This window comes from Drosophila biarmipes, unplaced genomic scaffold (genome assembly GCF_025231255.1).
Source record: "Drosophila biarmipes strain raj3 unplaced genomic scaffold, RU_DBia_V1.1 ptg000017l, whole genome shotgun sequence".
NCBI lineage: Eukaryota > Metazoa > Arthropoda > Insecta > Diptera > Drosophilidae > Drosophila > Drosophila biarmipes.
The window spans coordinates 5,053,331-5,123,917 of NW_026114535.1; the positions used below are offsets into that span (position 1 = coordinate 5,053,331).

At 44.6% G+C, this 70,587-nt stretch overlaps 3 protein-coding genes and 3 long non-coding RNA genes across 8 annotated transcripts; 1 reads left to right on the forward strand and 5 right to left on the reverse strand.

Annotated features, from left to right (window-relative positions):
- Positions 1 to 10,305: 10,305 nt before the first annotated feature.
- LOC122818937 (uncharacterized) lies at positions 10,306 to 12,306 on the reverse strand. The gene is made up of 3 exons (XM_050890238.1): positions 12,286 to 12,306; positions 11,917 to 12,232; positions 10,306 to 10,357 (listed from the first exon to the last, which is right to left on the reverse strand). Exons 2-3 carry the CDS (start codon positions 12,210 to 12,212, stop codon positions 10,306 to 10,308), a joined length of 348 nt encoding a protein of 115 aa, XP_050746195.1. The 5' UTR covers positions 12,213 to 12,232; positions 12,286 to 12,306.
- A 3,006-nt stretch (positions 12,307 to 15,312) lies between these two features.
- Positions 15,313 to 25,577, reverse strand: LOC122818930 (uncharacterized). 3 transcript variants are annotated; one of them, XR_007765515.1, is made up of 6 exons: positions 25,498 to 25,577; positions 21,160 to 21,624; positions 20,863 to 21,098; positions 16,775 to 17,067; positions 16,128 to 16,729; positions 15,313 to 16,061 (listed from the first exon to the last, which is right to left on the reverse strand). It is a non-coding gene; the product is annotated as an uncharacterized LOC122818930 (long non-coding RNA). The 3 variants fall into 3 exon arrangements; XR_007765514.1 differs by lacking the exon at positions 25,498 to 25,577 and adding an exon at positions 21,844 to 21,923; XR_007765516.1 differs by lacking the exons at positions 20,863 to 21,098; positions 21,160 to 21,624; positions 25,498 to 25,577 and adding an exon at positions 17,171 to 17,278.
- A 5,703-nt stretch (positions 25,578 to 31,280) lies between these two features.
- On the reverse strand, positions 31,281 to 35,074 carry LOC127012067 (uncharacterized). The gene is made up of 8 exons (XR_007765513.1): positions 34,550 to 35,074; positions 33,728 to 33,888; positions 33,510 to 33,662; positions 33,220 to 33,448; positions 32,811 to 33,116; positions 32,075 to 32,753; positions 31,701 to 32,008; positions 31,281 to 31,647 (listed from the first exon to the last, which is right to left on the reverse strand). It is a non-coding gene; the product is annotated as an uncharacterized LOC127012067 (long non-coding RNA).
- Positions 35,075 to 35,671: 597 nt separating this feature from the next.
- On the reverse strand, positions 35,672 to 40,449 carry LOC127012058 (uncharacterized). The gene is made up of 2 exons (XM_050890239.1): positions 40,141 to 40,449; positions 35,672 to 35,947 (listed from the first exon to the last, which is right to left on the reverse strand). The coding sequence occupies exons 1-2, from the start codon at positions 40,267 to 40,269 to the stop codon at positions 35,672 to 35,674; spliced, it is 405 nt and encodes a 134-aa protein (XP_050746196.1). The 5' UTR covers positions 40,270 to 40,449.
- Positions 37,604 to 39,018, reverse strand: LOC122818928 (uncharacterized). The gene is made up of 4 exons (XR_006368403.2): positions 38,410 to 39,018; positions 37,933 to 38,180; positions 37,715 to 37,867; positions 37,604 to 37,653 (listed from the first exon to the last, which is right to left on the reverse strand). It is a non-coding gene; the product is annotated as an uncharacterized LOC122818928 (long non-coding RNA).
- Positions 40,450 to 52,395: 11,946 nt separating the features above from the next.
- Positions 52,396 to 53,345, forward strand: LOC127012059 (uncharacterized). Its single transcript, XM_050890240.1, has 3 exons — positions 52,396 to 52,715; positions 52,788 to 52,936; positions 53,035 to 53,345. The coding sequence occupies exons 1-3, from the start codon at positions 52,396 to 52,398 to the stop codon at positions 53,343 to 53,345; spliced, it is 780 nt and encodes a 259-aa protein (XP_050746197.1).
- Positions 53,346 to 70,587: the final 17,242 nt, after the last annotated feature.

Consider the following 70,587-nt stretch of genomic DNA (forward strand, 5'->3'; position numbering starts at 1 on the left):
CCATTTTCTTGTGCCCATCGATCGCACTATCGTCCAGTGCCAATCGACCGCCTATCGAGGCGCCCCCTTCCCACCGGTCGGCCGAAGTTTAGTTTTTTCGTACCCCTCAGCCCGGCATTTCGACTTGTCCTCGCCACTACGTAAGTACTATGATCTCACACCCGACTCCTTGTATGTGCTCATCAGCTTATTTTCTTTTGGCAGGTTGCCTTTGTTGACCACGAGTGTCCTTTCAGACTCCAGCAGCTGTGCTTCCTGTTTTGGACCCCGATCCGGCCCGCGATCCCGTCTCCTCGTCTGAGCATGATCCCCTTCTCCGTTGTGCTTGGCCTCTTTCGGTACAGCTCTCTTAGCTGTGCCGACTTCCCCCTTCCTTCGGCAGACTGCTGCTGCCACTCCTAATCAGATCCTTGTAGACCTTGGTTCGTTCCTTTCCGCATTCGTTATCCTTGACGTGTTCCTTGTACTGTATATGATTGTATCGTAGTGCCTTGTAGAGAATCCTTCGAGTTTTATCTGTGTAGCCTTTAAGAGTCGGAGTCTTTCCTTATTCCTGAGCTTCCTTGGAATTATCCTCGGGCTTTTTTCTTTGTATCCTTTGGGCATCCTTGGACCCTTCTCCTCGCGTCCTTTGGGTATCCTTGGAGCTATCCTTGGACCCCTTTCCTCGTGTCCTTCGGGTATCCTTGGAGATATCCTTGGACCCCTTTCCTCGTGTCCTTAGGGTATCCTTAGAGCTATCCTTGGACCCCTTTTTCTCGTGCCCTTTGGGTATCCTTGGAGCTATCCTTGGACCCTTTTCCTCGTGTCCTTTGGGTATCCTTGGAGCTATCCTTGGACCCTTTTGTCTAACGTATCTGCTTGTGGCTGCTCGTATGTGTTCTGTGTTTGTTGTTGTTTCAGCTCGCTCACATGGATAGTCCTCTTAAGGCGATAGATCCCATTCTTTCCCATTCTGTTTATGTTGCTTTCACCGCTGGGACAATCAAGTTTTGGGCACCAGATGTAACGAACTAATTTCTTCGGTTTCTGCTCGCTACGGTATTCGTGCGGCTAGTTCAGTAGATTGTGTGTGTTCGTCCCACCAAATTTATATAAACGTGACCGCCCAGTAGTTCAGTGAAAAAGCACAAAATTCTCGGGTTCGGAGTGCGTTTATTGCGGGTATAACTGCAGTCGGCTTTATAACTTGCTTGTCTCGCTGTCTCCGACGGTGTGGGTTGTCTTGTCGCTCCTCGAAGGTCCATGACCGCTGCTTGCTACTGACGTGGTTGGCTCGGTGACTGCTTGGCCACGATTCAGACTCGCTATGGGGTCAGCCGTGGGGGCTTAGGGAAGCGTCACGATCACTCCTCTCGATACCCGACCGCCTGTCCCTTGCTCTGTCCCGGATGGTCCCACGGGCTTCCGCTCAGATCGTGCGGACAGTCAAAGCGGAAAGCCAGGAAGCTGCCTCGCTTTTCACTTTGCTTCTGTGCCTAGTGTAAACGAACGTTCCACCCTAGCCTAACCCTTTCGCGTACTGTCCGTGCCGTTCCTGCGGGGTCGATCCTCCTTGCGTGGCCGTTGCGGTGTGGTGTCCTGCCTGCTGGTGGCGATGTCCTGCGAACTGCTTCTGACAAGGTGGCTACTCTAGTGGCTCTGTTGCGACGTTCCATGACTTCTCTCCCTTCTGGCTCGCTACTCTAGGGGTTCCGTTGCGCCGTTCCGGGACTTCTCTCCCTTCTGGTTTGCTACTCTAGGGGTTCTGTTACGCCGCTCCGGGACTTCTCTCCCTTCTGGCTCGCTACTCTAGGGGTTCTTTTACGCCGCTCCGGGACTTCTCTCCCTTCTGGCTTGCTACTCTCGATTTCAAATCTAAGTCTAGTAGACCCTCCAGGCGTAACGCCAGGACTTTGTCGGCAGGACAGAACAGAACTTAGCCGTGTGGTGCCTCCTTAGACCTCAGCCACCTGTGTCCTGTGATCCTGCTGCCTGCGGCCTGCGGGTTTATATAGGGCCTCTGGGAACCGTTATTTCCCTTTTGCACACGGCCCGCCAGAACTCTCCACACCGGGTCCAAAGTCCATGGCTCCTGTTTGACCCTCTTGTCCTTGACGCACTGCCTCCCGCCGCCGTCCAGCCTGATGCTGCCGTCCCGCTGATCACGGAGACGCATGCGGCATGTTTGTGTGCCGCACCGCTGCTGAGATGTGGCACCTTCTTTCCAAAGTCCAAAGTCCGGCGGCGTCCCGTTACTCCTTTTTGCACACGGCACTCTCGCTCCGCCCGCCAAGTCTCCGCTCTCTCCTACTCCATTGTTGGTCTCCAAACTCTCTTGGTCTCCGAACCCTCTTGCTCTCCAAACTGTTTCGCTCTCCAGATTCCCTTGTCTCCAAACTCTCTTCCTCTCCAAACTCTCTTCCTCCCCAAACTCCCACGTTCTCCTTCCTCGATCTCCAAACTCTCTCGTTCTCCGTCCTCGATCTCCAAACTCTCCCGTTCTCTGTCCTCGCTCTTCGCCGCGCCGCCACTACGCGAATTCGCCGCGTACCTGGCGGGCGGCCGGCCATCTGTTGCTGGGATTTGTGTGGAGTTGTTCAACTCCTCACAATGTGTAGTGGCAGTATCCTCTATGCTGGTAACAGCTTATCCATTACCCAATGAGGCGGTACAAATTGACAGAATCGGAACTTTTATGTTAAATTGTAGTGTTTTTTTGACAGTAGTGAATTTTAGATAAGCACTTTTTTATAATTCATGTTCTAACGTAACTTCTATCTTTTGTTCTGCTAGTAAAATTAGTATTTTTTTTCATCTCGACTGAATTTAGTATTTTGGGGCCATTTTTAATAAAGCAATATTCTTTTTTTGATTGCAAAGTAAATCTATGCTGAAATTAATCATGTCTGTGTATTGAATAAACTGAATGTTTTTCATCCATTTCCTCATCCATTTTTTTGTAAGTTTTTATTCTGGTGGGAATTCATAAAATTGCCTATTATTTATTCTTCCTTGTTAATGTAATTAGTTATTTCTCAAAATCTTATGTGTTTTATTTAGGAAAGTAATGGTTATTTCGGCATTTTCGTGTAAGACTTTAAGATCTTTATTTACTTTCGCCTAGTCATAGGTGTCCGTATTACCCGAATCTATTTTTACTATGTGGGCAAATCCGTTAATTTCCGGTCCTACTTCTTTCATTGTTAGGGAGCAAGGAATTTAGACTTAGTTTTGGGTGTAGGGTAAGTTCAAACCTAAGATTATTTTTATAAGATCTTTATCTTTATAAAAAATTTCACTAACAAACCGTTGAGTTGTTTCCAAGATCAATCTGTAAAATTACATTGTGTGTATGAATATCCAAGTCTCATAACTTTCTGTTTGTGTAATTTTTACCTTTTATGGCACGAAAAGTTACCCCGCTATCAGAGGGATCTGTCCTTTTTTCTTTTCAGGGGATCTATTCGTCTTTGTTCATCTTTAACTTAAATAAATAATCGTGTTCATTGTCGAATTTGACTGTCTTCTCTAAAATGACAGTGCGGCCACTAAATCGAATGGTGTTAAATTTGTACTACAGTGGATCGCGTGCTCAAAGGTTAATTTTAATTCCTTCCTCTTACTCAGAATTACTCTACAGATTTCTGTTGCAGTGGAATGTAAACGGTTTACCGTCGAGTTACTACTTGATTGTTGGAAGGAAGTAACATGTACTTGTATTTCGTATTGTGTCAAGAAGTCTTTATAAACGGCTCCAGAGAACTCGTCCCCTGACCAAGTATTATCTTTTTGGTACTCAAAATGGGCAATAGAAGATTTTGAAGGCTGTAATAACAAGGATAGAGTTTCTGTTGCTAAGTGGGTAGGCTTGATAATGGGAAAAACTCTATCTATAGGTTAGGTTGACAGGGCGATAGTTGCAGCAGCAGCATGAGTCCGTTCCGGACTACAACCTCTTGGGACCTCGCGGCGTCGAGAATTAACGAAATTTTTTTTTGCGGCACCGAATCTCGGATTCCCTTACGCAATTCACCGAGTGCACCAGCTATCCATCTTGAAGACCCATATTGCCGCTGGCCTCAGCCGAGACGTCCGGGCTATTAAATCACCTTTACCTTGAATATATATATTGTATTTAATTCCCTGTGTATTTGTGAAATTATACGGACTTAGACCCGAGACCCTTATTTGTCCTAGTCGTTTGCCTAGAATCAGAAGGTCGCGCGTGTTACTAACACGCAACACAATGGTATAGTTTACAGTGCAATTACTTACCTTTTGGAATGTCCCTATTTTTCCCTGGAGCTCCTCAGGATTAGGTGACCCAAGACGCACGCCTCACGTGTGTTCCTTATGAGGTCCGTGTTTGCATGCAATCTTTACCAACACCAGGAGAGCATAAATTTCCACAGTGCCTGTATCCTTTTCCTAGCATAAGATCCTCTGCTTTGACCTCGTAGATATTGAAGACGGTTGCCAATTGTTTGGTTTTGTAGGCTGAGGAAGGATAGATCGGTTAAGAGGAACTTGAATTTAAATTATTGAACCTGCCATATTCATAAAATATTTGTAAAACCTACAACGTAATAGTAAGTTGACCCAGTTATGAAACCGCCGTAGTCGCTAGAAGAGGATCCGTCCGAGCGCGAATTGGTGGTCATCAATAGCTACCAAATATCAATTTATTATTGTTTTTTAATTGTTAAGTTATAATAATTATTAAACGTATAAATGTCCGCGTGTAATATCTCTAGGGGTCTGTGCGGTAGAAAAAATGGTGGTTTCTTATGACACCAATTGAATGTAATATATATGTATCCATCTTGTTTCCTTTCCACAGCGCCGGTCGTCCTCCGTATAGCAATTTCGAATCTCCCGCGCCGATCCTCCAACTGTTCCCACTGGGCACCGATACTAATCGGCTATCGATACCCAGCGGGCCTGATCACGATATCGATATCGCAGGTGCGGCGTTGCCACTTGCGAGCCGCGATGTTCATCATCACCGATATTTCCATTTTCTTGTGCCCATCGATCGCACTATCGTCCAGTGCCAATCGACCGCCTATCGAGGCGCCCCCTTCCCACCGGTCGGCCGAAGTTTAGTTTTTTCGTACCCCTCAGCCCGGCATTTCGACTTGTCCTCGCCACTACGTAAGTACTATGATCTCACACCCGACTCCTTGTATGTGCTCATCAGCTTATTTTCTTTTGGCAGGTTGCCTTTGTTGACCACGAGTGTCCTTTCAGACTCCAGCAGCTGTGCTTCCTGTTTTGGACCCCGATCCGGCCCGCGATCCCGTCTCCTCGTCTGAGCATGATCCCCTTCTCCGTTGTGCTTGGCCTCTTTCGGTACAGCTCTCTTAGCTGTGCCGACTTCCCCCTTCCTTCGGCAGACTGCTGCTGCCACTCCTAATCAGATCCTTGTAGACCTTGGTTCGTTCCTTTCCGCATTCGTTATCCTTGACGTGTTCCTTGTACTGTATATGATTGTATCGTAGTGCCTTGTAGAGAATCCTTCGAGTTTTATCTGTGTAGACTTTAAGAGTCGGAGTCTTTCCTTATTCCTGAGCTTCCTTGGAATTATCCTCGGGCTTTTTTCTTTGTATCCTTTGGGCATCCTTGGACCCTTCTCCTCGCGTCCTTTGGGTATCCTTGGAGATATCCTTGGACCCCTTTCCTCGTGTCCTTAGGGTATCCTTAGAGCTATCCTTGGACCCCTTTTTCTCGTGCCCTTTGGGTATCCTTGGAGCTATCCTTGGACCCTTTTCCTCGTGTCCTTTGGGTATCCTTGGAGCTATCCTTGGACCCTTTTGTCTAACGTATCTGCTTGTGGCTGCTCGTATGTGTTCTGTGTTTGTTGTTGTTTCAGCTCGCTCACATGGATAGTCCTCTTAAGGCGATAGATCCCATTCTTTCCCATTCTGTTTATGTTGCTTTCACCGCTGGGACAATCAAGTTTTGGGCACCAGATGTAACGAACTGATTTCTTCGGTTTCTGCTCGCTACGGTATTCGTGCGGCTAGTTCAGTAGATTGTGTGTGTTCGTCCCACCAAATTTATATAAACGTGACCGCCCAGTAGTTCAGTGAAAAAGCACAGAATTCTCGGGTTCGGAGTGGGTTTATTGCGGGTATAACTGCAGTCGGCTTTATAACTTGCTTGTCTCGCTGTCTCCGACGGTGTGGGTTGTCTTGTCGCTCCTCGAAGGTCCATGACCGCTGCTTGCTACTGACGTGGTTGGCTCGGTGACTGCTTGGCCACGATTCAGACTCGCTATGGGGTCAGCCGTGGGGGCTTAGGGAAGCGTCACGGTCACTCCTCTCGATACCCGACCGCCTGTCCCTTGCTCTGTCCCGGATGGTCCCACGGGCTTCCGCTCAGATCGTGCGGACAGTCAAAGCGGAAAGCCAGGAAGCTGCCTCGCTTTTCACTTTGCTTCTGTGCCTAGTGTAAACGAACGTTCCACCCTAGCCTAACCCTTTCGCGTACTGTCCGTGCCGTTCCTGCGGGGTCGATCCTCCTTGCGTGGCCGTTGCGGTGTGGTGTCCTGCCTGCTGGTGGCGATGTCCTGCGAACTGCTTCTGACAAGGTGGCTACTCTAGTGGCTCTGTTGCGACGTTCCATGACTTCTCTCCCTTCTGGCTCGCTACTCTAGGGGTTCCGTTGCGCCGTTTCGGGACTTCTCTCCCTTCTGGTTTGCTACTCTAGGGGTTCTGTTACGCCGCTCCGGGACTTCTCTCCCTTCTGGCTCGCTACTCTAGGGGTTCTTTTACGCCGCTCCGGGACTTCTCTCCCTTCTGGCTTGCTACTCTCGATTTCAAATCTAAGTCTAGTAGACCCTCCAGGCGTAACGCCAGGACTTTGTCGGCAGGACAGAACAGAACTTAGCCGTGTGGTGCCTCCTTAGACCTCAGCCACCTGTGTCCTGTGATCCTGCTGCCTGCGGCCTGCGGGTTTATATAGGGCCTCTGGGAACCGTTATTTCCCTTTTGCACACGGCCCGCCAGAACTCTCCACACCGGGTCCAAAGTCCATGGCTCCTGTTTGACCCTCTTGTCCTTGACGCACTGCCTCCCGCCGCCGTCCAGCCTGATGCTGCCGTCCCGCTGATCACGGAGACGCATGCGGCATGTTTGTGTGCCGCACCGCTGCTGAGATGTGGCACCTTCTTTCCAAAGTCCAAAGTCCGGCGGCGTCCCGTTACTCCTTTTTGCACACGGCACTCTCGCTCCGCCCGCCAAGTCTCCGCTCTCTCCTACTCCATTGTTGGTCTCCAAACTCTCTTGGTCTCCGAACCCTCTTGCTCTCCAAACTGTTTCGCTCTCCAGATTCCCTTGTCTCCAAACTCTCTTCCTCTCCAAACTCTCTTCCTCCCCAAACTCCCACGTTCTCCTTCCTCGATCTCCAAACTCTCTCGTTCTCCGTCCTCGATCTCCAAACTCTCCCGTTCTCTGTCCTCGCTCTTCGCCGCGCCGCCACTACGCGAATTCGCCGCGTACCTGGCGGGCGGCCGGCCATCTGTTGCTGGGATTTGTGTGGAGTTGTTCAACTCCTCACAATGTGTAGTGGCAGTATCCTCTATGCTGGTAACAGCTTATCCATTACCCAATGAGGCGGTACAAATTGACAGAATCGGAACTTTTATGTTAAATTGTAGTGTTTTTTTGACAGTAGTGAATTTTAGATAAGCACTTTTTTATAATTCATGTTCTAACGTAACTTCTATCTTTTGTTCTGCTAGTAAAATTAGTATTTTTTTTCATCTCGACTGAATTTAGTATTTTGGGGCCATTTTTAATAAAGCAATATTCTTTTTTTGATTGCAAAGTAAATCTATGCTGAAATTAATCATGTCTGTGTATTGAATAAACTGAATGTTTTTCATCCATTTCCTCATCCATTTTTTTGTAAGTTTTTATTCTGGTGGGAATTCATAAAATTGCCTATTATTTATTCTTCCTTGTTAATGTAATTAGTTATTTCTCAAAATCTTATGTGTTTTATTTAGGAAAGTAATGGTTATTTCGGCATTTTCGTGTAAGACTTTAAGATCTTTATTTACTTTCGCCTAGTCATAGGTGTCCGTATTACCCGAATCTATTTTTACTATGTGGGCAAATCCGTTAATTTCCGGTCCTACTTCTTTCATTGTTAGGGAGCAAGGAATTTAGACTTAGTTTTGGGTGTAGGGTAAGTTCAAACCTAAGATTATTTTTATAAGATCTTTATCTTTATAAAAAATTTCACTAACAAACCGTTGAGTTGTTTCCAAGATCAATCTGTAAAATTACATTGTGTGTATGAATATCCAAGTCTCATAACTTTCTGTTTGTGTAATTTTTACCTTTTATGGCACGAAAAGTTACCCCGCTATCAGAGGGATCTGTCCTTTTTTCTTTTCAGGGGATCTATTCGTCTTTGTTCATCTTTAACTTAAATAAATAATCGTGTTCATTGTCGAATTTGACTGTCTTCTCTAAAATGACAGTGCGGCCACTAAATCGAATGGTGTTAAATTTGTACTACAGTGGATCGCGTGCTCAAAGGTTAATTTTAATTCCTTCCTCTTACTCAGAATTACTCTACAGATTTCTGTTGCAGTGGAATGTAAACGGTTTACCGTCGAGTTACTACTTGATTGTTGGAAGGAAGTAACATGTACTTGTATTTCGTATTGTGTCAAGAAGTCTTTATAAACGGCTCCAGAGAACCCGTCCCCTGACCAAGTATTATCTTTTTGGTACTCAAAATGGGCAATAGAAGATTTTGAAGGCTGTAATAACAAGGATAGAGTTTCTGTTGCTAAGTGGGTAGGCTTGATAATGGGAAAAACTCTATCTATAGGTTAGGTTGACAGGGCGATAGTTGCAGCAGCAGCATGAGTCCGTTCCGGACTACAACCTCTTGGGACCTCGCGGCGTCGAGAATTAACGCAATTTTTTTTTGCGGCACCGAATCTCGGATTCCCTTACGCAATTCACCGAGTGCACCAGTTATCCATCTTGAAGACCCATATTGCCGCTGGCCTCAGCCGAGACGTCCGGGCTATTAAATCACCTTTACCTTGAATATATATATCGTATTTAATTCCCTGTGTATTTGTGAAATTATACGGACTTAGACCCGAGACCCTTATTTGTCCTAGTCGTTTGCCTTGAATCAGAAGGTCGCGCGTGTTACTAACACGCAACACAATGGTATAGTTTACAGTGCAATTACTTACCTTTTGGAATGTCCCTATTTTTCCCTGGAGCTCCTCAGGATTAGGTGACCCAAGACGCACGCCTCACGTGTGTTCCTTATGAGGTCCGTGTTTCCATGCAATCTTTACCAACACGTGACCAGGAGAGCATAAATTTCCACAGTGCCTGTATCCTTTTCCTAGCATAAGATCCTCTGCTTTGACCGCGTAGATATTAAAGACGGTTGCCAATTGTTTGGTTTTGTAGGCTGAGGAAGGATAGATCGGTTAAGAGGAACTTGAATTTAAATTATTGAACCTGCCATATTCATAAAATATTTGTAAAACCTACAACGTAATAGTAAGTTGACCCAGTTATGAAACCGCCGTAGTCGCTAGAAGAGGATCCGTCCGAACGCGAATTGGTGGTCATCAATAGCTACCAAATATCAATTTATTATTGTTTTTTAATTGTTAAGTTATAATAATTATTAAACGTATAAATGTCCGCGTGTAATATCTCTAGGGGTCTGTGCGGTAGAAAAATGGTGGTTTCTTATGACACCAATTGAATGTAATATATATGTAGTGTGAGGCAGGTTTCCCACTCCCGGATTACTTGGGAAATTAAAGATTACAGGTCAAATAATACGAAAAAACACATGTTTTTATGATTTCTTTCCTAATGACACAGTTAAAATGTATTTACGAATGGTACATTAAAGTATGTTAGAAATAATTTTTTATTACATTTTTACAAATAAATATTTAAAAATTTGACAATGGTAGCAAATTGACGGACGGGACTCGGAGAAGAGTCCCCTCATAACTCTGTGCTGCATCATCAGAAATCCAAAAATCCAAGTTCGTTAGATGATTGTTTGCTCCAGCTAACGGTGGCGATTTTTTCTTTTTAAAATTCCAATTTTTGCATTTTTTTTTTTGAAGACTTTAAAGCGAAGCTGCGTGATGTCCTCGACTTAAGATAGAAATCGAGGACGGCAAAGGAAAGCCAAGAGGAGCCCAATCCAGCCGATTTCCTTAACTGGCGGCTATCACCACGAGTAATTACTAGTTCAGTTGACGAACGGCTAGGCAGTGACAAAAGAATGGGGGTTTTGGTATAAGCAAAAGACGAGTTAGGTCGGAAGCCCACCAGCGAGGGTCAGTTCCATTTTCCCAGGTCCAGAGCTGTGAAAGAAGGAAAAGAGAATTTGAATTTGGTAGTGAGGAAGATTTGTTTCAGTGTTATATATTTTTGCTATTATTGATTGTCGCATTTATTTATTTTCTTATTTGTTTTTTTTATTTATTTGTTATCTTAATTATTAATTTATTTATCGTCGTATTTATAGTATTTATTAGTTAAGTATTTATTTTAAAATAATAATAATGTCCGACGGTAAAAAACGGAAAAAAAGGACGAAATCTGGTCCACGTACGTAGAGATTGCTGCGGAGTTGTTGCGAATATCGCTGGCTGAAGGTTTACCCAGAACGCCGGTAGTGCGGCGGATCGAATTAGGAATCAACCGGCGGTCGCCCAGGGTCCTTGATTTTAAGGCGACCGTCGAGGCGCAGGAGCAACTTCGGGATCCGCAGCAGGAGAGTTCGCAAAAGCTGAACGGCAAACGGAATACAACGGCGGAGTCGGCGATGAATGCAGCTATGGCGGCTCAAACTTATCGCGCCTCCCAGGAATTGGGGTTAGCCAGGCGTTGAATGACGAGATCAAGAACGGCTTCATGGAAATGATGAACATCAACGAACTTAGGCCAGCCGAGAGCAGACCGCCGCCTCTCTAGGAGGGTGCGAGTAGCCAAGCGGTGGTGCCCACTCCGTCGGATCCAGAAAGAGGCGCAAATGACCCAGCGGGAACTCGTCAACGGCAGGACGGAGAGGTGCTGCCGAATACCCCCGGAATTACCGCCGGAGTACCATCCGTCAGGCAGGATTGATCGCCAAGCACGGCCGTGGCGCATCGACGACCGAAGGACGGTGGCTGTACGCCAAAGTGGGAGCCGGATAAGGGAACCACTACATCCGAGGAGACCGCTGGAACATCTATTTCAACGGCGAGGACGATGGCCATGCTGTGGAGGATTTCGTGTTTCATCTGTATTGCAGCGGAAGCATCAGTGTCCGTGGAATGAAGTTCTGCGGAACTTCCACGTCCTCCTATCGGGCAGACCGAAGGAGTGGTATTGGGTACAAGTACGCCAATCCAGGGTGGACACTTGGTCACAGCTGCGCAGGGCTTTGATGGAGCGGTTGCGTGGACATCAGACGGAACACGAGAGGATGCAACAACAGCCGGGAGAAAGCGCGGATGACTACATCCATGCTATGCAGCAACTCCCCTCGCGCCTGAAAAAACCAATGCCAGAGCGACAGTTGCTAAAAGTTGGTCAAGGTGGGCTTGAGGGTCGGCATAGCTAGGTACGTCTACGCCATGGATACATTCACGGTGGACGAACTCCGGGAGGAGTGCTTCGAAGTAGAAAGGAGTTTTAGTCGTCGAGGGCTTGATGCTTATTTGCAGCAGAGCAAGTTGCGGGTCATCGAGGCGGTCATTCCGGGCAAGGTCGACGAGCAGGTAAACATCGAAGTGGACGAGCTCCGTTGGATTGCGTCGATTGCGCCGAAAACGGTTCGAAAGCGGGAGGGACTCGCCCAGGATGGAATCCCGCCAAGGAGGTTTAAAGGAAGAAGAACAATCTAATAGATATAAGTATTTGTTAAGATACCTACCGGAGAAAGAAAGGCTTCGTAGCTATATGGAGGCACGGAACCGGATCTTTGCGCTTCAGGATAAGAAGATCCAGACGACGAGAGGTGGTGGCGGCTGTGAAGCGTATAGATTCCGCCGATCCTAGACCCTTTGCCGACGTGGAGGCCTTGAGCAAGCAGTTTACTGGTTTGTTAGACACGGGGGCCAGTGTAAGTGTGCTGGGCAACGGTTGTCGAGAGCTGGTGAAAACGCTGGGAGTTGCGTTCCAATTGAACTTTTCCATAGTCCGGACGGCTTCTGGCGAGGACCGATCCATTATCGGACGCTTGGATCTGCCTGTGAAGTACAAAGGCGTAAGTAAGCCGGTCACGTTCTACATTTGCCCATACTTGGAGCAAAGTGTGTACTTCGGAGTCGACTTCTGGCAGGCGTTCGGACTAGCTCCAACCGTTGTAGGGAAGCCAGTGGCGAGAGGCGTCAAGAGTACACTGCATCGCTGACTTACCTTGGGATTATAGTCGGAGGTAGACTGCTTCGGATGGATCCTGGACGAGTTTCGGCTATTCAGAAGACGCCCTACCCGAAATCCATGAAGTAATTACGAGCCTTCATGGGTACAGCGGGATGGTATTGACAAGAATTTCCATACGCTAGCCAGTGTAGCTTTGCTAAACGCAAAGTTCGTCCTAAGTCCCAGCGTCCCACAGGCAGTAGCTGACCTTGATGAGCGAGCCGGTCCTGGCTCACGCGAATTTCAAGAAATATTTATACATCCAGTGCGACGCATTTCACGTTGGCGTTGGCGCGGTATTGTTTCAGCGGAACCAGGATGGAGACGAGCAACCATCGCGTTCTTCTCAGCCAAGATGAACAATCACCAGGTGAATTACTCGGTCACTGAAAAGGAGTGTCTGGCGACCTTCTAGCCATCCTGAAGTTCAAACCGTACGTGAATGGGATGCCGTTCACTTGTATCACTGATCACTCCTGCCTTAAGTGGTTGATGACGATAAAGGATCTGTCCGGACGATTCGCAAGGTGGTCTCTCCAGCTGCAGGGCTACGATTTCAGCACTGAACATCGCAAAGGCAGCGAGAACGTTGTCGCCGACACCCTATCCTGCATTATTGAGGAGATCTGGATAGATCCGTCGGAGTTACTAGGATTATACTACGGAATTAGTGCAGGATGTGGTGTCTAACAAGGAACACTTACCAGACCCGAAAGTGGAGGACGAAATAATCTTCAAGCGCATGAGCAATTCGAAAATGGACGAGGAATTGGAAGCTGAGGATCCCGCAAATCCTTGCGCACTGCCTGATAGAGCGGGCTCCAAGGCTGGTAATGGTGGAATGATGAAGACTTCTTCTATTCTATTGGCCAGGGTTGACTATCCAGGTGCGGGAAGACGTCTGTAGTTGCGATGTGTGTAAGGAGTCCAAAGGAGCCGACGGCAAGGAACGTAGTAAACATCTTGGTAAACGAGGTATTTCAGAAGTTTGGAGTGCCTGAAACGATACATTTGGACAACGATAAGCAGTTCGTATCCAAGGCATTTGAGAAATTATGGATGGCTCGGTATTCAGCACCTGAAGACTTCAGTATACTCACCACAGAGCAATGCTGCGAAGAGGCTAAACAGAAACGTCTTGGCCGCAATTCGCAGCGTCTTAGACGAGGATCATCGAGAATGGGATGCACATCTGCCGGAGATTGAGGTGGCCATCCCTGCGTGTGTACTTTTTGAGGGCCGCTTTTCCATGCGAGCTCTACCAATACATGACTGGTAGAGCACAACTTTCCGAGGTGCCTGTAGCCTTTTTCATCAAAACAGATCCTCGGCTTTGACCGATTAAGTCCTGAAGACGGTGGCCAAGTCTTTGTCTTGAAGGCAAGAAAGGATAGATCGGTTAGGAGGAAGATGCATATAAATTATTGTACATACCAAATATTAAATGTTTGTAAAATCCACCATGTGTGAGTAAATTGTCCCAGTGGGGGAGATGGAGCCGCCGTAGTCGCGAGGAGGGGCGCCGTCCGACCAAGTTTGGGTGGTGCCCAGCAGCATATAGAGGGTACCTTTCGTAGGGAGGGAGCGCTTGGCCGAAATCAAAATAAAACCAAATAAAACCCAAATCTCTGTCGATTTTTGTAAACATTTACCTTTGTTTACGTTTTCTTCTTAGAGATGTCCGATAGTTTCAGTGATGCGAGACCGCGGATTTGTCGATTTTTTTTTATGTTTCGAGCTGTGGCAATAGGGGTACTCTGCCCTGAGGCAGACTGAGCTAGCGGCACTGCCACCAAAAATAAACAGTTCGTTTTCTGTAAATTTTCAGAAATACTTTTTACTATCAGCACATTAAACGGGATTTGAGTGCGAGCGACGACGATGTCGACTTGTACGTCTCCTGTAGGAGATGGTTAATGTTAAATCTTTTAAAAGGCGCAGCATCAACCCATATATTATAATATGCTATGAGACTGTTATAAAAGTTATTATTTTTTTATATTTTTAAAATTTGTGATAAAAATAAAAAGTATTTGAGAGACCAAAAAGAAAAACCAGATACGTTTCACAAAGAATCGCACACAGACATGCATAAATGGCTTTTTCGTTGCCTACCTTTCATTTCCGGATTTTACTTGTTCCTTTTAGTTGTATGGCCTGTCACATGCAAGTGACACTTCCCAAGTGAAATCACTTCGGAAATTTTTAATAAAAAGCCCTTTTATTAATAAATTAAAATGTGTTGCAGGGCACAATTTAAACAGCCTGCGGTTTTTCGTTTCATAACTGAAACAGAATGTTTCAGGCTTTTTTCTTCTTTTGGTTTCTTTCTGAACCTATCGGAGAGACGCAAAAAAATAGACCGGCCGAAGGTTGTCTCTCTGAGAGCCGCGGGCAGGCAGATTATAAGACACAGAAAGAGAGAAATCTCCGAAGATCTGTTTCTCCTCCACGAGCGCTTATTCAAAACTCTTTTACGCTGCGCCGGTTTCTTTGCTAACATCGACAGCGGCATACAGTTTTTGGCAGAAAAAAAGTTTTTGTCGCCTAACATTACACGGCGAGACTACTGCAGAAATAAAGGGTTGCTATGACGTCATTGCTAGGGCGTAGAATCTGTGGGCGTGGATAACTTTTTTTATAGCAATCAATAGGTTTTGATGAGGCAACTACATTTCAGTTGAATTTCGTTTCCAGCCTAAAATAAATCCCTAGCCTAAATAAAGCACTTGCTTCGCCCGAACCAGCCTCTTGAAGGTTAAGTTCGAAGCTAACTTCGATTTCTCAACACACGCAAGCAGTGTTGCCAGTTTAGCCTATTTCAGGCTAGATCTAGCCTATTTTTAAATGATCTGGCCTATAAAATTTGTAAATAGCCTATAGCCATAAATCTAGCCTATTTTTAAAAGTAATTTAGCATATTTTTTTAATGTATTTGTGACCAACGAAAAATTTTATTTTTGGTGTTCAATGTTTTGCTGGTTCTTTTTTTGCCGATTGTTACGTGAACTTTATTCATATGATCGTGCTTTCTGATCGATCGATTTTTTGGATGGTGCGATATGTTGTCGCATTATGTTATGTGATCTCTAATAATTAATTGTGAAATAAAATTGAATCAAAGCGTACGTGCCAAAATGCCGAAAGTCATTTAAAAACAATTATTTCGCGATGCTTGGTTGGAAAACAGTGAGTGAGGGCAACGGTTGTCGAGAGCTGGTGAAAACGCTTTGAGGTACGGTCCAATTGTACTTTTCCATAGTCCGGACGGCTTCTGGTGAGGACCGATCCATTATCGGACGCGTGGAGCTGCCTGTGAAGTACAAAGGCGTAAGTAAGCCCGTACTTGGAGCAAAGTGTGTACTTCGGAGTCGACTTCTGGCAGGCGTTCTGATTAGCTCCAACCGTTGTAGGGAAGCCAGTGGCGAGAGGCGTCAAGAGTACACTGCATTCACGGTTCCATTCAGACCGTTGTACCAGTTTCGAATGATGCCAATCGGGCTGTGCAACGCGGCACAACGCTTGGTGCTGCTTATGGATCGGGTGATAGCAGCGGAGCTTAGATCCAACGTTTTCGTGTATTTGGACGACTTGCTAATCCTCACTCCAGATTTTCAGACGCACCTGAAGTACTTGCGTCGAGTAGCCCACAGTCTGAAATCAGCCGGATTGACCATTGGGTTAAAGAAGTCCAAGTTTTGCTTCAAATCGCTGACTTACCTTGGGTTTATAGTCGGAGGTAGACTGCTTCGGATGGATCCTGGACGAGTTTCGGCGATTCAGAAGATGCCCTACCCGAAATCCATGAAGTAATTACGAGCCTTCATGGGTACAGCGGGATGGTATTGACGGTTTGTCAAGAATTTCCATACGCTAGCCAGCGTAGCTTTGCTAAATGCAAAGTTCGTCCTAAGTCCCAGCGTCCCACAGGTAGTAGCTGACCTTCATGAGCGCTCCGGTCCTGGTTCCCGCGAATTTCAAGAAATATTTATACATCCAGTGCGACGCATTTCACGTTGGCGTTGGCGCGGTATTGTTTCAGCGGAACCAGGATGGAGACGAGCAACCATCGCGTTCTTCTCAGCCAAGATGAACAATCACCAATCACCATTACTCGGTCACGGAAAAGGAGTGTCTGCCAGCCTTAAGTGGTTGATGACGATGAAGGATCTGTCCGGACGATTCACAAGGTGGTCTTTCCAGCTGCAGGGCTACGATTTCAGCACTGAACATCGCAAAGGCAGCGAGAACGTTGTCGCCGACACCCTATCCTGCATCATTGAGGAGATCTGGATAGATCCGTCGGAGTTACTAGCATTATACTACGGAATTAGTGCAGGATGTGGTGTCTAACAAGGAACACTTACCAGACCAGAAAGTGGAGGACGGAATAATCTTCAAGCGCATGAGCAATTCGGAAATGGACGAGGAATTGGAAGCTGAGGATCCCGCAAATCCTTGCGCACTGCCTGATAGAGCGGGCTCCAAGGCTGGTAATGGTGGAATGATGAAGACTTCTTCTATTCTATTGGCCAGGGATGACTATCCAGGTGCGGGAAGACGTCTGTAGTTGCGATGTGTGTAAGGAGTCCAAAGGAGCCGACGGCAACAAACGTAGTAAACATCTTGGTAAACGAGGTATTTCAGAAGTTTGGAGTGCCTGAAACGATACATTTGGACAACGATAAGCAGTTCGTATCCAAGGCATTTGAGAAATTATGGATGGCTCGGTATTCAGCACCTGAAGACTTCAGTATACTCACCACAGAGCAATGCTGCGAAGAGGCTAAACAGAAACGTCTTGGCCGCAATTCGCAGCGTCTTAGACGAGGATCATCGAGAATGGGATGCACATCTGCCGGAGATTGAGGTGGCCATCCCTGCGTGTGTACTTTTTGAGGGCCGCTTTTCCATGCGAGCTCTACCAATACATGACTGGTAGAGCACAACTTTCCGAGGTGCCTGTAGCCTTTTTCATCAAAACAGATCCTCGGCTTTGACCGATTAAGTCCTGAAGACGGTGGCCAAGTCTTTGTCTTGAAGGCAAGAAAGGATAGATCGGTTAGGAGGAAGATGCATATAAATTATTGTACATACCAAATATTAAATGTTTGTAAAATCCGCCATGTGTGAGTAAATTGTCCCAGTGGGGGAGATGGAGCCGCCGTAGTCGCGAGGAGGGGCGCCGTCCGACCAAGTTTGGGTGGTGCCCAGCAGCATATAGAGGGTACCTTTCGTAGGGAGGGAGCGCTTGGCCGAAATCAAAATAAAACCAAATAAAACCCAAATCTCTGTCGATGTTTGTAAACATTTACCTTTGTTTACGTTTTGTTCTTAGAGATGTCCGATAGTTTCAGTGATGCGAGACCGCGGATTTGTCGATTTTTTTTTATGTTTCGAGCTGTGGCAATAGGGGTACTCTGCCCTGAGGCAGACTGAGCTAGCGGCACTGCCACCAAAAATAAACAGTTCGTTTTCTGTAAATTTTCAGAAATACTTTTTACTATCAGCACATTAAACGGGATTTGAGTGCGAGCGACGACGATGTCGACTTGTAAGTCTCCTGTAGGAGATGGTTAATGTTAAATGGTAAATGTTAAATCTTTTAAAAGGCGCAGCATCAACCCATATATTATAATATGCTATGAGACTGTTATAAAAGTTATTATTTTTTTATATTTTTAAAATTTGTGGCTTTTTCGTTGCCTACCTTTCATTTCCGGATTTTACTTGTTCCTTTTAGTTGTATGGCCTGTCACATGCAAGTGACACTTCCCAAGTGAAATCACTTCGGAAATTTTTAAATAAAAGCCCTTTTATTAATAAATTAAAATGTGTTGCAGGGCACAATTTAAACAGCCTGCGGTTTTTCGTTTCATAACTGAAACAGAATGTTTCAGGCTTTTTTCTTCTTTTGGTTTCTTTCTGAACCTATCGGAGAGACGCAAAAAAATAGACCGGCCGAAGGTTGTCTCTCTGAGAGCCGCAGGCAGGCAGATTATAAGACACAGAAAGAGAGAAATCTCCGACGATCTGTTTCTCCTCCACGAGCGCTTATTTCAAAACTCTTTTACGCTGCGCCGGTTTCTTTGCTAACATCGACAGCGGCATACAGTTTTTGGCAGAAAAAAGTTTTTGGCGTCTGACATTACACGGCGAGACTACTGCAGAACTAATGGGTTGCTATGACGTCATTGCTAGGGCGAAGAATCTGTGGGCCTGGATAACTTTTTTTTATAGCAATCAATAGGTTTTGATGAGGCAACTACATTTCAGTTGAATTTCGTTTCTAGCCTAAAATAAATGCCTAGCCTAAATAAAGCACTTGCTTCGCCCGAACCAGCCTCTTGAAGGTTAAGTTCGAAGCTAACTTCGATTTCTCAACACACCCAACCAGTGTTGCCAGTTTAGCCTATTTCAGGCTAGATCTAGCCTATTTTTAAATGATCTGGCCTATAAAATTTGTAAATAGCCTATAGCCATAAATCTAGCCTATTTTTAAAAATAATTTAGCATATTTTTTTAATGTATTTGTGACCAACGAAAAATTTTATTTTTGGTGTTCAATGTTTTGCTGGTTCTTTTTTGCCGATTGTTACGTGAACTTTATTCATATGATCGTGCTTTCTGATCGATCGATTTTTTGGATGGTGCGATATGTTGTCGCATTATGTTATGTGATCTCTAATAATTAATTGTGAAATAAAATTGAATCAAAGCGTACGTGCCAAAATGCCGAAAGTCATTTACAAACAATTATTTCGCGATGCTTGGTTGGAAAACAGTGAGTGAGGGCAACGGTTGTCGAGAGCTGGTGAAAACGCTTTGAGGTACGGTCCAATTGTACTTTTCCATAGTCCGGACGGCTTCTGGTGAGGACCGATCCATTATCGGACGCGTGGAGCTGCCTGTGAAGTACAAAGGCGTAAGTAAGCCCGTACTTGGAGCAAAGTGTGTACTTCGGAGTCGACTTCTGGCAGGCGTTCTGATTAGCTCCAACCGTTGTAGGGAAGCCAGTGGCGAGAGGCGTCAAGAGTACACTGCATTCACGGTTCCATTCAGACCGTTGTACCAGTTTCGAATGATGCCAATCGGGCTGTGCAACGCGGCACAACGCTTGGTGCTGCTTATGCATCGGGTGATAGCAGCGGAGCTTAGATCCAACGTTTTCGTGTATTTGGACGACTTGCTAATCCTCACTCCAGATTTTCAGACGCACCTGAAGAACTTGCGTCGAGTAGCCCACAGTCTGAAATCAGCCGGATTGACCATTGGGTTAAAGAAGTCCAAGTTTTGCTTCAAATCGCTGACTTACATTGGGTTTATAGTCGGAGGTAGACTGCTTCGGATGGATCCTGGACGAGTTTCGGCGATTCAGAAGATGCCCTACCCGAAATCCATGAAGTAATTACGAGCCTTCATGGGTACAGCGGGATGGTATTGACGGTTTGTCAAGAATTTCCATACGCTAGCCAGCGTAGCTTTGCTAAACGCAAAGTTCGTCCTAAGTCCCAGTGTCCCACAGGTAGTAGCTGACCTTCATGAGCGCTCCGGTCCTGGTTCACGCGAATTTCAGGAAATATTTATACATCCAGTGCGACGCATTTCACGTTGGCGTTGGCGCGGTATTGTTTCAGCGGAACCAGGATGGAGACGAACAACCATCGCGTTCTTCTCAGCCAAGATGAACAATCACCAGGTGAATTACTCGGTCACTGAAAAGGAGTGTCTGGCGACCTTCTAGCCATCCTGAAGTTCAAACCGTACGTGAATGGGATGCCGTTCACTTGTATCACTGATCACTCCAGCCTTAAGTGGTTGATGACGATAAAGGATCTGTCCGGACGATTCGCAAGGTGGTCTCTCCAGCTGCAGGGCTACGATTTCAGCACTGAACATCGCAAAGGCAGCGAGAACGTTGTCGCCGACACCCTATCCTGCATCATTGAGGAGATCCGAATAGATCCGTCGGAGTTACTAGGATTCGAGATGACTGAATTTGCTGCGGAAGATTACACGGAATTAGTGCAGGATGTGGTGTCTAACAAGGAACACTTTCCAGACCAGAAAGTGGAGGACGGAATAATCTTCAAGCGCATGAGCAATTCGGAAATGGACGAGGAATTGGAAGCTGAGGATCCCGCAAATCCTTGCGCACTGCCTGATAGAGCGGGCTCCAAGGCTGGTAATGGTGGAATGATGAAGACTTCTTCTATTCTATTGGCCAGGAATGACTATCCAGGTGCGGGAATACGTCTGTAGTTGCGATGTGTGTAAGGAGTCCAAAGGAGCCGACGGCAACGAACGTAGTAAACATCTTGGTAAACGAGGTATTTCAGAAGTTTGGAGTGCCTGAAACGATACATTTGGACAACGATAAGCAGTTCGTATCCAAGGCATTTGAGAAATTATGGATGGCTCGGTATTCAGCACCTGAAGACTTCAGTATACTCACCACAGAGCAATGCTGCGAAGAGGCTAAACAGAAACGTCTTGGCCGCAATTCGCAGCGTCTTAGACGAGGATCATCGAGAATGGGATGCACATCTGCCGGAGATTGAGGTGGCCATCCCTGCGTGTGTACTTTTTGAGGGCCGCTTTTCCATGCGAGCTCTACCAATACATGACTGGTAGAGCACAACTTTCCGGCTTTGACCGATTAAGTCCTGAAGACGGTGGCCAAGTCTTTGTCTTGAAGGCAAGAAAGGATAGATCGGTTAGGAGGATGATGCATATAAATTATTGTACATACCAAATATTAAATGTTTGTAAAATCCACCATGTGTGAGTAAATTGTCCCAGTGGGGGAGATGGAGCCGCCGTAGTCGCGAGGAGGGGCGCCGTCCGACCAAGTTTGGGTGGTGCCCAGCAGCATATAGAGGGTACCTTTCGTAGGGAGGGAGCGCTTGGCCGAAATCAAAATAAAACCAAATAAAACCCAAATCTCTGTCGATGTTTGTAAACATTTACCTTTGTTTACGTTTTGTTCTTAGAGATGTCCGATAGTTTCAGTGATGCGAGACCGCGGATTTGTCGATTTTTTTTATGTTTCGAGCTGTGGCAATAGGGGTACTCTGCCCTGAGGCAGACTGAGCTAGCGGCACTGCCACCAAAAATAAACAGTTCGTTTTCTGTAAATTTTCAGAAATACTTTTTACTATCAGCACATTAAACGGGATTTGAGTGCGAGCGACGACGATGTCGACTTGTAAGTCTCCTGTAGGAGATGGTTAATGTTAAATGGTAAATGTTAAATCTTTTAAAAGGCGCAGCATCAACCCATATATTATAATATGCTATGAGACTGTTATAAAAGTTATTATTTTTAAAATTTGTGATAAAAATAAAAAGTATTTGAGAGACCAAAAAGAAAAACCAGATACGTTTCACAAAGAATCGCACACAGACATGCATAAATGGCTTTTTCGTTGCCTACCTTTCATTTCCGGATTTTACTTGTTCCTTTTAGTTGTATGGCCTGTCACATGCAAGTGACACTTCCCAAGTGAAATCACTTCGGAAATTTTTAAATAAAAGCCCTTTTATTAATAAATTAAAATGTGTTGCAGGGCACAATTTAAACAGCCTGCGGTTTTTCGTTTCATAACTGAAACAGAATGTTTCAGGCTTTTTTCTTCTTTTGGTTTCTTTCTGAACCTATCGGAGAGACGCGAAAAAATAGACCGGCCGAAGGTTGTCTCTCTGAGAGCCGCAGGCAGGCAGATTATAAGACACAGAAAGAGAGAAAACTCCGACGATCTGTTTCTCCTCCACGAGCGCTTATTTCAAAACTCTTTTACGCTGCGCCGGTTTCTTTGCTAACATCGACAGCGGCATACAGTTTTTGGCAGAAAAAAAGTTTTTGGCGTCTGACATTACACGGCGAGACTACTGCAGAACTAAAGGGTTGCTATGACGTCATTGCTAGGGCGAAGAATCTGTGGGCCTGGATAACTTTTTTTTATAGCAATCAATAGGTTTTGATGAGGCAACTACATTTCAGTTGAATTTCGTTTCTAGCCTAAAATAAATGCCTAGCCTAAATAAAGCACTTGCTTCGCCCGAACCAGCCTCTTGAAGGTTAAGTTCGAAGCTAACTTCGATTTCTCAACACACCCAACCAGTGTTGCCAGTTTAGCCTATTTCAGGCTAGATCTAGCCTATTTTTAAATGATCTGGCCTATAAAATTTGTAAATAGCCTATAGCCATAAATCTAGCCTATTTTTAAAAATAATTTAGCATATTTTTTTAATGTATTTGTGACCAACGAAAAATTTTATTTTTGGTGTTCAATGTTTTGCTGGTTCTTTTTTGCCGATTGTTACGTGAACTTTATTCATATGATCGTGCTTTCTGATCGATCGATTTTTTGGATGGTGCGATATGTTGTCGCATTATGTTATGTGATCTCTAATAATTAATTGTGAAATAAAATTGAATCAAAGCGTACGTGCCAAAATGCCGAAAGTCATTTACAAACAATTATTTCGCGATGCTTGGTTGGAAAACAGTGAGTGAGGGCAACGGTTGTCGAGAGCTGGTGAAAACGCTTTGAGGTACGGTCCAATTGTACTTTTCCATAGTCCGGACGGCTTCTGGTGAGGACCGATCCATTATCGGACGCGTTGATCTGCCTGTGAAGTACAAAGGCGTAAGTAAGCCGTTCACGTTCTACCTTTGCCCGTACTTGGAGCAAAGTGTGTACTTCGGAGTCGACTTCTGGCAGGCGTTCGAATGATGCCAATCGGGCTGTCCAACGCGGCACAACGCTTGGTGCTGCTTATGGATCGGGTGATAGCAGCGGAGCTTAGATCCAACGTTTTCGTGTATTTGGACGACTTGCTTATCCTCACTCCAGATTTTCAGACGCACCTGAAGAACTTGCGTCGAGTAGCCCACAGTCTGAAATCAGCCGGATTGACCATTGGGTTAAAGAAGTCCAAGTTTTGCTTCAAATCGCTGACTTACCTTGGGTTTATAGTCGGAGGTAGACTGCTTCGGATGGATCCTGGACGAGTTTCGGCGATTCAGAAGATGCCCTACCCGAAATCCATGAAGTAATTACGAGCCTTCATGGGTACAGCGGGATGGTATTGACGGTTTGTCAAGAATTTCCATACGCTAGCCAGCGTAGCTTTGCTAAACGCAAAGTTCGTCCTAAGTCCCAGTGTCCCACAGGTAGTAGCTGACCTTCATGAGCGCTCCGGTCCTGGTTCACGCGAATTTCAGGAAATATTTATACATCCAGTGCGACGCATTTCACGTTGGCGTTGGCGCGGTATTGTTTCAGCGGAACCAGGATGGAGACGAACAACCATCGCGTTCTTCTCAGCCAAGATGAACAATCACCAGGTGAATTACTCGGTCACTGAAAAGGAGTGTCTGGCGACCTTCTAGCCATCCTGAAGTTCAAACCGTACGTGAATGGGATGCCGTTCACTTGTATCACTGATCACTCCAGCCTTAAGTGGTTGATGACGATAAAGGATCTGTCCGGACGATTCGCAAGGTGGTCTCTCCAGCTGCAGGGCTACGATTTCAGCACTGAACATCGCAAAGGCAGCGAGAACGTTGTCGCCGACACCCTATCCTGCATCATTGAGGAGATCCGAATAGATCCGTCGGAGTTACTAGGATTCGAGATGACTGAATTTGCTGCGGAAGATTACACGGAATTAGTGCAGGATGTGGTGTCTAACAAGGAACACTTTCCAGACCAGAAAGTGGAGGACGGAATAATCTTCAAGCGCATGAGCAATTCGGAAATGGACGAGGAATTGGAAGCTGAGGATCCCGCAAATCCTTGCGCACTGCCTGATAGAGCGGGCTCCAAGGCTGGTAATGGTGGAATGATGAAGACTTCTTCTATTCTATTGGCCAGGAATGACTATCCAGGTGCGGGAATACGTCTGTAGTTGCGATGTGTGTAAGGAGTCCAAAGGAGCCGACGGCAACGAACGTAGTAAACATCTTGGTAAACGAGGTATTTCAGAAGTTTGGAGTGCCTGAAACGATACATTTGGACAACGATAAGCAGTTCGTATCCAAGGCATTTGAGAAATTATGGATGGCTCGGTATTCAGCACCTGAAGACTTCAGTATACTCACCACAGAGCAATGCTGCGAAGAGGCTAAACAGAAACGTCTTGGCCGCAATTCGCAGCGTCTTAGACGAGGATCATCGAGAATGGGATGCACATCTGCCGGAGATTGAGGTGGCCATCCCTGCGTGTGTACTTTTTGAGGGCCGCTTTTCCATGCGAGCTCTACCAATACATGACTGGTAGAGCACAACTTTCCGGCTTTGACCGATTAAGTCCTGAAGACGGTGGCCAAGTCTTTGTCTTGAAGGCAAGAAAGGATAGATCGGTTAGGAGGATGATGCATATAAATTATTGTACATACCAAATATTAAATGTTTGTAAAATCCACCATGTGTGAGTAAATTGTCCCAGTGGGGGAGATGGAGCCGCCGTAGTCGCGAGGAGGGGCGCCGTCCGACCAAGTTTGGGTGGTGCCCAGCAGCATATAGAGGGTACCTTTCGTAGGGAGGGAGCGCTTGGCCGAAATCAAAATAAAACCAAATAAAACCCAAATCTCTGTCGATGTTTGTAAACATTTACCTTTGTTTACGTTTTGTTCTTAGAGATGTCCGATAGTTTCAGTGATGCGAGACCGCGGATTTGTCGATTTTTTTTATGTTTCGAGCTGTGGCAATAGGGGTACTCTGCCCTGAGGCAGACTGAGCTAGCGGCACTGCCACCAAAAATAAACAGTTCGTTTTCTGTAAATTTTCAGAAATACTTTTTACTATCAGCACATTAAACGGGATTTGAGTGCGAGCGACGACGATGTCGACTTGTAATTCTCCTGTAGGAGATGGTTAATGTTAAATGGTAAATGTTAAATCTTTTAAAAGGCGCAGCATCAACCCATATATTATAATATGCTATGAGACTGTTATAAAAGTTATTATTTTTAAAATTTGTGATAAAAATAAAAAGTATTTGAGAGACCAAAAAGAAAAACCAGATACGTTTCACAAAGAATCGCACACAGACATGCATAAATGGCTTTTTCGTTGCCTACCTTTCATTTCCGGATTTTACTTGTTCCTTTTAGTTGTATGGCCTGTCACATGCAAGTGACACTTCCCAAGTGAAATCACTTCGGAAATTTTTAAATAAAAGCCCTTTTATTAATAAATTAAAATGTGTTGCAGGGCACAATTTAAACAGCCTGCGGTTTTTCGTTTCATAACTGAAACAGAATGTTTCAGGCTTTTTTCTTCTTTTGGTTTCTTTCTGAACCTATCGGAGAGACGCAAAAAAATAGACCGGCCGAAGGTTGTCTCTCTGAGAGCCGCAGGCAGGCAGATTATAAGACACAGAAAGAGAGAAAACTCCGACGATCTGTTTCTCCTCCACGAGCGCTTATTTCAAAACTCTTTTACGCTGCGCCGGTTTCTTTGCTAACATCGACAGCGGCATACAGTTTTTGGCAGAAAAAAAGTTTTTGGCGTCTGACATTACACGGCGAGACTACTGCAGAACTAAAGGGTTGCTATGACGTCATTGCTAGGGCGAAGAATCTGTGGGCCTGGATAACTTTTTTTTATAGCAATCAATAGGTTTTGATGAGGCAACTACATTTCAGTTGAATTTCGTTTCTAGCCTAAAATAAATGCCTAGCCTAAATAAAGCACTTGCTTCGCCCGAACCAGCCTCTTGAAGGTTAAGTTCGAAGCTAACTTCGATTTCTCAACACACCCAACCAGTGTTGCCAGTTTAGCCTATTTCAGGCTAGATCTAGCCTATTTTTAAATGATCTGGCCTATAAAATTTGTAAATAGCCTATAGCCATAAATCTAGCCTATTTTTAAAAATAATTTAGCATATTTTTTTAATGTATTTGTGACCAACGAAAAATTTTATTTTTGGTGTTCAATGTTTTGCTGGTTCTTTTTTGCCGATTGTTACGTGAACTTTATTCATATGATCGTGCTTTCTGATCGATCGATTTTTTGGATGGTGCGATATGTTGTCGCATTATGTTATGTGATCTCTAATAATTAATTGTGAAATAAAATTGAATCAAAGCGTACGTGCCAAAATGCCGAAAGTCATTTACAAACAATTATTTCGCGATGCTTGGTTGGAAAACAGTGAGTGAGGGCAACGGTTGTCGAGAGCTGGTGAAAACGCTTTGAGGTACGGTCCAATTGTACTTTTCCATAGTCCGGCCGGCTTCTGGTGAGGACCGATCCATTATCGGACGCGTTGATCTGCCTGTGAAGTACAAAGGCGTAAGTAAGCCGTTCACGTTCTACCTTTGCCCGTACTTGGAGCAAAGTGTGTACTTCGGAGTCGACTTCTGGCAGGCGTTCGAATGATGCCAATCGGGCTGTCCAACGCGGCACAACGCTTGGTGCTGCTTATGGATCGGGTGATAGCAGCGGAGCTTAGATCCAACGTTTTCGTGTATTTGGACGACTTGCTTATCCTCACTCCAGATTTTCAGACGCACCTGAAGAACTTGCGTCGAGTAGCCCACAGTCTGAAATCAGCCGGATTGACCATTGGGTTAAAGAAGTCCAAGTTTTGCTTCAAATCGCTGACTTACCTTGGGTTTATAGTCGGAGGTAGACTGCTTCGGATGGATCCTGGACGAGTTTCGGCGATTCAGAAGATGCCCTACCCGAAATCCATGAAGTAATTACGAGCCTTCATGGGTACAGCGGGATGGTATTGACGGTTTGTCAAGAATTTCCATACGCTAGCCAGCGTAGCTTTGCTAAACGCAAAGTTCGTCCTAAGTACCAGTGTCCCACAGGTCCTGGTTCACGCGAATTTCAAGAAATATTTATACATCCAGTGCGACGCATTTCACGTTGGCGTTGGCGCGGTATTGTTTCAGCGGAACCAGGATGGAGACGAGCAACCATCGCGTTCTTCTCAGCCAAGATGAACAATCACCAGGTGAATTACTCGGTCACTGAAAAGGAGTGTCTGGCGACCTTCTAGCCATCCTGAAGTTCAAACCGTACGTGAATGGGATGCCGTTCACTTGTATCACTGATCACTCCAGCCTTAAGTGGTTGATGACGATAAAGGATCTGTCCGGACGATTCGCAAGGTGGTCTCTCCAGCTGCAGGGCTACGATTTCAGCACTGAACATCGCAAAGGCAGCGAGAACGTTGTCGCCGACACCCTATCCTGCATCATTGAGGAGATCCGAATAGATCCGTCGGAGTTACTAGGATTCGAGATGACTGAATTTGCTGCGGAAGATTACACGGAATTAGTGCAGGATGTGGTGTCTAACAAGGAACACTTACCAGACCAGAAAGTGGAGGACGGAATAATCTTCAAGCGCATGAGCAATTCGGAAATGGACGAGGAATTGGAAGCTGAGGATCCCGCAAATCCTTGCGCACTGCCTGATAGAGCGGGCTCCAAGGCTGGTAATGGTGGAATGATGAAGACTTCTTCTATTCTATTGGCCAGGGATGACTATCCAGGTGCGGGAAGACGTCTGTAGTTGCGATGTGTGTAAGGAGTCCAAAGGAGCCGACGGCAACGAACGTAGTAAACATCTTGATAAACGAGGTATTTCAGAAGTTTGGAGTGCCTGAAACGATACATTTGGACAACGATAAGCAGTTCGTATCCAAGGCATTTGAGAAATTATGGATGGCTCGGTATTCAGCACCTGAAGACTTCAGTATACTCACCACAGAGCAATGCTGCGAAGAGGCTAAACAGAAACGTCTTGGCCGCAATTCGCAGCGTCTTAGACGAGGATCATCGAGAATGGGATGCACATCTGCCGGAGATTGAGGTGGCCATCCCTGCGTGTGTACTTTTTGAGGGCCGCTTTTCCATGCGAGCTCTACCAATACATGACTGGTAGAGCACAACTTTCCGAGGTGCCTGTAGCCTTTTTCATCAAAACAGATCCTCGGCTTTGTCCGATTAAGTCCTGAAGACGGTGGCCAAGTCTTTGTCTTGAAGGCAAGAAAGGCAAGAAAGGATAGCTTTGCTAAACGCAAAGTTCGTCCTAAGTCCCAGTGTCCCACAGGTAGTAGCTGACCTTCATGAGCGCTCCGGTCCTGGTTCACGCGAATTTCAAGAAATATTTATACATCCAGTGCGACGCATTTCACGTTGGCGTTGGCGCGGTATTGTTTCAGCGGAACCAGGATGGAGACGAGCAACCATCGCGTTCTTCTCAGCCAAGATGAACAATCACCAGGTGAATTACTCGGTCACTGAAAAGGAGTGTCTGGCGACCTTCTAGCCATCCTGAAGTTCAAACCGTACGTGAATGGGATGCCGTTCACTTGTATCACTGATCACTCCAGCCTTAAGTGGTTGATGACGATAAAGGATCTGTCCGGACGATTCGCAAGGTGGTCTCTCCAGCTGCAGGGCTATGATTTCAGCACTGAACATCGCTAATGCAGCGAGAACGTTGTCGCCGACACCCTATCCTGCATCATTGAGGAGATCCGAATAGATCCGTCGGAGTTACTAGGATTCGAGATGACTGAATTTGCTGCGGAAGATTACACGGAATTAGTGCAGGATGTGGTGTCTAACAAGGAACACTTACCAGACCAGAAAGTGGAGGACGGAATAATCTTCAAGCGCATGAGCAATTCGAAAATGGACGAGGAATTGGAAGCTGAGGATCCCGCAAATCCTTGCGCACTGCCTGATAGAGCGGGCTCCAAGGCTGGTAATGGTGGAATGATGAAGACTTCTTCTATTCTATTGGCCAGGGATGACTATCCAGGTGCGGGAAGACGTCTGTAGTTGCGATGTGTGTAAGGAGTCCAAAGGAGCCGACGGCAACGAACGTAGTAAACATCTCGGTAAACGAGGTATTTCAGAAGTTTGGAGTGCCTGAAACGATACATTTGGACAACGATAAGCAGTTCGTATCCAAGGCATTTGAGAAATTATGGATGGCTCGGTATTCAGCACCTGAAGACTTCAGTATACTCACCACAGAGCAATGCTGCGAAGAGGCTAAACAGAAACGTCTTGGCCGCAATTCGCAGCGTCTTAGACGAGGATCATCGAGAATGGGATGCACATCTGCCGGAGATTGAGGTGGCCATCCCTGCGTGTGTACTTTTTGAGGGCCGCTTTTCCATGCGAGCTCTACCAATACATGACTGGTAGAGCACAACTTTCCGAGGTGCCTGTAGCCTTTTTCATCAAAACAGATCCTCGGCTTTGACCGATTAAGTCCTGAAGACGGTGGCCAAGTCTTTGTCTTGAAGGCAAGAAAGGATAGATCGGTTAGGAGGAAGATGCATATAAATTATTGTACATACCAAATATTAAATGTTTGTAAAATCCACCATGTGTGAGTAAATTGTCCCAGTGGGGGAGATGGAGCCGCCGTAGTCGCGAGGAGGGGCGCCGTCCGACCAAGTTTGGGTGGTGCCCAGCAGCATATAGAGGGTACCTTTCGTAGGGAGGGAGCGCTTGGCCGAAATCAAAATAAAACCAAATAAAACCCAAATCTCTGTCGATGTTTGTAAACATTTACCTTTGTTTACGTTTTGTTCTTAGAGATGTCCGATAGTTTCAGTGATGCGAGACCGCGGATTTGTCGATTTTTTTTTATGTTTCGAGCTGTGGCAATAGGGGTACTCTGCCCTGAGGCAGACTGAGCTAGCGGCACTGCCACCAAAAATAAACAGTTCGCTTTCTGTAAATTTTCAGAAATACTTTTTACTATCAGCACATTAAACGGGATTTGAGTGCGAGCGACGACGATGTCGACTTGTAAGTCTCCTGTAGGAGATGGTTAATGTTAAATGGTAAATGTTAAATCTTTTAAAAGGCGCAGCATCAACCCATATATTATAATATGCTATGAGACTGTTATAAAAGTTATTATTTTTTTATATTTTTAAAATTTGTGATAAAAATAAAAAGTATTTGAGAGACCAAAAAGAAAAACCAGATACGTTTCACAAAGAATCGCACACAGACATGCATAAATGGCTTTTTCGTTGCCTACCTTTCATTTCCGGATTTTACTTGTTCCTTTTAGTTGTATGGCCTGTCACATGCAAGTGACACTTCCCAAGTGAAATCACTTCGGAAATTTTTAATAAAAAGCCCTTTTATTAATAAATTAAAATGTGTTGCAGGGCACAATTTAAACAGCCTGCGGTTTTTCGTTTCATAACTGAAACAGAATGTTTCACGCTTTTTTCTTCTTTTGGTTTCTTTCTGAACCTATCGGAGAGACGCAAAAAAATAGACCGGCCGAAGGTTGTCTCTCTGAGAGCCGCGGGCAGGCAGATTATAAGACACTGAAAAAAAGAAATCTCCGACGATCTGTTTCTCCTCCACGAGCGCTTATTTCAAAACTCTTTTACGCTGCGCCGGTTTCTTTGCTAACATCGACAGCGGCATACAGTTTTTGGCAGAAAAAAAGTTTTTGGCGTCTGACATTACACGGCGAGACTACTGCAGAACTAAAGGGTTGCTATGACGTCATTGCTAGGGCGTAGAATCTGTGGGCGTGGATAACTTTTTTTTATAGCAATCAATAGGTTTTGATGAGGCAACTACATTTCAGTTGAATTTCGTTTCTAGCCTAAAATAAATTCCTAGCCTAAATAAAGCACTTGCTTCGCCCGAACCAGCCTCTTGAAGGTTAAGTTCGAAGCTAACTTCGATTTCTCAACACACCCAACCAGTGTTGCCAGTTTAGCCTATTTCAGGCTAGATCTAGCCTATTTTTAAATGATCTGGCCTATAAAATTTGTAAATAGCCTATAGCCATAAATCTAGCCTATTTTTAAAAATAATTTAGCATATTTTTTTAATGTATTTGTGACCAACGAAAAATTTTATTTTTGGTGTTCTATGTTTTGCTGGATCTTTTTTGCCGATTGTTACGTGAACTTTATTCATATGATCGTGCTTTCTGATCGATCGATTTTTTGGATGGTGCGATATGTTGTCGCATTATGTTATGTGATCTCTAATAATTAATTGTGAAATAAAATTGAATCAAAGCGTACGTGCCAAAATGCCGAAAGTCATTTACAAACAATTATTTCGCGATGCTTGGTTGGAAAACAGTGAGTGAGGGCAACGGTTGTCGAGAGCTGGTGGAAACGCTGGGAGTTGCGGTCCAATTGTACTTTTCCATAGTCCGGACGGCTTCTGGTGAGGACCGATCCATTAACGGACGCGTGGAGCTGCCTGTAAAGTACAAAGGCGTAAGTAAGCCGTTCACGTTCTACCTTTGCCCATACTTGGAGCAAAGTGTGTACTTCGGAGTCGACTTCTGGCAGGCGTTCTGATTAGCTCCAACCGTTGTAGGGAAGCCAGTGGCGAGAGGCGTCAAGAGTACACTGCATTCACGGTTCCATTCAGACCGTTGTACCAGTTTCGAATGATGCCAATCGGGCTGTGCAACGCGGCACAACGCTTGGTGCTGCTTATGGATCGGGTGATGACAGCGGAGCTTAGATCCAACGTTTTCGTGTATTTGGACGACTTGCTAATTCTCACTCCAGATTTTCAGACGCACCTGAAGTACTTGCGTCGAGTAGCCCACAGTCTGAAATCAGCCGGATTGACCATTGGGTTAAAGAAGTCCAAGTTTTGCTTCAAATCGCTGATTTACCTTGGGTTTATAGTCGGAGGTAGACTGCTTCGGATGGATCCTGGACGAGTTTCGGCGATTCAGAAGATGCCCTACCCGAAATCCATGAAGTAATTACGAGCCTTCATGGGTACAGCGGGATGGTATTGACGGTTTGTCAAGAATTTCCATACGCTAGCCAGCGTAGCTTTGCTAAACGCAAAGTTCGTCCTAAGTCCCAGCGTCCCACAGGTAGTAGCTGACCTTCATGAGCGCTCCGGTCCTGGTTCACGCGAATTTCAAGAAATATTTATACATCCAGTGCGACGCATTTCACGTTGGCGTTGGCGCGGTATTGTTTCAGCGGAACCAGGATGGAGACGAGCAACCATCGCGTTCTTCTCAGCCAAGATGAACAATCACCAGGTGAATTACTCGGTCACTGAAAAGGAGTGTCTGGCGACCTTCTAGCCATCCTGAAGTTCAAACCGTACGTGAATGGGATGCCGTTCACTTGATCACTCCAGCCTTAAGTGGTTGATGACGATGAAGGATCTGTCCGGGCGATTCGCAAGGTGGTCTCTCCAGCTGCAGGGCTACGATTTCAGCACTGAACATCGCAAAGGCAGCGAGAACGTTGTCGCCGACACCCTATCCTGCATCATTGAGGAGATCCGAATAGATCCGTCGGAGTTACTAGGATTCAAGATGACTGAATTTGCTGCGGAAGATTACACGGAATTAGTGCAGGATGTGGTGTCTAACAAGGAACACTTACCAGACCAGAAAGTGGAGGACGGAATAATCTTCAAGCGCATGAGCAATTCGAAAATGGACGAGGAATTGGAAGGATTCGAATAGAAGCTTAGGATCCCGCAAATCCTTGCGCACTGCCTGATAGAGCGGGCTCCAAGCCTGGTAATGGTGGAATGATGAAGACCTTCTTCTATTCTATTGGCCAGGGATGACTCCAGGTGCGGGAAGACGTCTGTAGTTGCAATGTGTGTAAGGAGTCCAAAGGAGCCGACGGCAACGAACGTAGTAAACATCTCGGTAAACGAGGTATTTCAGAAGTTTGGAGTGCCTGAAACGATACATTTGGACAACGATAAGCAGTTCGCATCCAAGGCATTTGAGAAATTATGGATGGCTCGGTATTCAGCACCTGAAGACTTCAGTATACTCACCACAGAGCAATGCTGCGAAGAGGGTAAAAAGAAACGTCTTGGCCGCAATTCGCAGCGTCTTAGACGAGGATCATCGAGAATGGGATGCACATCTGCCGGAGATTGAGGTGGCCATCCGAAACACTATGCACTCGGCCACAGGCGAAGCTCCGTTCTTCCCTGCGTTTTCATCAAAACAGATCCTCGGCTTTGACCGATTAAGTCCTGAAGACGGTGGCCAAGTCTTTGTCTTGAAGGCAAGAAAGGATAGATCGGTTAGGAGGAAGATGCATATAAATTATTGTACATACCAAATATTAAATGTTTGTAAAATCCACCATGTGTGAGTAAATTGTCCCAGTGGGGAAGATGGAGCCGCCGTAGTCGCGAGAAGGGGCGCCGTCCGGCCAAGTTTGGGTGGTGCCCAGCAGCATATAGAGGGTACCTTTCGTAGGGAGGGAGCGCTTGGCCGAAATCAAAATAAAACCAAATAAAACCCAAATCTCTGTCGATGTTTGTAAACATTTACCTTTGTTTACGTTTTGTTCTTAGAGATGTCCGATAGTTTCAGTGATGCGAGACCGCGGATTTGTCAATTTTTTTTATGTTTCGAGCTGTGGCAATAGGGGTACTCTGCCCTGAGGCAGACTGAGCTAGCGGCACTGCCACCAAAAATAAACAGTTCGTTTTCTGTAAATTTTCAGAAATACTTTTTACTATCAGCACATTAAACGGGATTTGAGTGCGAGCGACGACGATGTCGACTTACAGGAGATGGTTAATGTTAAATGGTTAATTAATTAATTAATCCACTTAATTAAAAATTAACCCACTTAATTAAAAAATCATAAAAAATCTACGAAAGATGAGACGGTATTCGAATTTTTCCCAATCGGAAATGCAGCATTTTTTGGGTCGCGGGGCTGCTAGGAAACATAAATTTGGGACAAACCTACAATACTTTGAGTCTCAAAGTAGCGTGTAGAATGGTGAAAACAAAAATCATTACGAATATTTAAAAAATACAAGAAAAGACTATTTTGATTTGTTTATCTTAATATCAACAGTTTCACTAATTTATAAAATTTACATTTCAACAAAAATAATGTTTGGAACATTAAACTAATTTTTTATAAAAATTGAAAATGTAGATTGGCGGAAAAGCGCTTTTGCAATTTTCTTTTTTAGATTTGGGTTATAATTTGCTATGAGACTGTTATAAAAGTTATTATTTTTTTATAATTTTAAAATTTGTGATAAAAATAAAAAGTATTTGAGAGACCAAAAAGAAAAACCAGATACGTTTCACAAAGAATCGCACACAGACATGCATAAATGGCTTTTTCGTTACCTGGCCTTCATTTCCGGATTTCACTTGTTCCTTTTAGTCAATTGTTGTATGGCCTGTGACCTGTCAACAGAATGTTTCAGGCTTTTTTCTTCTTTTGGTTTCTTTCTGAACCTATCGGAGAGACGCAAAAAAATAACCCGGTCGAAGGTTGTCTCTCTGAGAGCCGCGGCCAGGCAGATTATAAGAAACAGAAAGAGAGAAATCTCCGAAGATCTGTTTCTCCTCCACGAGCGCTTATTTCAAAACTCTTTTACGCTGCGCCGGTTTCTTTGCTAACATAGACAGCGGCATACAGTTTTTGGCAGAAAAAAGTTTTTTCGTCTGACATTCTGCGGCGAGACTACTGTAGAACTAAAGGGTTGCTATGACGTCATTGCTATGGCGTAGAATCTATGGGCGTGGATAACTATTTTTTATAGCAATCAATTTGATGTTTTGATGAGGTTTTGATGAGGCAACTACATTTCAGTTGAATTTTGTTTCTAGCCTAAAATAAATGTCTAGCCTGAATAAAGCACTTGCTTCGCCGGAACCAGCCTCTTGAATGTTAAGTTCGAAGCTAACTTCGATTTCTCAACACACCCAACCAGTGTTGCCAGTTTAGCATATTTCAGGCTAGATCTAGCCAATTTTTTAATGATCTAGCCTATAAAATTTGTAAATAGCCTATAGCCATAAATCTAGCCTATTTTTAAAAATAATTTAGCATATTTTTTTAATGTATTTGTGACCAACGAAAATTTATTTATTTCGTTCAATGTTTTCTGGTTCTTTTTTGCCGATTGTTACGTGAACTTTATTCATATGAGCGTGCTTTCTGATCGATCGATTTTTTGGATGGTGCGATATGTTGTCGCATTATGTTATGTGATCTCTAATAATTAATTGTGAAATATTATTGAATCAAAGCGTACGTGCCAAAATGCCGAAAGTCATTTACAAACAATTATTTCGCGATGCTTGTTTGGAAAACAGTGAGTTTAATGACTGGCTCCGGAAAATGCCAGCTGATCCAGCCAAGGCATTTTGTTGCTATTGTAATTGCTCAGTAGCAGCTAAGGTATACGACATACGGCAACATGGGGTGTCCAAAAAAAATATTTCGACAATGGGCTCAATTGGTCAGACACAAAAACTAAGTTTTCCTTTCAAATGCTTGAAGACAGAGGAGCAGGAAGCTGCACTATGTTGGTATGTGGCTGAGCACACGGTAATATCACGGGGGCCAGTGTAAGTGTGCTGGGCAACGGTTGTCGAGAGCTGGTGGAAACGCTGGGAGTTGCGGTCCAATTGTACTTTTCCATAGTCCGGACGGCTTCTGGTGAGGACCGATCCATTAACGGACGCGTGGAGCTGCCTGTAAAGTACAAAGGCGTAAGTAAGCCGTTCACGTTCTACCTTTGCCCGTACTTGGAGCAAAGTGTGTACTTCGGAGTCGACTTCTGGCAGGCGTTCGAATGATGCCAATCGGGCTGTCCAACGCGGCACAACGCTTGGTGCTGCTTATGGATCGGGTGATAGCAGCGGAGCTTAGATCCAACGTTTTCGTGTATTTGGACGACTTGCTTATCCTCACTCCAGATTTTCAGACGCACCTGAAGTACTTGCGTCGAGTAGCCCACAGTCTGAAATCAGCCGGATTGACCATTGGGTTAAAGAAGTCCAAGTTTTGCTTCAAATCGCTGACTTACCTTGGGTTTATAGTCGGAGGTAGACTGCTTCGGATGGATCCTGGACGAGTTTCGGCGATTCAGAAGATGCCCTACCCGAAATCCATGAAGTAATTACGAGCCTTCATGGGCACAGCGGGATGGTATTGACGGTTTGTCAAGAATTTCCATACGCTAGCCAGCGTAGCTTTGCTAAACGCAAAGTTCGTCCTAAGTCCCAGCGTCCCACAGGCAGTAGCTGACCTTCATGAGCGCTCCGGTCCTGGTTCACGCGAATTTCAAGAAATATTTATACATCCAGTGCGACGCATTTCACGTTGGCGTTGGCGCGGTATTGTTTCAGCGGAACCAGGATGGAGACGAGCAACCATCGCGTTCTTCTCAGCCAAGATGAACAATCACCAGGTGAATTACTCGGTCACTGAAAAGGAGTGTCTGGCGACCTTCTAGCCATCCTGAAGTTCAAACCGTACGTGAATGGGATGCCGTTCACTTGTATCACTGATCACTCCAGCATTAAGTGGTTGATGACGATAAAGGATCTGTCCGGACGATTCGCAAGGTGGTCTCTCCAGCTGCAGGGCTACGATTTCAGCACTGAACATCGCAAAGGCAGCGAGAACGTTGTCGCCGACACCCTATCCTGCATCATTGAGGAGATCCGAATAGATCCGTCGGAGTTACTAGGATTCGAGATGACTGAATTTGCTGCGGAAGATTACACGGAATTAGTGCAGGAAGTGGTGTCTAACAAGGAACACTAACCAGACCAGAAAGTGGAGGACGGAATAATCTTCAAGCGCATGAGCAATTCGGAAATGGACGAGGAATTGGAAGCTGAGGATCCCGCAAATCCTTGCGCACTGCCTGATAGAGCGGGCTCCAAGGCTGGTAATGGTGGAATGATGAAGACTTCTTCTATTCTATTGGCCAGGGATGACTATCCAGGTGCGGGAAGACGTCTGTAGTTGCGATGTGTGTAAGGAGTCCAAAGGAGCCGACGGCAACGAACGTAGTAAACATCTTGGTAAACGAGGTATTTCAGAAGTTTGGAGTGCCTGAAACGATACATTTGGACAACGATAAGCAGTTCGTATCCAAGGCATTTGAGAAATTATGGATGGCTCGGTATTCAGCACCTGAAGACTTCAGTATACTCACCACAGAGCAATGCTGCGAAGAGGCTAAACAGAAACGTCTTGGCCGCAATTCGCAGCGTCTTAGACGAGGATCATCGAGAATGGGATGCACATCTGCCGGAGATTGAGGTGGCCATCCCTGCGTGTGTACTTTTTGAGGGCCGCTTTTCCATGCGAGCTCTACCAATACATGACTGGTAGAACACAACTTTCCGAGGTGCCTGTAGCCTTTTTCATCAAAACAGATCCTCGGCTTTGACCGATTAAGTCCTGAAGACGGTGGCCAAGTCTTTGTCTTGAAGGCAAGAAAGGATAGATCGGTTAGGAGGAAGATGCATATAAATTATTGTACATACCAAATATTAAATGTTTGTAAAATCCACCATGTGTGAGTAAATTGTCCCAGTGGGGGAGATGGAGCCGCCGTAGTCGCGAGGAGGGGCGCCGTCCGACCAAGTTTGGGTGGTGCCCAGCAGCATATAGAGGGTACCTTTCGTAGGGAGGGAGCGCTTGGCCGAAATCAAAATAAAACCAAATAAAACCCAAATCTCTGTCGATGTTTGTAAACATTTACCTTTGTTTACGTTTTGTTCTTAGAGATGTCCGATAGTTTCAGTGATGCGAGACCGCGGATTTGTCTATTTTTTTTTATGTTTCGAGCTGTGGCAATAGGGGTACTCTGCCCTGAGGCAGACTGAGCTAGCGGCACTGCCACCAAAAATAAACAGTTCGTTTTCTGTAAATTTTCAGAAATACTTTTTACTATCAGCACATTAAACGGGATTTGAGTGCGAGCGACGACGATGTCGACTTGTAAGTCTCCTGTAGGAGATGGTTAATGTTAAATGGTAAATGTTAAATCTTTTAAAAGGCGCAGCATCAACCCATATATTATAATATGCTATGAGACTGTTATAAAAGTTATTATTTTTTTATATTTTTAAAATTTGTGATAAAAATAAAAAGTATTTGAGAGACCAAAAAGAAAAACCAGATACGTTTCACAAAGAATCGCACACAGACATGCATAAATGGCTTTTTCGTTGCCTACCTTTCATTTCCGGATTTTACTTGTTCCTTTTAGTTGTATGGCCTGTCACATGCAAGTGACACTTCCCAAGTGAAATCACTTCGGAAATTTTTAATAAAAAGCCCTTTTATTAATAAATTAAAATGTGTTGCAGGGCACAATTTAAACAGCCTGCGGTTTTTCGTTTCATAACTGAAACAGAATGTTTCAGGCTTTTTTCTTCTTTTGGTTTCTTTCTGAACCTATCGGAGAGACGCAAAAAAATAGACCGGCCGAAGGTTGTCTCTCTGAGAGTAGCGGGCAGGCAGATTATAAGACACAGAAAAAAAGAAATCTCCGACGATCTGTTTCTCCTCCACGAGCGCTTATTTCAAAACTCTTTTACGCTGCGCCGGTTTCTTTGCTAACATCGACAGCGGCATACAGTTTTTGGCAGAAAAAAAGTTTTTGGCGTCTGACATTACACGGCGAGACTACTGCAGAACTAAAGGGTTGCTATGACGTCATTGCTAGGACGAAGAATCTGTGGGCCTGGATAACTTTTTTTATAGCAATCAATAGGTTTTGATGAGGCAACTACATTTCAGTTGAATTTCGTTTCTAGCCTAAAATAAATCCCTAGCCTAAATAAAGCACTTGCTTCGCCCGAACCAGCCTCTTGAAGGTTAAGTTCGAAGCTAACTTCGATTTCTCAACAAACCCAGCCAATTTCAGGCTAGATCTAGCCTATTTTTAAATGATCTGGCCTATAAATTTGTAAATAGCCTATAGCCATAAATCTAGCCTATTTTTTAAAATAATTTAGCATATTTTTTTAATGTATTTGTGACCAACGAAAAATTTTATTTTTGGTGTTCAATGTTTTGCTGGATCTTTTTTGCCGATTGTTACGTGAACTTTATTCATATGATCGTGCTTTCTGATCGATCGATTTTTTGGATGGTGCGATATGTTGTCGCATTATGTTATGTGATCTCTAATAATTACTTGTGAAATAAAATTGAATCAAAGCGTACGTGCCAAAATGCCGAAAGTCATTTACAAACAATTATTTCGCGATGCTTGGTTGGAAAACAGTGAGTGAGGGAATAGGTTTTGATGAGGCAACTACATTTCAGTTGAATTTCGTTTCTAGCCTAAAATAAATTCCTAGCCTAAATAAAGCACTTGCTTCGCCCGAACCAGCCTCTTGAAGGTTAAGTTCGAAGCTAACTTCGACTTCTCAACACACCCAACCAGTGTTGCCAGTTTAGCCTATTTCAGGCTAGATCTAGCCTATTTTTAAATGATCTGGCCTATAAAATTTGTAAATAGCCTATAGCCATAAATCTAGCCTATTTTTAAAAATAATTTAGCATATTTTTTTAATGTATTTGTTTTCTGGTTTTCTGGTTCTTTTTTGCCGATTGTTACGTGAACTTTATTCATATGATCGTGCTTTCTGATCGATCGATTTTTTGGATGGTGCGATATGTTGTCGCATTATGTTATGTGATCTCTAATAATTAATTGTGAAATAAAATTGAATCAAAGCGTACGTGCCAAAATGCCGAAAGTCATTTACAAACAATTATTTCGCGATGCTTGGTTGGAAAACAGTGAGTGAGGGCAACGGTTGTCGAGAGCTGGTGGAAACGCTGGGAGTTGCGGTCCAATTGTACTTTTCTATAGTCCGGACGGCTTCTGGTGAGGACCGATCCATTATCGGACGCGTGGAGAAGCCTTTGAAGTACGAAGGCGTTCACGTTCTACCTTTGCCCATACTTGGAGCAAAGTGTGTATTTCGGAGTCGACTTCTGGCAGGCGTTCGGACTTGCTCCAACCGTTGTAGGGAAGCCAGTGCCGAGAGGCGTCAAGAGTACACTGCATACACGGTTCCATTCAGACCGTTGTACCAGTTTCGAATGATGCCAATCGGGCTGTGCAACGCGGCACAACGCTTGGTGCTGCTTATGGATCGGGTGATACCAACGGAGCTTAGATCCAACGTTTTCGTGTATTTGGACGACTTGCTAATCCTCACTCCAGATTTTCAGACGCACCTGAAATACTTGCGTCGAGTAGCCCACAGTCTGAAATCAGCCGGATTGACCATTGGGTTAAAGAAGTCCAAGATTTGCTTCAAATCGCTGACTTTCCTTGGGTTTATAGTCGGAGGTAGACTGCTTCGGATGGATCCTGGACGAGTTTCGGCGATTCAGAAGATGCCCTACCCGAAATCCATGAAGTACTTACGAGCCTTCATGGGTACAGCGGGATGGTATTGACGGTTTGTCAAGAATTTCCCTACGCTAGCCAGTGTAGCTTTGCTAAACGCAAAGCTACGCTAGCCAGCGTAGCTTTGCTAAACGCAAAGTTCGTCCTAAGTCCCAGCGTCCCACAGGCAATAGCTGACCTCGATGAGCGCGCCGGTCCTGGTTCACGCGAATTTCAAGAAATATTTATACATTGAGTGCGACGCATTTCACGTTGGAGATGAGCAACCATCGCGTTCTTCTCAGCCAAGATGAACAGTCACCAGGTGAATTACTCGGTCACTGAAAAGGAGTGTCTGGCGACCTTCTAGCCATCCTGAAGTTCAAACCGTACGTGAATGGGATGCCGTTCACTTGTATCACTGATCACTCCAGCCTTAAGTGGTTGATGACGATGAAGGATCTGTCCGGACGATTCGCAAGGTGGTCTCTCCAGCTGCAGGGCTACGATTTCAGCACTGAACATCGCAAAGGCAGCGAGAACGTTGTCGCCGACACCCTATCCTGCATCATTGAGGAGATCTGGATAGATCCGTCGGAGTTACTAGGATTATACTTCGGAATTAGTGCAGGATGTGGTGTCTAACAAGGAACACTTACCAGACCAGAAAGTGGAGGACGGAATAATCTTCAAGCGCATGAGCAATTGGAAAATGGACGAGGAATTGGAAGGATCCGAATGGAAGCTGAGGATCCCGCAAATCCTTGCGCACTGCCTGATAGAGCGGGCTCCAAGGCTGGCCATGGTGGAATGATGAAGACCTTCTTCTATTCTATTGGCCAGGGATGACTATCCAGGTGCGGGAATACGTCCGTAGTTGCGATGTGTGTAAGGAGTCCAAAGGAGCCGACGGCAACGAACGTTGTAAACATATTGGTAAACGAGGTATTTTACAAGTTTGGAGTGCCTGAAACGATACATTTGGACAACGACAAGCAGTTCGTATCCAAGGCATTTGAGAAATTATGGATGGCTCGGTATTCAGCACCTGAAGACTTCAGTATACTCACCACAGAGCAATGCTGCGAAGAGGGTAAACAGAAACGTCTTGGCCGCAATTCGCAGCGTCTTAGACGAGGATCATCGAGAATGGGATGCACATCTGCCGGAGATTGAGGTGGCCATCCGAAACAGTATGCACTCGGCCACAGGCGAAGCTCCGTTCTTCGCCGTATTCGGCCATCATATGAAAGGTCGTGAGTGTTAATTAAATGATATAGCTCACCCTGCGTGGGCTCACCCTTTTTGAGGGCCGCTTTTCCATGCGAGCTCTACCAATACATGACTGGTAGAGCACAACTTTCCGAGGTGCCTGTAGCCTTTTTCATCAAAACAGATCCTCGGCTTTGACCGATTAAGTCCTGAAGACGGTGGCCAGGTCTTGGTCTTGAAGGCAAGAAAGGATAGATCGGTTAGGAGGAAGATGCATATAAATTATTGTACATACCAAATATTAAATGTTTGTAAAATCCACCATGTGTGAGTAAATTGTCCCAGTGGGGGAGATGGAGCCGCCGTAGTGGCGAGGAGGGGCGCCGTCCGACCAAGTTTGGGTGGTGCCCAGCAGCATATAGAGGGTACCTTTCGTAGGGAGGGAGCGCTTGACTGAAATCAAAATAAAACCAAATAAAACCCAAATCTTGGTCGATGTTTGTAAAAATTTACCTTTGTTTACGTTTTGTTCTTCCGATAGTTTCAGTGATGCGAGACCGCGGATTTGTCGATTTTTTTTTATGTTGCGAGCTGTGGCAATAGGGGTACTCTGCCCTGAGGAAAACTGAGCTAGCGGCACTGCCACCAAAAATAAGCAGTTCGTTTTCTCTACATTTTCGGAAATACTTTTTACTATCAGAACATTAAACGGGATTTGAGTGCGAGTGACGACGATGCCGACTTATAGGAGATGGTTAATATTAAAAGGTTAAATGTTAAATCTTTTAAAAGGCGCAGCATCAACCCACTTAATTACAAAATCATAAAACATCTACGAAAGATGAGACGGTATTCGAATTTTTCCCAATCGGAAATGTAGCATTTTTTGGGTCGCGGGGCTGCTAGGAAACAAAAATTTGGTGGGACAAATCTACAATATCTTTGAGTCTCCCAGTAGCGTGTAGAATGGTGAAAACCAAAATCATTACGAATATTTAAAAAAAATACATGAAAAGACTATATTGATTTGTTTATCTTGATATCAACAGTTTTACTAATTTATAAAATTTACATTTCAACAAAAATAATGTCTGGAACATTAAACTAATTTTTTATAAAAATTAAAAATGTAGATTGGCAGAAAAGCGCTTTTGCAATTTTCTTTTTTAGATTTGGGTTATAATATGCTATGAGACTGTTATAAATGTTATTATTTTTTTATATTTTTAAAATTTGTGATAAAAATAAAAAGTATTTGAGAGACCAAAAAGAAAAACCAGATACGTTTCACAAAGAATCGCACACAGACATGCATAAATGCCTTTTTCGTTACCTGGCCTTCATTTCCGGATTTCACTTGTTCCTTTTAGTCAATTGTTGTATGGCCTGTGACCTGTCAACAGAATGTTTCAGGCTTTTTTCTTCTTTTGGTTTCTTTCTGAACCTATCGGAGAGACGCAAAAAAATAGACCGGTCGAAGGTTGTCTCTCTGAGAGCCGCGGCCAGGCAGATTATAAGAAACAGAAAGAGAGAAATCTCCGAAGATCTGTTTCTCCTCCACGAGCGCTTATTCAAAACTCTTTTACGCTGCGCCGGTTTCTTTGCTAACATCGACAGCGGCATACAGTTTTTGGCAGAAAAAAAGTTTTTGTCGCCTAACATTACACGGCGAGACTACTGCAGAAATAAAGGGTTGCTATGACGTCATTGCTAGGGCGTAGAATCTGTGGGCGTGGATAACTTTTTTTTATAGCAATCAATAGGTTTTGATGAGGCAACTACATTTCAGTTGAATTTCGTTTCTAGCCTAAAATAAATTCCTAGCCTAAATAAAGCACTTGCTTCGCCCGAACCAGCCTCTTGAAGGTTAAGTTCGAAGCTAACTTCGATTTCTCAACACACCCAACCAGTGTTGCCAGTTTAGCCTATTTCAGGCTAGATCTAGCCTATTTTTAAATGATCTGGCCTATAAAATTTGTAAATAGCCTATAGCCATAAATCTAGCCTATTTTTAAAAATAATTTAGCATATTTTTTTAATGTATTTGTGACCAACGAAAAATTTTATTTTTGGTGTTCTATGTTTTGCTGGATCTTTTTTGCCGATTGTTACGTGAACTTTATTCATATGATCGTGCTTTCTGATCGATCGATTTTTTGGATGGTGCGATATGTTGTCGCATTATGTTATGTGATCTCTAATAATTAATTGTGAAATAAAATTGAATCAAAGCGTACGTGCCAAAATGCCGAAAGTCATTTACAAACAATTATTTCGCGATGCTTGGTTGGAAAACAGTGAGTGAGGGCAACGGTTGTCGAGAGCTGGTGGAAACGCTGGGAGTTGCGGTCCAATTGTACTTTTCCATAGTCCGGACGGCTTCTGGTGAGGACCGATCCATTAACGGACGCGTGGAGCTGCCTGTAAAGTACAAAGGCGTAAGTAAGCCGTTCACGTTCTACCTTTGCCCATACTTGGAGCAAAGTGTGTACTTCGGAGTCGACTTCTGGCAGGCGTTCTGATTAGCTCCAACCGTTGTAGGGAAGCCAGTGGCGAGAGGCGTCAAGAGTACACTGCATTCACGGTTCCATTCAGACCGTTGTACCAGTTTCGAATGATGCCAATCGGGCTGTGCAACGCGGCACAACGCTTGGTGCTGCTTATGGATCGGGTGATGACAGCGGAGCTTAGATCCAACGTTTTCGTGTATTTGGACGACTTGCTAATTCTCACTCCAGATTTTCAGACGCACCTGAAGTACTTGCGTCGAGTAGCCCACAGTCTGAAATCAGCCGGATTGACCATTGGGTTAAAGAAGTCCAAGTTTTGCTTCAAATCGCTGATTTACCTTGGGTTTATAGTCGGAGGTAGACTGCTTCGGATGGATCCTGGACGAGTTTCGGCGATTCAGAAGATGCCCTACCCGAAATCCATGAAGTAATTACGAGCCTTCATGGGTACAGCGGGATGGTATTGACGGTTTGTCAAGAATTTCCATACGCTAGCCAGCGTAGCTTTGCTAAACGCAAAGTTCGTCCTAAGTCCCAGCGTCCCACAGGTAGTAGCTGACCTTCATGAGCGCTCCGGTCCTGGTTCACGCGAATTTCAAGAAATATTTATACATCCAGTGCGACGCATTTCACGTTGGCGTTGGCGCGGTATTGTTTCAGCGGAACCAGGATGGAGACGAGCAACCATCGCGTTCTTCTCAGCCAAGATGAACAATCACCAGGTGAATTACTCGGTCACTGAAAAGGAGTGTCTGGCGACCTTCTAGCCATCATGAAGTTCAAACCGTACGTGAATGGGATGCCGTTCACTTGTATCACTGATCACTCCAGCCTTAAGTGGTTGATGACGATGAAGGATCTGTCCGGACGATTCGCAAGGTGGTCTCTCCAGCTGCAGGGCTACGATTTCAGCACTGAACATCGCAAAGGCAGCGAGAACGTTGTCGCCGACACCCTATCCTGCATCATTGAGGAGATCCGAATAGATCCGTCGGAGTTACTAGGATTCGAGATGACTGAATTTGCTGCGGAAGATTACACGGAATTAGTGCAGGATGTGGTGTCTAACAAGGAACACTTACCAGACCAGAAAGTGGAGGACGGAATAATCTTCAAGCGCATGAGCAATTCGAAAATGGACGAGGAATTGGAAGGATCCGAATGGAAGCTGAGGATCCCGCAAATCCTTGCGCACTGCCTGATAGAGCGGGCTCCAAGGCTGGTAATGGTGGAATGATGAAGACCTTCTTCTATTCTATTGGCCAGGGATGACTATCCAGGTGCGGGAAGACGTCTGTAGTTGCGATGTGTGTAAGGAGTCCAAAGGAGCCGACGGCAACGAACGTAGTAAACATCTTGGTAAACGAGGTATTTCAGAAGTTCGGAGTGCCTGAAACGATATATTTGGACAACGATAAGCAGTTCGTATCCAAGGCATTTGAGAAATTATGGATGGCTCGGTATTCAGCACCTGAAGACTTCAGTATACTCACCACAGAGCAATGCTGCGAAGAGGGTAAACAGAAACGTCTTGGCCGCAATTCGCAGCGTCTTAGACGAGGATCATCGAGAATGGGATGCACATCTGCCGGAGATTGAGGTGGCCATCCGAAACACTCGGCCACAGGCGAAGCTCCGTTCTTCCCTGCGTGTGTACTTTTTGAGGGCCGCTTTTCCATGCGAGCTCTACCAATACATGACTGGTAGAGCACAACTTTCCGAGGTGCCTGTAGCCTTTTTCATCAAAACAGATCCTCGGCTTTGACCGATTAAGTCCTGAAGACGGTGGCCAAGTCTTGGTCTTGAAGGCAAGAAAGGATAGATCGGTTAGGAGGAAGATGCATATAAATTATTGTACATACCAAATATTAAATGTTTGTAAAATCCACCATGTGTGAGTAAATTGTCCCAGTGGGGAAGATGGAGCCGCCGTAGTCGCGAGGAGGGGCGCTGTCCGGCCAAGTTTGGGTGGTGCCCAGCAGCATATAGAGGGTACCTTTGGTAGGGAGGGAGCGCTTGGCTGAAATCAAAATAAAACCAAATAAAACCCAAATCTCTGTCGATGTTTGTAAACATTTACCTTTGTTTACGTTTTGTTCTTAGAGATGTCCGATAGTTTCAGTGATGCGAGACCGCGGATTTGTCAATTTTTTTTATGTTTCGAGCTGTGGCAGTAGGGGTACTCTGCCCTGAGGCAGACTGAGCTAGCGGCACTGCCACCAAAAATAAACAGTTCGTTTTCTGTAAATTTTCAGAAATACTTTTTACTATCAGCACATTAAACGGGATTTGAGTGCGAGCGACGACGATGTCGACTTGTAAGTCTCCTGTAGGAGATGGTTAATGTTAAATGGTAAATGTTAAATCTTTTAAAAGGCGCAGCATCAACCCATATATTATAATATGCTATGAGACTGTTATAAAAGTTATTATTTTTTTATATTTTTAAAATTTGTGATAAAAATAAAAAGTATTTGAGAGACCAAAAAGAAAAACAGATACGTTTCACAAAGAATCGCACACAGACATGCATAAATGGCTTTTTCGTTGCCTACCTTTCATTTCCGGATTTTACTTGTTCCTTTTAGTTGTATGGCCTGTCACATGCAAGTGACACTTCCCAAGTGAAATTACTTCGGAAATTTTTAATAAAAAGCCCTTTTATTAATAAATTAAAATGTGTTGCAGGGCACAATTTAAACAGCCTGCTGTTTTTCGTTATGTTTGTTGTGAATGTTTCAGGCTTTTTTCTTCTTTTGGTTTCTTTCTGAACGTAATGGAGAGACGCAAAAAAATAGACCGGCCGAAGGTTGTCATGTCTCTCTGAGAGTAGCGGGCAGGCAGATTATAAGACACAGAAAGAGAGAAATCTCCGACGAGCTGTTTCTCCTCCACGAGCGCTTATTTCAAAACTCTTTTACGCTGTGCCGGTTTCTTTGCTAACATCGACAGCGGCATACCGTTTTTGGCAGAAAAAAAGTTTTTGTCGTCTGACATACACGGCGAGACTACTGCAGAACTAAAGGGTTGCTATGACGTCATTGCTAAGGCGTAGAATCTGTGGGCGTGGATAACTTTTTGTATAGCAATCAATAGGTTTTGATGAGACAACTACATTTCAGTTGAATTTTGTTTCTAGCCTAAAATAAATGTCTAGCCTAAATAAAGCATTTGCTTCGCCCGAACCAGCCTCTTGAAGGTTAAGTTCGAAGCTAACTTCGATTTCTCAACACACCCAACCAGTGTTGCCAGTTTAGCCTATTTCAGGCTAGATCTAGCCTATTTTTAAATGATCTAGCCTATAAAATTTGTAAATAGCCAATAGCCATAAATCTAGCCTATTTTTAAAAATAATTTACCATATTTTTTTAATGTATTTGTGACCAACGAAAAATTTTATTTTTGGTGTTCAATGTTGTGCTGGTTCTTTTTTGCCGATTGTTACGTGAACTTTATTCATATGATCGTGCTTCTGATCGATAGATTTTTGGATGGTGCGATATGTTGTCGCATTATGTTATGTGATCTCTAATAATTAATTGTGAAATAAAATTGAATCAAACGTACGTGCCAAAATGCCGAAAGTCATTTACAAACAATTATTCGCGATGCTTGGAAAACACTGAGTTTAAAGACTGGCTCCGGAAAATGCCAGCTGATCCAGCCAAGGCATTTTGTTGCTATTGTAAATGCTCAGTAGCAGCTAAGGTATACGACATACGGAACATGGGGTGTCCAAAAAACATATTTCGACAATGGGCTCAATTGGTCAGACACAAAAACTAAGTTTTCCTTCCAAATGCTGGAAGACAGAGGAGCAGAAAGCTGCACTATGTTTGTATGTGGCTGAGCACACGGCAACATCACGGGGGCCAGTGTAAGTGTGCTGGGCAACGGTTGTCGAGAGCTGGTGGAAACGCTGGGAGTTGCGGTCCAATTGTACTTTTCCATAGTCCGGACGGCTTCTGGTGAGGACCGATCCATTATCGGACGCGTGGAGCTGCCTGTTAAGTACAAAGGCGTAAGTAAGCCGGTCACGTTCTACCTTTGCCCATACTTGCAGCAAAGTGTGTGCTTCGGAGTCGACTTCTGGCAGGCGTTCGGACTAGCTCCAACCGTTGTAGGGAAGCCTGTTGCTAGAGGCGTCAAGAGTACACTGCATTCACAGTTCCATTCAGATCGTTGTACCAGTTTCGAATGATGCCAATCGGGCTGTGCAACGCGGCACAACGCTTGGTGCTGCTTATTGATCGGGTGATACCAGCGGAGCTTAGATCCAACGTTTTCGTGTATTTGGACGACTTGCTAATCCTCACTCCAGATTTTCAGACGCACCTGAAGTACTTGCGTCGAGTAGCCCACAGTCTGAAATCAGCCGGATTGACCATAGGGTTAAAGAAGTCCAAGTTTTGCTTCGCTGACTTACCTTGGGTTTATAGTCGGAGGTGGACTGCTTCGGATGGATCCTGGACGAGTTTCGGCGATTCAGAAGTACAGCGGGATGGTATTGACGGTTTGTCAAGAATTTCACTAACCATTTCACTAACAACCAGGATGGAGACGAGCAACCATCGCGTTCTTCTCAGCCAAGATGAACAATCACCAATCACCATTACTCGGTCACGGAAAAGGAGTGTCTGGCGGCCATTCTAGCCATCCTTGTATCAATGATCACGCCAGCCTTAAGTGGTTGATGACGATGAAGGATCTGTCCGGACGATTCGCAAGGTGGTCTCTCCAGCTGCAGGGCTACGATTTCTGCACTGAACATCGTAAAGGCAGCGAGAACGTTGTCGCCGACACCCTATCCTGCATCATTGAGGAGATCCGAATAGATCCGTCGGAGTTACTAGGATTCGAGATGACTGAATTTGCTGCGGAAGATTACACGGAATTAGTGCAGGATGTGGTGTCTAACAAGGAACACTTACCAGACCAGAAAGTGGAGGACGGAATAATCTTCAAGCGCATGAGCAATTCGAAAATGGACGAGGAATTGGAAGCTGAGGATCCCGCAAATCCTTGCGCACTGCCTGATAGAGCGGGCTCCAAGGCTGGTCATGGTGGAATGATGAAGACCTTCTTCTATTCTATTGGCCAGGGATGACTATCCAGGTGCGGGAATACGTCCGTAGTTGCGATGTGTGTAAGGAGTCCAAAGGAGCCGACGGCAACGAACGTAGTAAACATCTTGGTAAACGAGGTATTTCAGAAGTTTGGAGTGCCTGAAATGATACATTTGGACAACGATAAGCACTTCGTATCCAAGGCATTTGAGAAATTATGGATGGCTTCGGTATTCAGCACCTGAAGACTTCAGTATACTCACCACAGAGCAATGCTGCGAATAGGGTAAACAGAAACGTCTTGGCCGCAATTCGCAGCGTCTTAGACGAGGATCACCGAGAATGGGATGCACATCTGCCGGAGATTGAGGTGGCCCTCCGAAACACTATGCACTCGGCCACAGGCGAAGCGCCGTTCTTCACCGTATTCGGCCATCATATGAAAGGTCGTGAGTGTTAATTAAATGATACAGCTCACCCTGCGTGTGTACTTTCTGAGGGCCGCTTTTCCAGGCGAGCTCCACCAATACATGACTGGTAGAGCACAACTTTCCGAGATGCCTGTAGCCTTTTCCATCCTCGGCTTTGACCGATTAAGTCCTGAAGACGGTGGCCAAGTCTTTGTCTTGAAGGCAAGAAAGGATAGATCGGTTAGGAGGAAGATGCATATAAATTATTGTACATACCAAATATTAAATGTTTGTAAAATCCACCATGTGTAAGTAAATTGTCCCAGTGGGGTACTCTGACCTGAGGCAGACTGAGCTAGCGGTACTGCCACCAAAAATAAGCAGTTCGTTTTCTGTAAATTTTCAGAAATACTTTTTACTATCAGCACATTAAACGGGATTTGAGTGCGAGCGACGACGATGTCGACTTACAGGAGATGGTTAATGTTAAATGGTTAAATGTTAAATCTTTAAAAAGGCGCAGCATCAACCCACTTAATTAAAAAATCATAAAAAATTTACGAAAGATGGGACGGTTTCGAATTTTTCTCCAATCGGAAATGTAGCATTTTTTGGGTCGCGGGGCTACTAGGAAACGTAAATTTGGTGGGACAAACCTACAATATATTTGAGTCTCAAAGTAGCAGGTAGAATGATGAAATCAAAAATCATTACGAATATTTAAAAAAAATACAAGAAAAGACTATTTTGATTTGTTTATCTTAATATCAACAGTTTTACTAATTTATAAAATTTACATTTCAACAAAAATAATGTCTGGAACATTAAACTAATTTTTTATTAAAATTTAAAATGTAGATTGGCAGAAAGCGCTTTTGCAATTTTCTTTTTTAGATTTGGGTTATAATTTGCTATGAGACTGTTATAAAAGTTATTATTTTTTTATATTTTTAAAATTTGTGATAAAAATAAAAAGCATTTGAGAGACCAAAAAGAAACCCAGATACGTTTCACAAAGAATCGCACACCGACATGCATAAATGGCTTTTTCGTTGCCTACCTTTCATTTCCGGATTTCACTTGTTCCTTTTAGTCAATTGTTATATGGCCTGGCACCTGTAAGTGACACTTCCCAGATGAAATCACTTCGGAAATTTTTAATTAAAAACCATTTTATTAATAAATTAAAATGTGTTGCAGGGCACAATTAAACAGCCTGCTGTTTTTCGTTTCATAACTGAAACAGAATGTTTAAGGCTTTTATCTTCTTTTGGTTTATTTCTGAACGTAACGGAGAGACGCAAAAAAATAGACCGGCCGAAGGTTGCCTCTCTGAGAGCCGCGGGCAGGCATATTATAAGACACAGAAAGAGAGAAATCTCCGAAGATCTGTTTCTCCTCCACGAGCGCTTATTCAAAACTCTTTTACGCTGCTCCGGTTTCTTTGCTAACATCGACAGCGGCATACAGTTTTTGGCAGAAAAAAAGTTTTTGTCGCCTGACATTACACGGCGAGACTACTGCAGAAATAAAGGGTTGCTATGACGTCATTGCTAGGGCGTAGAATCTGTGGGCGTGGATAACTTTTTGTATAGCAATCAATTGGTTTTGATGAGACAACTACATTTCAGTTGAATTTTGTTTCTAGCCTAAAATAAATGTCTAGCCTAAATAAAGCATTTGCTTCGCCCGAACCAGCCTCTTAAAGGTTAAGTTCGAAGCTAACTTCGATTTCTCAACACACCCAACCAGTGTTGCCAGTTTAGCCTATTTCAGGCTAGATCTAGCCTATTTTTAAATGATCTAGCCTATAAAATTTGATCTAGCCATAAATCTAGCCTATTTTTAAAAATAATTTAGCATATTTTTTTAATGTATTTGTGACCAACAAAAAATTTTATTTTTGGTGTTCAATGTTTTGCTGGTTCTTTTTTGCCGATTGTTACGTGAACTTTATTCATATGATCGTGCTTTCTGATCGATCGATTTTTTGGATGGTGCGATATGTTGTCGATTATGTTACGTGATCTCTAATAACTAATTGTGAAATAAAATTGAATCAAAGCGTACGTGCCAAAATGCCGAAAGTCATTTACAAACAATTATTTCGCGATGCTTGGAAAACAGTGAGTTTAAAGACTGGCTCCGGAAAATGCCAGCTGATCCAGCCAAGGCATTTTGTTGCTATTGTAAATGCTCAGTAGCAGCTAAGGTATACGACATACGGCAACATGGGGTGTCCAAAAAATATATTTCGACAATGGGCGACAATTGGTCAGACACAAAAACTAAGTTTTCCTTCCAAATGCCGGAAGACAGAGGAGCAGGAAGCTGCACAATGTTTCTATGTGGCTGAGCACACGGCAATATCACGGGGGCCAGTGTAAGTGTGCTGGGCAACTGTTGTCGAGAGCTGGTGGAAACGCTGGAAGTTACGGTCCAATTGTACTTTTCCATAGTCCGGACGGCTTCTGGTGAGGACCGATCCATTATCCGACGCGTGGAGCTGCCTGTAAAGTACAAAGGCGTAAGTAAGCCGTTTACGTTCTACCTTTGCCCATACTTGGAGCAAAGTGAGTACTTCGGAGTCGACTTCTGGCAGGCGTTCGAATGATGCCAATCGGGCTGTGCAACGCGGCACAACGCTTGGTGCTGCTTATGGATCGGGTGATACCAGCGGAGCTTAGATCCAACGTTTTCGTGGATTTGGACGACTTGCTAATCCTCACTCCAGATTTTCAGACGTACCTGAAGTACTTGCGTCGAGTAGCCCACAGTCTGAAATCAGCCGGATTGACCATAGGGTTAAAGAAGTCCAAGTTTTGCTTCAAATCGCTGACTTACCTTGGGTTTATAGTCGGAGGTGGACTGCTTCGGATGGATCCTGGACGAGTTTCGGCGATTCAGAAGATGCCCTACCCGAAATCCATGAAGTAATTACGAGCCTTAATGGGTACAGCGGGAAGGTATTGACGGTTTGTCAAGAATTTCCCTACGCTAGCCAGCGTAGCTTTGCTAAACGCAAAGTTCGTCCTAAGTCCCAGCGTCCCACAGCCAGTAGCTGACCTTGATGAGCGCGCCGGTCCTGGTTCACGCGAATTTCAAGAAATATTTATACATCCAGTGCGACGCATTTCACGTTGGCGTTGGCGCGGTATTGTTTCAGCGGAACCAGGATGGAGACGAGCAACCATCGCGTTCTTCTCAGCCAAGATGAACAATCACCAGGTGAATTACTCGGTCACTGAAAAGGAGTGTCTGGCGACCTTCTAGCCATCCTGAAGTTCAAACCGTACGTGAATGGGATGCCGTTCACTTGTATCACTGATCACTCCAGCCTTAAGTGGTTGATGACGATGAAGGATCTGTCCGGACGATTCGCAAGGTGGTCTCTCCAGCTGCAGGGCTACGATTTCAGCACTGAACATCGCAAAGGCAGCGAGAACGTTGTCGCCGACACCCTATCCTGCATCATTAAGGAGATCCGAATAGATCCGTCGGAGTTACTAGGATTCGAGATGACTGAATTTGCTGCGGAAGATTACGCAAGATGTGGTGTCTAACAAGGAACACTTACCAGACCAGAAAGTGGAGGACGGACTAATCTTCAAGCGCATGAGCAATTCGAAAATGGACGAGGAATTGGAAGGATCCGAATGGAAGCTGAGGATCCCGCAAATCCTTGCGCACTGCCTGATAGAGCGGGCTCCAAGGCTGGCCATGGTGGAATGATGAAGACCTTCTTCTATTCTATTGGCCAGGGATGACTATCCAGGTGCGGGAATACGTCCGTAGTTGCGATGTGTGTAAGGAGTCCAAAGGAGCCGACGGCAACGAACGTAAACATCTTGGTAAACGAGGTATTTTAGAAGTTTGGAGTGCCTGAAACGATACATTTGGACAACGATAAGCACTTCGTATCCAAGGCATTTGAGAAATTATGGATGGCTTCGGTATTCAGCACCTGAAGACTTCAGTATACTCACCACAGAGCAATGCTGCGAATAGGGTAAACAGAAACGTCTTGGCCGCAATTCGCAGCGTCTTAGACGAGGATCACCGAGAATGGGATGCACATCTGCCGGAGATTGAGGTGGCCCTCCGAAACACTATGCACTCGGCCACAGGCGAAGCGCCGTTCTTCACCGTATTCGGCCATCATATGAAAGGTCGTGAGTGTTAATTAAATGATACAGCTCACCCTGCGTGTGTACTTTTTGAGGGCCGCTTTTCCATGCGAGCTCTACCAATACATGACTGGTAGAGCACAACTTTCCGAGGTGTCTGTAGCCTTTTTCATCAAAACAGATCCTCGGCTTTGACCGATTAAGTCCTGAAGACGGTGGCCAAGTCTTTGTCTTGAAGGCAAGAAAGGATAGATCGGTTAGGAGGAAGATGCATATAAATTATTGTACATACCAAATATTAAATGTTTGTAAAATCCACCATGTGTGAGTAAATTGTCCCAGTGGGGGAGATGGAGCCGCCGTAGTGGCGAGGAGGGGCGCCGTCCGACCAAGTTTGGGTGGTGCCCAGCAGCATATAGAGGGTACCTTTCGTAGGGAGGGAGCGCTTGGCCGAAATCAAAATAAAACCAAATAAAACCCAAATCTCTGTCGATGTTTGTAAACATTTACCTTTGTTTACGTTTTGTTCTTAGAGATGTCCGATAGTTTCAATGATGCGAGACCGCGGATTTGTCAATTTTTTTTATGTTTCGAGCTGTGGCAATAGGGGTACTCTGCCCTGAGGCAGACTGAGCTAGCGGCACTGCCACCAAAAATAAACAGTTCGTTTTCTGTAAATTTTCAGAAATACTTTTTACTATCAGCACATTAAACGGGATTTGAGTGCGAGCGACGACGATGTCGACTTGTAAGTCTCCTGTAGGAGATGGTTAATGTTAAATGGTAAATGTTAAATCTTTTAAAAGGCGCAGCATCAACCCATATATTATAATATGCTATGAGACTGTTATAAAAGTTATTATTTTTTTATATTTTTAAAATTTGTGATAAAAATAAAAAGTATTTGAGAGACCAAAAAGAAAAACAGATACGTTTCACAAAGAATCGCACACAGACATGCATAAATGGCTTTTTCGTTGCCTACCTTTCATTTCCGGATTTTACTTGTTCCTTTTAGTTGTATGGCCTGTCACATGCAAGTGACACTTCCCAAGTGAAATTACTTCGGAAATTTTTAATAAAAAGCCCTTTTATTAATAAATTAAAATGTGTTGCAGGGCACAATTTAAACAGCCTGCTGTTTTTCGTTATGTTTGTTGTGAATGTTTCAGGCTTTTTTCTTCTTTTGGTTTCTTTCTGAACGTAATGGAGAGACGCAAAAAAATAGACCGGCCGAAGGTTGTCTCTCTGAGAGTAGCGGGCAGGCAGATTATAAGACACAGAAAGAGAGAAATCTCCGACGAGCTGTTTCTCCTCCACGAGCGCTTATTTCAAAACTCTTTTACGCTGTGCCGGTTTCTTTGCTAACATCGACAGCGGCATACCGTTTTTGGCAGAAAAAAAGTTTTTGTCGTCTGACATACACGGCGAGACTACTGCAGAACTAAAGGGTTGCTATGACGTCATTGCTAAGGCGTAGAATCTGTGGGCGTGGATAACTTTTTGTATAGCAATCAATAGGTTTTGATGAGACAACTACATTTCAGTTGAATTTTGTTTCTAGCCTAAAATAAATGTCTAGCCTAAATAAAGCATTTGCTTCGCCCGAACCAGCCTCTTGAAGGTTAAGTTCGAAGCTAACTTCGATTTCTCAACACACCCAACCAGTGTTACCAGTTTAGCCTATTTCAGGCTAGATCTAGCCTATTTTTAAATGATCTAGCCTATAAAATTTGTAAATAGCCAATAGCCATAAATGTAGCCTATTTTTAAAAATAATTTAGCATATTTTTTTAATGTATTTGTGACCAACGAAAAATTTTATTTTTGGTGTTCAATGTTGGTGCTTGGTGCTGCTCATGGATCGGGTGATACCAGCGGAGCTTAGGTCCAACGTTTTCGTGTACTTGAACGACTTGCTAATCCTCACTCCAGATTTTCAGACGCACCTGAAGTACTTGCGTCGAGTAGCCCACAGTCTGAAATCAGCCGGATTGACCATAGGGTTAAAGAAGTCCAAGTTTTGCTTCAAATCGCTGACTTTCCTTGGGTTTATAGTCAGAGGTAGACTGCTTCGGATGGATCCTGGACGAGTTTCGGCTATTCAGAAGACGCCCTACCCGAAATCCATGAAGTAATTACGAGCCTTCATGGGTACAGCGGGAAGGTATTGACGGTTTGTCAAGAATTTCCCTACGCTAGCCAGCGTAGCTTTGCTAAACGCAAAGTTCGTCCTAAGTCCCAGCGTCCCACAGCCAGTAGCTGACCTTGATGAGCGCGCCGGTCCTGGTTCACGCGAATTTCAAGAAATATTTATACATCCAGTGCGACGCATTTCACGTTGGCGTTGGCGCGGTATTGTTTCAGCGGAACCAGGATGGAGACGAGCAACCATCGCGTTCTTCTCAGCCAAGATGAACAATCACCAGGTGAATTACTCGGTCACTGAAAAGGAGTGTCTGGCGACCTTCTAGCCATCCTGAAGTTCAAACCGTACGTGAATGGGATGCCGTTCACTTGTATCACTGATCACTCCAGCCTTAAGTGGTTGATGACGATGAAGGATCTGTCCGGACGATTCGCAAGGTGGTCTCTCCAGCTGCAGGGCTACGATTTCAGCACTGAACATCGCAAAGGCAGCGAGAACGTTGTCGCCGACACCCTATCCTGCATCATTGAGGAGATCCGAATAGATCCGTCGGAGTTACTAGGATTCGAGATGACTGAATTTGCTGCGGAAGATTACGCAAGATGTGGTGTCTAACAAGGAACACTTACCAGACCAGAAAGTGGAGGACGGACTAATCTTCAAGCGCATGAGCAATTCGAAAATGGACGAGGAATTGGAAGGATCCGAATGGAAGCTGAGGATCCCGCAAATCCTTGCGCACTGCCTGATAGAGCGGGCTCCAAGGCTGGCCATGGTGGAATGATGAAGACCTTCTTCTATTCTATTGGCCAGGGATGACTATCCAGGTGCGGGAATACGTCCGTAGTTGCGATGTGTGTAAGGAGTCCAAAGGAGCCGACGGCAACGAACGTAGTAAACATCTTGGTAAACGAGGTATTTCAGAAGTTTGGAGTGCCTGAAACGATACATTTGGACAACGATAAGCACTTCGTATCCAAGGCATTTGAGAAATTATGGATGGCTTCGGTATTCAGCACCTGAAGACTTCAGTATACTCACCACAGAGCAATGCTGCGAATAGGGTAAACAGAAACGTCTTGGCCGCAATTCGCAGCGTCTTAGACGAGGATCACCGAGAATGGGATGCACATCTGCCGGAGATTGAGGTGGCCCTCCGAAACACTATGCACTCGGCCACAGGCGAAGCGCCGTTCTTCACCGTATTCGGCCATCATATGAAAGGTCGTGAGTGTTAATTAAATGATACAGCTCACCCTGCGTGTGTACTTTCTGAGGGCCAGTGTAAGTGTGCTGGGCAACGGTTGTCGAGAGCTGGTGGAAACGCTGGGAGTTGCGGTCCAATTGTACTTTTCCATAGTCCGGACGGCTTCTGGTGAGGACCGATCCATTATCGGACGCGTGGAGCTGCCTGTTAAGTACAAAGGCGTAAGTAAGCCGGTCACGTTCTACCTTTGCCCATACTTGCAGCAAAGTGTGTGCTTCGGAGTCGACTTCTGGCAGGCGTTCGGACTAGCTCCAACCGTTGTAGGGAAGCCTGTTGCTAGAGGCGTCAAGAGTACACTGCATTCACAGTTCCATTCAGATCGTTGTACCAGTTTCGAATGATGCCAATCGGGCTGTGCAACGCGGCACAACGCTTGGTGCTGCTTATGGATCGGGTGATACCAGCGGAGCTTAGATCCAACGTTTTCGTGTATTTGGACGACTTGCTAATCCTCACTCCAGATTTTCAGACGTACCTGAAGTACTTGCGTCGAGTAGCCCACAGTCTGAAATCAGCCGGATTGACCATAGGGTTAAAGAAGTCCAAGTTTTGCTTCAAATCGCTGACTTACCTTGGGTTTATAGTCGGAGGTGGACTGCTTCGGATGGATCCTGGACGAGTTTCGGCGATTCAGAAGATGCCCTACCCGAAATCCATGAAGTAATTACGAGCCTTAATGGGTACAGCGGGAAGGTATTGACGGTTTGTCAAGAATTTCCCTACGCTAGCCAGCGTAGCTTTGCTAAACGCAAAGTTCGTCGTCGCAAGATGTGGTGTCTAACAAGGAACACTTACCAGACCAGAAAGTGGAGGACGGACTAATCTTCAAGCGCATGACCAAATCGAAAATGGACCGGGAAATGGAAGGATCCGAATGTAAGCTGAGGATCCCGCAAATCCTTGCGCACTGCCTGATAGAGCGGGCTCCAAGGCTGGTCATGGTGGAATGATGAAGACCTTCTTCTATTCTATTGGCCAGGGATGACTATCCAGGTGCGGGAAGACGTCTGTAGTTGCAATGTGTGTAAGGAGTCCAAAGGAGCCGACGGCAACGAACGTAGTAAACATCTTGGTAAACAAGGTATTTCAGAAGTTTGGAGTGCCTGAAACGATACATTTGGACAACTATAAGCAGTTCGTATCCAAGGCATTTGAGAAATTATGGATGGCTTCGGTATTCAGCACCTGAAGACTTCAGTATACTCACCACAGAGCAATGCTGCGAATAGGGTAAACAGAAACGTCTTGGCCGCAATTCGCAGCGTCTTAGACGAGGATCACCGAGAATGGGATGCACATCTGCCGGAGATTGAGGTGGCCCTCCGAAACACTATGCACTCGGCCACAGGCGAAGCGCCGTTCTTCACCGTATTCGGCCATCATATGAAAGGTCGTGAGTGTTAATTAAATGATACAGCTCACCCTGCGTGTGTACTTTTTGAGGGCCGCTTTTCCATGCGAGCTCTACCAATACATGACTGGTAGAGCACAACTTTCCGAGGTGTCTGTAGCCTTTTTCATCAAAACAGATCCTCGGCTTTGACCGATTAAGTCCTGAAGACGGTGGCCAAGTCTTTGTCTTGAAGGCAAGAAAGGATAGATCGGTTAGGAGGAAGATGCATATAAATTATTGTACATACCAAATAATAAATGTTTCTAAAATCCACCATGTGTGAGTAAATTGTCCCAGTGGGGGAGATGGAGCCGCCGTAGTCGCGAGGAGGGGCGCCGTCCGACCAAGTTTGGGTGGTGCCCAGCAGCATATAGAGGGTACCTTTCGTAGGGAGGGAGCGCTTGGCCGAAATCAAAATAAAACCAAATAAAACCCAAATCTCTGTCGATGTTTGTAAACATTTACCTTTGTTTACGTTTTGTTCTTAGAGATGTCCGATAGTTTCAGTGATGCGAGACCGCGGATTTGTCGATTTTTTTTTATGTTTCGAGCTGTGGCAATAGGGGTACTCTGCCCTGAGGCAGACTGAGCTAGCGGCACTGCCACCAAAAATAAACAGTTCGTTTTCTGTAAATTTTCAGAAATACTTTTTACTATCAGCACATTAAACGGGATTTGAGTGCGAGCGACGACGATGTCGACTTGTAAGTCTCCTGTAGGAGATGGTTAATGTTAAATGGTAAATGTTAAATCTTTTAAAAGGCGCAGCATCAACCCATATATTATAATATGCTATGGACTGTTATAAAAGTTATTATTTTTTTATATTTTTAAAATTTGTGATAAAAATAAAAAGTATTTGAGAGACCAAAAAGAAAAACAGATACGTTTCACAAAGAATCGCACACAGACATGCATAAATGGCTTTTTCGTTGCCTACCTTTCATTTCCGGATTTTACTTGTTCCTTTTAGTTGTATGGCCTGTCACATGCAAGTGACACTTCCCAAGTGAAATTACTTCGGAAATTTTTAATAAAAAGCCCTTTTATTAATAAATTAAAATGTGTTGCAGGGCACAATTTAAACAGCCTGCTGTTTTTCGTTATGTTTGTTGTGAATGTTTCAGGCTTTTTTCTTCTTTTGGTTTCTTTCTGAACGTAATGGAGAGACGCAAAAAAATAGACCGGCCGAAGGTTGTCTCTCTGAGAGTAGCGGGCAGGCAGATTATAAGACACAGAAAGAGAGAAATCTCCGACGAGCTGTTTCTCCTCCACGAGCGCTTATTTCAAAACTCTTTTACGCTGTGCCGGTTTCTTTGCTAACATCGACAGCGGCATACAGTTTTTGGCAGAAAAAAAGTTTTTGTCGTCTGACATACACGGCGAGACTACTGCAGAACTAAAGGGTTGCTATGACGTCATTGCTAAGGCGTAGAATCTGTGGGCGTGGATAACTTTTTGTATAGCAATCAATAGGTTTTGATGAGACAACTACATTTCAGTTGAATTTTGTTTCTAGCCTAAAATAAATGTCTAGCCTAAATAAAGCATTTGCTTCGCCCGAACCAGCCTCTTGAAGGTTAAGTTCGAAGCTAACTTCGATTTCTCAACACACCCAACCAGTGTTGCCAGTTTAGCCTATTTCAGGCTAGATCTAGCCTATTTTTAAATGATCTAGCCTATAAAATTTGTAAATAGCCAATAGCCATAAATCTAGCCTATTTTTAAAAATAATTTAGCATATTTTTTTAATGTATTTGTGACCAACGAAAAATTTTATTTTTGGTGTTCAATGTTGGTGCTTGGTGCTGCTTATGGATCGGGTGATACCAGCGGAGCTTAGATCCAACGTTTTCGTGTACTTGAACGACTTGCTAATCCTCACTCCAGATTTTCAGACGCACCTGAAGTACTTGCGTCGAGTAGCCCACAGTCTGAAATCAGCCGGATTGACCATAGGGTTAAAGAAGTCCAAGTTTTGCTTCAAATCGCTGACTTTCCTTGGGTTTATAGTCAGAGGTAGACTGCTTCGGATGGATCCTGGACGAGTTTCGGCTATTCAGAAGACGCCCTACCCGAAATCCATGAAGTAATTACGAGCCTTCATGGGTACAGCGGGAAGGTATTGACGGTTTGTCAAGAATTTCCCTACGCTAGCCAGCGTAGCTTTGCTAAACGCAAAGTTCGTCCTAAGTCCCAGCGTCCCACAGCCAGTAGCTGACCTTGATGAGCGCGCCGGTCCTGGTTCACGCGAATTTCAAGAAATATTTATACATCCAGTGCGACGCATTTCACGTTGGCGTTGGCGCGGTATTGTTTCAGCGGAACCAGGATGGAGACGAGCAACCATCGCGTTCTTCTCAGCCAAGATGAACAATCACCAATCACCATTACTCGGTCACGGAAAAGGAGTGTCTGGCGGCCATTCTAGCCATCCTGAAGTTCAGACTGTAGGTGAATGGGGTGCCGTTTACTTTTATCACTGATCACGTCAGCCTTAAGTGGTTGATGACGATGAAGGATCAGTCCGGACGATTCGCAAGGTGGTCTCTCCAGCTGCAGGCCTACGATTTCAGCACTGAACATCGCAAAGGCAGCGAGAACGTTGTCGCCGACACCCTATCCTGCATCATTGAGGAGTTCCGAATAGATCCGTCGGAGTTACTAGGATTCGAGACGACTGAATTTGCTGCGGAAGATTATACGGAATTAGTGCAAGATGTGGTGTCTAACAAGGAACACTTACCAGACCAGATTTGAGAAATTATGGATGGCTTCGGTATTCAGCACCTGAAGACTTCAGTATACTCACTACAGAGCAATGCTGCGAAGAGGGTAAACAGAAACGTCTTGGCCGCAAATTCGCAGCGTCTTGGACGAGGATCATCGAGAATGGGATGCACATCTGCCGGAGATTGAGGTGGCCATCCGAAACACTATGCACTCGGCCACAGGCGAAGCGCCGTTCCTCACCGTATTCGGCCATCATATGAAAAGGTCGTGAGTGTTAATTAAATGATATAGCTCACCCTGCGTATGTACTTTTTGAGGGCCGCTTTTCCAGGCGAGCTCTACCAATACATGACTGGTAGAGCACAACTTTCCGAGGTGCCTGTAGCCTTTTCCATCAAAACAGATCCTCGGCTTTGACCGATTAAGTCCTGAAGACGGTGGCCAAGTCTTGGTCTTGAAGGCAAGAAAGGATAGATCGGTTAGGAGGAAGATGCATATAAATTATTGTACATACCAAATATTAAATGTTTGTAAAATCCACCATGTGTGAGTAAATTGTCCCAGTGGGGAAGATGGAGCCGCCGTAGTCGCGAGGAGGGGCGCTGTCCGGCCAAGTTTGGGTGGTGCCCAGCAGCATATAGAGGGTACCTTTGGTAGGGAGGGAGCGCTTGGCTGAAATCAAAATAAAACCAAATAAAACCCAAATCTCTGTCGATGTTTGTAAACATTTACCTTTGTTTACGTTTTGTTCCTAGAAATGTCCGATAGTTTCAATGATGCGAGACCGCGGATTTGTCGATCTTTTTTTATGTTGCGAGCTGTGGCAATAGGGGTACTCTGCCCTGAGGCAGACTGAGCCAGCGGCACTGCCACCAAAAATTAGCAGTTCGTTTTCTGTGAATTTTCAGAAATACTTTTTACTATCAGCACATTAAACGGAATTTGAGTGCGAGCGACGACGATGTCGACTTGTAAGTCTCCTGTAGGAGATGGTTAATGTTAAATGGTAAATGTTTAAAAGGCGCAGCATCAACCCACTTAATTAAAAAATCATAAAAAATCTAAGAAATATGAGACGGTATTCGAACTTTTCCCAATCGGAAATGTAGCGTTTTTTGGCTCGCGGGGCTGCTAGGAAATATAAATTTGGTGGGACAAACCAACAATATCTTTGAGTCTCATCAAAGTAGCGTGTAGAATGGTGAAAAAAAAATCATTACGAATATTAAAAAAAAATACAAGAAAATGCAGATTGGCAGAAAAGCGTTTCCCCTCCACGGGCGCTTATTTCAAAACTCTTTTACGCTGTGCCGGTTTCTTTGCAAACATCGACAGCGGGATGCAGTTTTTGGCAGAAAAAAAGTTTTTGAGACTACTGCAGAACTAAAGGGTTGCTATGACGTCATTGCTAGGGCGTAGAATCTTTGGGCGTGGATAACTTTTTGAATAGCAATCAATAGGTTTTGATGAGACAACTACATTTCAATTGAATTTTGTTTCTAGCCTAAATAAAGCTTTGCTTCGCCCGAACCAGCCTCTTGAAGGTTAACTTCGATTTCTCAACACACCCAACCAGTGTTGCCAGTTTAGCCTATTTCAGGCTAGATCTAGCCTATTTTTAAATGATCTAGCCTATAAAATTTGTAAATAGCCAATAGCCATAAATCTAGCCTATTTTTAAAAATAATTTAGCATATTTTTTTAATGTATTTGTGACCAACGAAAAATTTTATTTTTGGTGTTCAATGTTGTGCTGGTTCTTTTTTGCCGATTGTTACGTGAACTTTATTCATATGATCGTGCTTCTGATCGATAGATTTTTGGATGGTGCGATATGTTGTCGCATTATGTTATGTGATCTCTAATAATTAATTGTGAAATAAAATTGAATCAAACGTACGTGCCAAAATGCCGAAAGTCATTTACAAACAATTATTTCGCGATGCTTGGAAAACAGTGAGTTTAAAGACTGGCTCCGGAAAATGCCAGCTGATCCAGCCAAGGCATTTTGTTGCTATTTTAAATGCTCAGTAGCAGCTAAGGTATACGACATACGGCAACATGGGGTGTCCAAAAAACATATTTCGACAATGGGCTCAATTGGTCAGACACAAAAACTAAGTTTTCCTTCCAAATGCTGGAAGACAGAGGAGCAGGAAGCTGCACTATGTTTGTATGTGGCTGAGCACACGGCAACATCACGGGGGCCAGTGTAAGGGTGCTGGGCAACGGTTGTCGAGAGCTGGTGGAAACGCTGGGAGTTGCGGTCCAATTGTACTTTTCCATAGTCCGGACGGCTTCTGGTGAGGACCGATCCATTATCGGACGCGTGGAGCTGCCTGTTAAGTACAAAGGCGTAAGTAAGCCGGTCACGTTCTACCTTTGCCCATACTTGCAGCAAAGTGTGTGCTTCGGAGTCGACTTCTGGCAGGCGTTCGGACTAGCTCCAACCGTTGTAGGGAAGCCTGTTGCTAGAGGCGTCAAGAGTACACTGCATTCACAGTTCCATTTAGATCGTTGTACCAGTTTCGAATGATGCCAATCGGGCTGTGCAACGCGGCACAACGCTTGGTGCTGCTTATTGATCGGGTGATACCAGCGGAGCTTAGATCCAACGTTTTCGTGTATTTGGACGACTTGCTAATCCTCACTCCAGATTTTCAGACGCACCTGAAGTACTTGCGTCGAGTAGCCCACAGTCTGAAATCAGCCGGATTGACCATAGGGTTAAAGAAGTCCAAGTTTTGCTTCGCTGACTTACCTTGGGTTTATAGTCGGAGGTGGACTGCTTCGGATGGATCCTGGACGAGTTTCGGCGATTCAGAAGTACAGCGGGATGGTATTGACGGTTTGTCAAGAATTTCACTAACCATTTCACTAACAACCAGGATGGAGACGAGCAACCATCGCGTTCTTCTCAGCCAAGATGAACAATCACCAATCACCATTACTCGGTCACGGAAAAGGAGTGTCTGGCGGCCATTCTAGCCATCCTTGTATCAATGATCACGCCAGCCTTAAGTGGTTGATGACGATGAAGGATCTGTCCGGACGATTCGCAAGGTGGTCTCTCCAGCTGCAGGGCTACGATTTCTGCACTGAACATCGCAAAGGCAGCGAGAACGTTGTCGCCGACACCCTATCCTGCATCATTGAGGAGATCCGAATAGATCCGTCGGAGTTACTAGGATTCGAGACGACTGAATTTGCTGCGGAAGATTACACGGAATTAGTGCAGGATGTGGTGTCTAACAAGGAACACTTACCAGACCAGAAAGTGGAGGACGGACTAATCTTCAAGCGCATGAGCAATTCGAAAATGGACGAGGAATTGGAAGGATCCGAATGGAAGCTGAGGATCCCGCAAATCCTTGCGCACTGCCTGATAGAGCGGGCTCCAAGGCTGGCCATGGTGGAATGATGAAGACCTTCTTCTATTCTATTGGCCAGGGATGACTATCCAGGTGCGGGAATACGTCCGTAGTTGCGATGTGTGTAAGGAGTCCAAAGGAGCCGACGGCAACGAACGTAGTAAACATCTTGGTAAACGAGGTATTTCAGAAGTTTGGAGTGCCTGAAACGATACATTTGGACAACGATAAGCACTTCGTATCCAAGGCATTTGAGAAATTATGGATGGCTTCGGTATTCAGCACCTGAAGACTTCAGTATACTCACCACAGAGCAATGCTGCGAATAGGGTAAACAGAAACGTCTTGGCCGCAATTCGCAGCGTCTTAGACGAGGATCACCGAGAATGGGATGCACATCTGCCGGAGATTGAGGTGGCCCTCCGAAACACTATGCACTCGGCCACAGGCGAAGCGCCGTTCTTCACCGTATTCGGCCATCATATGAAAGGTCGTGAGTGTTAATTAAATGATACAGCTCACCCTGCGTGTGTACTTTCTGAGGGCCAGTGTAAGTGTGCTGGGCAACGGTTGTCGAGAGCTGGTGGAAACGCTGGGAGTTGCGGTCCAATTGTACTTTTCCATAGTCCGGACGGCTTCTGGTGAGGACCGATCCATTATCGGACGCGTGGAGCTGCCTGTTAAGTACAAAGGCGTAAGTAAGCCGGTCACGTTCTACCTTTGCCCATACTTGCAGCAAAGTGTGTGCTTCGGAGTCGACTTCTGGCAGGCGTTCGGACTAGCTCCAACCGTTGTAGGGAAGCCTGTTGCTAGAGGCGTCAAGAGTACACTGCATTCACAGTTCCATTCAGATAACGATCTACCAGATAACGTTGTACCAGTTTCGAATGATGCCAATCGGGCTGTGCAACGCGGCACAACGCTTGGTGCTGCTTATTGATCGGGTGATACCAGCGGAGCTTAGATCCAACGTTTTCGTGTATTTGGACGACTTGCTAATCCTCACTCCAGATTTTCAGACGCACCTGAAGTACTTGCGTCGAGTAGCCCACAGTCTGAAATCAGCCGGATTGACCATAGGGTTAAAGAAGTCCAAGTTTTGCTTCGCTGACTTACCTTGGGTTTATAGTCGGAGGTGGACTGCTTCGGATGGATCCTGGACGAGTTTCGGCGATTCAGAAGTACAGCGGGATGGTATTGACGGTTTGTCAAGAATTTCACTAACCATTTCACTAACAACCAGGATGGAGACGAGCAACCATCGCGTTCTTCTCAGCCAAGATGAACAATCACCAATCACCATTACTCGGTCACGGAAAAGGAGTGTCTGGCGGCCATTCTAGCCATCCTTGTATCAATGATCACGCCAGCCTTAAGTGGTTGATGACGATGAAGGATCTGTCCGGACGATTCGCAAGGTGGTCTCTCCAGCTGCAGGGCTACGATTTCTGCACTGAACATCGCAAAGGCAGCGAGAACGTTGTCGCCGAAACCCTATCCTGCATCATTGAGGAGATCCGAATAGATCCGTCGGAGTTACTAGGATTCGAGACGACTGAATTTGCTGCGGAAGATTACACGGAATTAGTGCAGGATGTGGTGTCTAACAAGGAACACTTACCAGACCAGAAAGTGGAGGACGGACTAATCTTCAAGCGCATGAGCAATTCGAAAATGGACGAGGAATTGGAAGGATCCGAATGGAAGCTGAGGATCCCGCAAATCCTTGCGCACTGCCTGATAGAGCGGGCTCCAAGGCTGGCCATGGTGGAATGATGAAGACCTTCTTCTATTCTATTGGCCAGGGATGACTATCCAGGTGCGGGAATACGTCCGTAGTTGCGATGTGTGTAAGGAGTCCAAAGGAGCCGACGGCAACGAACGTAGTAAACATCTTGGTAAACGAGGTATTTCAGAAGTTTGGAGTACCTGAAACGATACATTTGGACAACGATAAGCACTTCGTATCCAAGGCATTTGAGAAATTATGGATGGCTTCGGTATTCAGCACCTGAAGACTTCAGTATACTCACCACAGAGCAATGCTGCGAATAGGGTAAACAGAAACGTCTTGGCCGCAATTCGCAGCGTCTTAGACGAGGATCACCGAGAATGGGATGCACATCTGCCGGAGATTGAGGTGGCCCTCCGAAACACTATGCACTCGGCCACAGGCGAAGCGCCGTTCTTCACCGTATTCGGCCATCATATGAAAGGTCGTGAGTGTTAATTAAATGATACAGCTCACCCTGCGTGTGTACTTTCTGAGGGCCGCTTTTCCAGGCGAGCTCCACCAAGACATGACTGGTAGAGCACAACTTTCCGAGATGCCTGTAGCCTTTTCCATCCTCGGCTTTGACCGATTAAGTCCTGAAGACGGTGGCCAAGTCTTTGTCTTGAAGGCAAGAAAGGATAGATCGGTTAGGAGGAAGATGCATATAAATTATTGTACATACCAAATATTAAATGTTTGTAAAATCCACCATGTGTAAGTAAATTGTCCCAGTGGGGAAGATGGAGCCGCCGTAGTCGCGAGGAGGGGCGCTGGCCATAGGGGTACTCTGACCTGAGGCAGACTGAGCTAGCGGTACTGCCACCAAAAATAAGCAGTTCGTTTTCTGTAAATTTTCAGAAATACTTTTTACTATCAGCACATTAAACGGGATTTGAGTGCGAGCGACGACGATGTCGACTTACAGGAGATGGTTAATGTTAAATGGTTAAATGTTAAATCTTTAAAAAGGCGCAGCATCAACCCACTTAATTAAAAAATCATAAAAAATTTACGAAAGATGGGACGGTATTCGAATTTTTCTCCAATCGGAAAAGTAGCATTTTTTGGGTCGCGGGGCTGCTAGGAAACGTAAATTTGGTGGGACAAACCTACAATATATTTGAGTCTCAAAGTAGCAGGTAGAATGATGAAATCAAAAATCATTACGAATATTTAAAAAAAATACAAGAAAAGACTATTTTGATTTGTTTATCTTAATATCAACAGTTTTACTAATTTATAAAATTTACATTTCAACAAAAATAATGTCTGGAACATTAAACTAATTTTTTATTAAAATTTAAAATGTAGATTGGCAGAAAGCGCTTTTGCAATTTTCTTTTTTAGATTTGGGTTATAATTTGCTATGAGACTGTTATAAAAGTTATTATTTTTTTATATTTTTAAAATTTGTGATAAAAATAAAAAGCATTTGAGAGACCAAAAAGAAACCCAGATACGTTTCACAAAGAATCGCACACCGACATGCATAAATGGCTTGTTCCTTTTAGTCAATTGTTATATGGCCTGGCACCTGTAAGTGACACTTCCCAAGTGAAATCACTTCGGAAATTTTTAATTAAAAACCATTTTATTAATAAATTAAAATGTGTTGCAGGGCACAATTAAACAGCCTGCTGTTTTTCGTTTCATAACTGAAACAGAATGTTTAAGGCTTTTATCTTCTTTTGGTTTATTTCTGAACGTAACGGAGAGACGCAAAAAAATAGACCGGCCGAAGGTTGTCTCTCTGAGAGCCGCGGGCAGGCATATTATAAGACACAGAAAGAGAGAAATCTCCGAAGATCTGTTTCTCCTCCACGAGCGCTTATTCAAAACTCTTTTACGCTGCGCCGGTTTCTTTGCTAACATCGACAGCGGCATACAGTTTTTGGCAGAAAAAAAGTTTTTGTCGCCTGACATTACACGGCGAGACTACTGCAGAAATAAAGGGTTGCTATGACGTCATTGCTAGGGCGTAGAATCTGTGGGCGTGGATAACTTTTTGTATAGCAATCAATTGGTTTTGATGAGACAACTACATTTCAGTTGAATTTTGTTTCTAGCCTAAAATAAATGTCTAGCCTAAATAAAGCATTTGCTTCTAGCCATAAATCTAGCCTATTTTTATAATTAATTTTTTTTTTTTAAATAATTTAGCATATTTTTTTAATGTATTTGTGACCAACGAAAAATTTTATTTTTGGTGTTCAATGTTTTGCTGGTTCTTTTTTGCCGATTGCTACGTGAACTTTATTCATATGATCGTGCTTCTGATCGATAGATTTTTTGGATGGTGCGATATGTTATCGCATTATGTTATGTGATCTCTAATAACTAATTGTGAAATAAAATTGAATCAAAGCGTACGTGCCAAAATGCCGAAAGTCATTTACAAACAATTATTTCGCGATGCTTGGAAAACAGTGAGTTTAAAGACTGGCTCCGGAAAATGCCAGCTGATCCAGCCAAGGCATTTTGTTGCTATTGTAAATGCTCAGTAGCAGCTAAGGTATACGACATACGGCAACATGGGGTGTCCAAAAAATATATTTCGACAATGGGCGACAATTGGTCAGACACAAAAACTAAGTTTTCCTTCCAAATGCCGGAAGACAGAGGAGCAGGAAGCTGTACAATGTTTCTATGTGGCTGAGCACACGGCAATATCACGGGGGCCAGTGTAAGTGTGCTGGGCAACTGTTGTCGAGAGCTGGTGGAAACGCTGGAAGTTACGGTCCAATTGTACTTTTCCATAGTCCGGACGGCTTCTGGTGAGGACCGATCCATTATCCGACGCGTGGAGCTGCCTGTAAAGTACAAAGGCGTAAGTAAGCCGTTTACGTTCTACCTTTGCCCATACTTGGAGCAAAGTGTGTACTTCGGAGTCGACTTCTGGCAGGCGTTCGAATAATGCCAATCGGGCTGTGCAACGCGGCACAACGCTTGGTGCTGCTTATTGATCGGGTGATACCAGCGGAGCTTAGATCCAACGTTTTCGTGTATTTGGACGACTTGCTAATCCTCACTCCAGATTTTCAGACGCACCTGAAGTACTTGCGTCGAGTAGCCCACAGTCTGAAATCAGCCGGATTGACCATAGGGTTAAAGAAGTCCAAGTTTTGCTTCGCTGACTTACCTTGGGTTTATAGTCGGAGGTGGACTGCTTCGGATGGATCCTGGACGAGTTTCGGCGATTCAGAAGTACAGCGGGATGGTATTGACGGTTTGTCAAGAATTTCACTAACCATTTCACTAACAACCAGGATGGAGACGAGCAACCATCGCGTTCTTCTCAGCCAAGATGAACAATCACCAATCACCATTACTCGGTCACGGAAAAGGAGTGTCTGGCGGCCATTCTAGCCATCCTTGTATCAATGATCACGCCAGCCTTAAGTGATTGATGACGATGAAGGATCTGTCCGGACGATTCGCAAGGTGGTCTCTCCAGCTGCAGGGCTACGATTTCTGCACTGAACATCGCAAAGGCAGCGAGAACGTTGTCGCCGACACCCTATCCTGCATCATTGAGGAGATCCGAATAGATCCGTCGGAGTTACTAGGATTCGAGACGACTGAATTTGCTGCGGAAGATTACACGGAATTAGTGCAGGATGTGGTGTCTAACAAGGAACACTTACCAGACCAGAAAGTGGAGGACGGACTAATCTTCAAGCGCATGAGCAATTCGAAAATGGACGAGGAAATGGAAGGATCCGAATGGAAGCTGAGGATCCCGCAAATCCTTGCGCACTGCCTGATAGAGCGGGCTCCAAGGCTGGCCATGGTGGAATGATGAAGACCTTCTTCTATTCTATTGGCCAGGGATGACTATCCAGGTGCGGGAATACGTCCGTAGTTGCGATGTGTGTAAGGAGTCCAAAGGAGCCGACGGCAACGAACGTAGTAAACATCTTGGTAAACGAGGTATTTCAGAAGTTTGGAGTGCCTGAAACGATACATTTGGACAACGATAAGCACTTCGTAT

What these genes read in the sequence shown, in the direction of transcription:
- LOC122818937 (XM_050890238.1), bottom strand. Translation starts at nt 12,212, where the DNA reads ATGGATCGGTCCTCGCCAGAAGCCGTCCGGACTATGGAAAAGTTCAAT. An exon ending in ACGAAGCCTTTCTTTCTCCG is followed by an intron (nt 10,358 to 11,916) that starts GTAGGTATCTTA and finishes CTTCTTTCACAG; the next exon opens with CTCTGGACCTGGGAAAATGG.
- LOC127012059 (XM_050890240.1), top strand. Translation starts at nt 52,396, where the DNA reads ATGCCAATCGGGCTGTGCAACGCGGCACAACGCTTGGTGCTGCTTATG. An exon ending in CCCTACCCGAAATCCATGAA is followed by an intron (nt 52,716 to 52,787) that starts GTAATTACGAGC and finishes TACGCTAGCCAG; the next exon opens with CGTAGCTTTGCTAAACGCAA. An exon ending in TTCACGTTGGCGTTGGCGCG is followed by an intron (nt 52,937 to 53,034) that starts GTATTGTTTCAG and finishes GTCACTGAAAAG; the next exon opens with GAGTGTCTGGCGACCTTCTA.
- LOC127012058 (XM_050890239.1), bottom strand. Translation starts at nt 40,269, where the DNA reads ATGGAACCGTGTATGCAGTGTACTCTTGACGCCTCTCGGCACTGGCTT. An exon ending in TGCTCCAAGTATGGGCAAAG is followed by an intron (nt 35,948 to 40,140) that starts GTAGAACGTGAA and finishes GTACGGGCAAAG; the next exon opens with GTAGAACGTGAACGGCTTAC.